We start from the raw sequence: 72,089 nt of genomic DNA on the forward strand, positions 1-72,089 counted from the left end.
AAAAAAAAAAACTACACATTATTTGGCACTTGGCCACTACTTGACAGTTAGCTGGCGGCAACGGCATGAAGGCGATGGTCCGTTTATGCAGCAGCACATACAATATTCGAAGAAAGGCGTAGTACTCAACGACGAGGTGAAATAAGTCTACTACACAGCTTTTCTTTCACCGCGAATACAATGCATAGTTGTAAGATAACGTCACTGAAGTGAGAATGTCATGCCTTGTACACTGAGCACTTCATTGAGATGAACGCAAACAATAAAATTCTGCATATAAGATACTAGCCATACTCAATGCTCACCAGGAAAAGAAAAACAACTCTCATGTCTACACATGAAGGTTCTTCGAACGGTTTTTCTATAGGCAATTACGGAGATAATACATAAACACAGAGTACGTTTTCAGCTGTAAGTACAAATAATGAACATTCACGCACCAAAAGAAAGCACTGGGGGCAGAGTAGAAAGCTGGTGCACTTGAAGTTGCGGATCGAGACTTCGCCGAGAGCAGATTCTATAGTTGTTAACCCTTGCTTGGGCAAACGCATCACTTGTGGCCTTCTCGATAACTCAGAAAACGTTTACGTCCTGCAGAAAAGCAGTTGCAAACTATGAATTCCAACGAGACAAATTACGCAGTCGCATCACACAAACGTAGTTCCGTCGTCTCGGTATAGTGCAAGTTGAGATACACAGAGACTCAGAAACGCGTATTTGAACGAAGGCGAGTGATAAACAGGAAAAAAAAAAATGCAAAAAGCGCTTCCAAGGACGCAGTTATGTCAGAGACGCAAAAGTTAAACTATGAGTCTAAAGTGCTTTATTTTCGCTGCTTCTTGGTACAACGATATTAACTGCAACACCGTGCTCTTCACGATTCAGTCATGTTTAAAAAGAACTAACTGTTCAACTGTTGCCCAACTGCAATGAAGATATATATGTGTAGCTGCGAACGCAAACCGCATACTCACCTATAGTTTTTTGGATCATGGAATAATCTTGCTGAACTCGGTCTTGAAGTATCCCTGCACCGCTGCATGACGTACGAATGGTGTGTGCCGTTAACCATCACGGCGGCAAGAGCGCACAACACGCAAACACCGCAAAAACTGCACACGCCGGCCAACGGTCGCTTCATGTAACGGAACACGAAACTTCACACAAGGCCGGCGACTAGGACGGGCTTCGATGTGGCGGCGGCGGAGCTCAGCTGACCATAACGACCACTCCAATATGTCTCAAGAGCGAACAATGACCCGCCAACCTCAACGGGAGACTTGCAGGTGTCCCCCAAGCACAGCCTGCGTGCACGGTCAACCTGGTGCCCGCGCCCAACGCTCGCTTCATGCTACAATGGAACTTTTGAGGAATTCAAAACTAGCGTCGAGGTGCGCGCACGGCCTTCGCGGCCTGCGCGGGGCGCACGGCTTTGCCGGCACGGTGGCAGGCTGCCATTGGCTGCTTTCTTTTTGACTCGCCATCGACTCTAGCGCCAATTTCGCCTTCAGTTATCACACTTCTGGTTGGAGGCCCATTTTCAAGATGGTGGCGATTACGTAGCAATGACGTAATTCTTTGGGACGCCTGAGCGGCAGTCTTTCCGACCGTTGACCATGAGGCGATGCAAAGCAGCGTTTCGGCATGTCGAGCCCGCATTTCAGCGGGGGAGTGGGGAAGGGAGAGGGGGGAGTGGAGAGGGGTTGCGCATGCGCAGTAAGGGTGGTCACGCCGCACGCCGCATTGAACTCTGCCATAGGGAACCAGCGCTGGAGTTTCTGTGCCGCCCTGGCGGTCAAAGCGCGCACTTCTCAGCCGCTACCGCGGACGACACGCACAAGGATGGCTACTAGCAAAGGCGGTGCGGGCACTGAACGCCGAACAAAAAAAAAAAGGAGGCCGACGGTTACTGCAGCGTATATATAAGTCATAACTACGTAGGAATGAGAGGTGATATATCTTTCTACGTATTTCCTGCGAAACCATACGAGCAAGAACGGAGGCAACGTTAGATACAAGCTGTCAGGCGAGCGGGGTAAGTTCGGTCCTCTCTGGCGGCGTCGAGCTGGGGTCTAAAGCGAATTTCGCGTGTTTCATTGTTTTATACAACAGTGAAGACGGCCAGCTATGGGAGCACTTGAGGCACGTCAGTTGACGACGTTGCATCGGCTAAGTTATTGAGCTCGAGTGCTACCGCTGCGACGTGCTTGCAGGCGCCGTCGCTGCCGGCCTTGCAGGAACAGGTGGCCGCACTTATCAGGCGCTGAGACGACAGCTAGAGGCGAACACATAAAAACTGCATCAAGTAAACGTGCACAAGTTTTCGTTCGAAATGAAAACATGTAGTGCCAGCGTTGCGATCACGCACGGAAGTCAACTCGCTGTACGATTAAACCAACTGTGCGATTTACTGCGTACAGCTTCGCGCTTATTTTACACAACTACACGCGCCGTAAAGAAACAGGACAGGAACACGCGGTAATAACCGAGCTAGCATCAAATGCTCGCTTACATGAAGTGTGACATCGTAGCTGGCTTGGTGTACTTGCGAGTGGCATTTCGCTGCAACTTGAGAATCGCTGTCACGGCACGACACCGTCTCTTCCACATCGTACACGTATTTCGCCTTGCACAGCTTCGCCCCGTTTTCAAGTTCCTTTCTGCAGAAGTGGTCCTCAGGCCATGTTATTTTACTAAAACCATAGCGGAGCACAACTGGCGCCATAGCTGTCGACAACTTAAACAAGCAGGGGACCGCGAACCCGGGAACCATGCCAACCACGCTCCCACGCTGACGGGTTTACGCAGGCGCGCTCGCCGCGGCACACTGCGAAAAATATATAAAGCTTTGCAAATTTTCTTCAGTATTCTTTCGCTTGATGGCGCTAGCTGAATGGGCATTCGCAGAACCTTGTTAATGTTTTATTTTCTCTCTCTCAGAAGCTTGAACCGAAGCGAAACGACGCGCACAGCCGAAACATATGCGAGCTGCAACCAATGTCGTCGGATCGAGCGGCGGACTTATGCCGCGACTTCCCGCCAGGCGCATTTTTTCGGCGCGCCACCTATCCAGCGCTGGTCTCCCATAAGATGATTCGGATCTAAAAACAGCTGCACTAACTTGAAACCTGGAGTGGTTCGAAGCGTCGGTGTTTTCCCATAGGGACACGTCAATAGCAATGAGAGGAGAGCGTCTATCGGAGAAGCGCAGGTGGCATTGTTTCTCGTGGGTGAGCGCGCGTTCTCGCGAGCTTTTCCTGAGCGACTTATTTGCCACTTATTTTACCGTGACGGAGACATCGTGACGGGCTCCCACGACAGGAGACGCCGACAGCCGTAGCTCATAAAGTGCTTCGCACCTAAAATCATGAGTTATGTAGAAGCAGCATATGCGAACTCCAGGCTGGTATAGGCGGCACCATGCGTGTTGGCCACATGCTCGAGTACTCATGTAGTGGCAGTTGCCAACTGATAATATATGAAACTTTGAAAACGGTAAGCGCACGAAGACGGGAACAAGAAGACGACACGCAGAGCGCTTGTGTCGTCTTCTTGTCCCCGTCTTTGGGTGCTTACCGGTTTCAAAATAACGATGTACTAACTAGCTCGGACCCAGCCTCTGATAGTATACGAGCTTACAAAGCCTATAATGTGAGTGTATTCCTCACGAAAAAGCTGCGTTTTTTCCCTGGTGTGCCCCATTTAGAGCTCCGCTAGGTGTATGCGTGTAATGGCGTTTTTCGCTATGAGATTCAGATATGCCTCGAAATTCCTGGAGCGATCACTGAGATTGCACCACGCTGCATCTGTCAACGAAGCACGGGAACGCTCCTCTAGAGATCACGCCGAAAGTTATTCCGGCCTGATCATACATCAGGTATCCTGTCCCATAAACTATTCCTGCTTCCACTATGTACGTTTCTACAGCAACCTTGGTCGCTGCAAATGGAGGCGAAAATGTTTGAGGCCCGTGTACTTAGATTTAGGTGCACGTTAAAGAACCCCAGGTGGTCGAAATTCCCGGAGCCCTCCACTACGGCGTCTCTCATAATCATATCGTGGTTTTGGAACGTTAAACCACACATATTATTTACTTGGTCGCTGCAAAGCGCCACTACAGTTGCTCGCAAACTGACGGAAGTGATCTATGCCACTCTTTCTATCACCGACCGGATCCGCGACTTGGCAGCCGAGCGAATGAGAGCAATCCAGCGCGGAGCTAGTTGCTCTGGAACGACCACTCGAACGCGCGAACCCACTCCAGATCGACCAGTGAAAGACGCCACAACTTTCATCTGTTTGTTTTCCTGCGATTATCTGCAGAATAATGGACGCTTCGCTATAATCTGCAGCCCTTTTCGGCACTGGAACTCTTGTTTTGCTCACCTGCATCATTAGAAGCAGTGATCCGCCCAAGGATCTGGATCGCCGATCCATCGTACCAGTGCAAATACGGCGAAGTAGCCGTTGGAGAAGGGAGTGGACTGTATGAGTGAAGAAAAAAAAAGTGTCGACGCAGCACACGCTGTCGTTCTGCAGGCCGCAAAAGTGTACATCGATTAAAAAACAACGCCAGACCAAATACTTTTTTTATGGATATGGTTTGCACCGATACGACGAGGAAACTTGCGTAGTAAAAGATTTCACGGAGTGTTCGTTTGTCATGGCTCTCTCTGTGCGACCTAATGCATGCGCAGTGGAGTGGAAGAGAGGGAAGCGCTTGACTCGGACGGCTGCGCCATCACTCTGGACTCTAGAGAGCAGTCGACAGTAGCTCTCATTCAACCACCATGCACTCGTCAAAGCATCGCAACCGCGGCTCTCACTCACTATCCTAGTACGATTCCAGAATTTTCGCTTAACTCCTTCTGTCACTATCTGTAAATCCATTAATCGAAAAGGTTTAATTCAATAAGTCGAATTAATGAAAAGCGGACATCGATGACGATTATCGTTTTACGGGACATTTTTGATCGATTAATCTATTAGTCATTCATAGATATTACCATCCCTAACTCCGACTTGTACTTTGACATACAGGGCGTGGTCGGGGGGGAGGTGATTCTTAAAAGGAAGAAGGAAATGAAAATGGAAATTGGGTGTGGAGTGCACGATAACTGTCTCTCAAGTGAGGACACCTCAACCGATACACTCACGGGGGATTGGGGATTAAAGGGACAGTGAGAGTGAAAAGAGTATGGTAAAAGAAGAAAAAGAAAGGTATGAGTGGAAAAAAAAACAGTGAGGAGGGGGGGGGGGCAGGAGAACGGGCGTCCGGGTCACCGTGGTGAGCGGCTAGAAAATTCGTTCGACTAGGCCGGCATCCTCGAGAAAAGCGAGTAGGGCCGCAAGGGCTGATCGGCGACGGTGCACGTGGCCGGTGGGATGGAGCAAGTCCTGTAGGGTCGCACACGGCAGTCCGACGAGGCGGTACTTCATGGCGAGCCGCTTCCGCGCAGTGTTGAGAGACGGACAGTCAAACAATAGGTGGCACAGGGTTTCGATCGCGCCGCAATCGGTGCAGTTCGGTGCAGCGGCGCCGCGAAGACGATGCCTGCGTTCCGCGGGCCACACAGAACCGGTCCTCAGGGCAAGAAGAAGCGCGCGCTCGCGGAGAGTGAAACCAGTGGCTGGGATGGGAGGAGGGGGGTGTCCGGAGGCGACCCGTGCGTCAGGATGCTCGCGCACCAGCTCCCGGTGAAGGTTGTTGCGTGCCGAGTCGAACGAGCTGGCGTAATCCGTCAGCGAAGTCTCGGCGGAGTGTGCTCGTTTTGCGAGTTCGTCTGCAGCCTCGTTGCCCGCGATGCCGACGTGTGAAGGGAGCCACTGAAGGACCACATCACAGCCTCGTTCCTGGAGGGCCAGCAGGCTGAGAGCGGCACGCTGAGCAAGAAGGGGGCCTCGTTCCTCCCTCGCGAGCTGGCGGAGTGCAGGTTTCGAGTCGCAGAAGATTGCTGCGCTCGTGACGGCCGCCGAATTGCGCAGGAGGTCTGCAGCCAGCTGGAGTCCGACTAGCTCAGCTGTTGTTGAGGATGCACAGTATCGCAAGCGGCACTGTCGTTCCGAGCTGAGCTGAGGGGCTATGCAGGCGGCCGCGGCTGAGCGATCCTGCAGGACGGACCCATCGGTGAACACCTGCGTCCTCCCGGCCAGGTCCTCATACATCCGCGCCGCGGCCTCCTGAGCAATGCCACTGATGGGGGTGTGGCGTTTGGATCGAATGCCCGGCAGGTGCAAGTTCACTCGAAGGGGCACTCGACGGTGAGGGGGTGGCCAGCGCGAAAGGCGTGCGGGGTTGTCAGCCACAACACCGTCGTACACGTCGATAAGTTGGCCGACACGTGAGTTTGGCACAGCACGTACCCGCGAGAGGAGGGGACCTGCATCAGGCGCTCGGTAGAGACGCTGCAAGTGGCACAATGCGCGCAGGTCCGCCGTGAGCGACGCAGGCCACGCACGAGCCTCCGCGAGGGTCTCGGCCACACGAGAGCCACGAGGCATTCCGTGACACATGCGGATGACTCGGCGGTGGTCCTGGTCGATCAGTCGCCACTGTGGCGCCTGGAGTTTGCAGATCGGCAGTGCGTAGTGGATGGCAGACAGAGCCATCGCCTCGTAGATGGTGCAGGCGAAGGCAGCGGGGCAGCCGTTGCCGCCTGCGAGTAGTTGCCGCACGGCCGATTCCACGCGACGCGTCGTCTGTCGTACACGTCGCACCGCCGGGAACCATCGGAGGCGATTGTCTATCGTCAGGCCGAGGTAGCGGACGTTGCTACTCCAAACTATTGGTGCACCATCCAGCTGAAGGCACGGAAGACGTCGTCGGGCTTCAGCACGAGGGAGCACGACGAGGGCCTCGGTTTTCGGCGCCGAGATCGCGAGTCCGATGTTTCTCACGAAGGCGGCCACACTTTGGAGGGCCTCCTGCATGCAAGCGCGCACCACCGAGCAATTTCGGGTCGGACCACGCACATACAATGCGACGTCATCAGCGTACACCACTGCGCGAACAGGGAACAGAGCCGTTTCTGGTAGGCACTTGACGAGCGGCGCGAGTACCAGATTAAACAAAAACGGGCTGAGGACGCTCTGCATGCAAGCGCGCACCACCGAGCAATTTCGGGTCGGACCACGCACATACAATGCGACGTCATCAGCGTACACCACTGCGCGAACAGGGAACAGAGCCGTTTCTGGTAGGCACTTGACGAGCGGCGCGAGTACCAGATTAAACAAAAACGGGCTGAGGACGCTGCCTTGTGGGACGCCACAGCTGACAGATCGCGGCGCACTTGTCGCCCCGCCCACGCGCACAGTAAACGTTCGGTCAGTGAGGAAGGCCTGAACGTAGTTCAAGAGTTTGCCCTCAACACCTAGCGCGCGCACAGCACTGAGGATAGACGAGTGGGGGAGCGAGTCGAACGCCGACTTTATGTCAAGGAGGAGTAGGATGGCCATTTCTCCATCGTGAAGGGCCTGCTCGAGGGTGCTCACGACTGCAGCAATGCAGTCGATGGTCGCGCGATGTGGCCGGAATCCACACTGCTCTGGTGGGAAAGCGTTGCGCACCTCCGCGATCCACTGTAGCCGGTAAAGAGCCATCTCCTCCACAGTTTTGCCCGCCACAGAAGTGAGAGAGATGGGCCTGTATGACGTCACCGATCGCGGCGGTTTGCCTTGTTTGAGGACAGGGATCACAGTCGCGGAACGCCATTCTTCCGGGAGGACAGCACTGGAGAAAACTCTGTTGAATGCATCCAACAAGAGCGGGCGCTGGGAGGCATCCAGGTTTCTCAACAGCTGATGAGTGATTTTGTCCGCGCTGCGCTTGCGCTTTCTGAGGAGAACCCGTTCCAGTTCGTAGAGGGAGAAGTCCTCCTTGCAGAGAGAGCGAATGTCAGCTGAGGTGATGGGATCCACGGGAGGGAGCGGGGGTGCGGCGTTTGTCGTGACACCGCCAGCGCTCCCCGCTCTAGGAGGGGAAGGAGGCGCGAAAGAGGCGACAAGCAGTTCAGCAAGCTCTCTTTCAGTGATGCCCTGCGCAACGGCTATGGCGAGCACTGGGTAGCGCGAAACTTTCGGGTTTATCAGGACGCGCATGATGTGCCAGCCGCGGCGACGTCCTCGTGGATCACTCAGAGAGTAACAGACGCCCGTCCAGCTGCGGTCGCGTAGCCGCTGGGCGTGCCGCCGGCACACAGCGTCGAGTCGGTTGTACTCTGTCCATGCGCCGGGGACCGAGGAGCGCAGCGCCCGCCGCTGTGCTCGTTGGCGAACTGCGCGGAGGTTGAGCAGCTTGATGTCAGGGCAGGGCGTGCCGGCGGGAACAACACAGCGCGTTGTGGCACGCTCAGCACAGTCCGCGATGCGCGAAAAGAAATCATCACCGCTCTGCACGCTCGCGCACAGGTCACGGAAAAGTGGCCACCGTACAACACTGTATTCACGAACAGCACCACGGCTCGGGTGGCACGGGAGGAGTGTGATCGGGTAGTGATCAGAACCAGCAGTGTCAGCGTGGCGTTTCCACTCGTAGGAGCAGCGTTCTGACACCAGCGCCAGGTCAATCACTGTCGAGGCCGCAGTGCGACGGATGAAGGTGGGTTCCCCGGAGTTTAGTACGAGGAGTCCCACCGAACTGATCGCGTCGCATAGGTCCCTACCGCGCGCATCCGTGGTACGGCAACCCCAGCTGACGTGGTGCGCGTTGAAGTCTCCACACAGTACGTGGTCACGCGCAAGCACGGCGACAAGGCGCGGCACAAACGCGCAGCTGGCCGCGACGACTGGGCGCACATAAACACTCGCGACAGAAGTGTCCACGCCGTCCACACGGACCGTGGCAGCAACGCACTCACTCGTCGCACAGCATAGATGTTCTGTGGGGACAAGCGCATGAGCGAGTGTGTCACGAATGTACAAACCGGCGCGCGGCTTCCCGGGCGGGTGGGCGGTGTCACAGCACGGCGCATTATTGCACTCAGCCAGCGCACACTGCGTGGAACTGCTGTAGCCGATGTAGCCGGGCAGCGAAACATCCTCCACGCGAACATACGTCTCCTGCAAAGCAAGGACGCCGTAGTCGCGCAGGGGAAGGATCGCTGCGAGCTCTGCTTGTCGGCGACGCAGTGAACGGCAGTTCCACTGCAGTATGCGTGGCCTAGACTCGTGTCGATCACTCGCCATCATTTGTTAACGCAAGGTGGGTGGCCAGCGCTGCAGCACAGAGCGGGCGAACGGGGCAGCCGAGAGGGAGAAAATCCATAGCGGCTGTCAGCGCTGCCGAGAGCACAGCGATCACAGAGTTTCTCTTGTCTGTGGCGGTTTGTGAGTTCTTTGCAGACGGATGACCAGCGGCCGCCGCGTACGAAAAGTTCTCGCAAACCAGGGGGTGGGCACGGGACATGGTGGAAGAGCCGGGTGTTGCTGGGTCTCCTGTATTCTGTCCACGCACGATAGCGAGCGCCTCACGGCGCGAGATTGGGAGCGACGATTCGGCGCGCACTTCCAACAAGCGCCGCTCTTCCTGCCAACGAGGGCAGCGGGGCTCGGTAGCAGGGTGAGCTGCGCCACAATAGAAGCACCTCGCCTTCTTCGCGGTGCACTCACCGAGGGAGTGCGGTCCGCCACAACGCACACATCGCCGCTCAGACGTGCACGTTACGTCCGTGTGCCCATAGCGTCCGCAGAGCTCACACTGGGTTGGTCGTGGACGGCGAGCACGCACGGGCCGGCGCTGTTTGAAAAGTTCCACATCAGGGGGAGCCTTGCTGCCGGCGAAGCGCACAATAACGTGGCGACCAGAGCGAGAGCACTGAAGGACAGGCAACCGTGACGCGATGTTGGCGCGGATGGAATCCTCGTCTAGCGCGGGGTCGACGTTATAGATGATGCCGCTGCAGGTGTTCGTCGACGCCTGCTTCGCGAGCACAGCAATGCCGCAGATGTCAGCCACAGCGAGCAGGGGGTCGAGTGGAGTTCCGGCGGTGACGTCGACCGCGACGACGTTGCGACCGAAATTTACGCGGACGCGACTGACGCCCTCCAGAGTAGCCAAACAGGAGGAGATGGCTTCCTGTGTGGCTGTTCGGAAAGTTTCTCTCCTCACAGCCGGTCTGTAAAGTACCGTCTCCAGCTGGGTGCCGGGGCTTGTGTGCCGTGGGGGCCGGGGGCGTGGGTCACTGGCAGCGGGCTTCTCAGCACGCTGAGACCGACGCCCGGTGTTGATGGGAACACTTGGTGCGCAAAGCTCTGTAGCGCTCGGGGCCCCAGTGGGGGAGAGGGCGGGGAAATCTTCAGCCGTCAGCTGTCCCAGCACGCGGCTGGCACGAGGGAGGGGGGAGGAGGGCACGCCATTCAGGGGCTCCTTTCCCTCAAGAATGGGCAATGGCTCGCCTGACCTTGCTGTGCACGTGTGAGCGGGATCTGGGTACCCTGGAGTCAGCTGTGCTTCCTCCGTGACGTCAGCAAAGGGGAAAAGGGGCCTGGTGGGCGCTCGTGTGGCTTCACTCAACGAAGCTGATAAGGCAGTCATTTCTTCGCTCCCCCCTGCGATGGGAGGGGGAGGGTTCTTGTTTGACAAGGGGCATTGTCCCTCCTGGTTCCCCTCTGGAATGCCAATGCGGTCGTTACCCTCCTGATCCACCGTGACTTGCTCGCTGGAATCTGCCTCGGCGTTAAAATGGCCGACTTGGGAGGGAGGACGAGCCAAGATGGCAGCAGCGTCTTTCTCGACTGTGGAGGGAACGGCGCCCGTGGAGTTGAAGGGGCCGGGGCTGGATGGCGGTTCGGGCGCCTGGTTTGTGGAGCCTGGCACAACAGTGGCGGGTCGTTTGTACCTGCGTGGCTGAGCAAGACTCTTGCGAACCTTGCGAGGACGGCGGCGACGTGACAGCGATTTTTTGGCGTCATCTTGCCGGAGGAGGTTGTTTGCCTCCCGAAGAAGTTCAAACGCTCGAGAGCGCCTAGAGCTACAGCTCATGGTGATTTCCGACAGGGGGCTTGGCGGAAAGTTGTCGTTCATCACAAGGAGTGTCGAGGCACAGGGAGGGAATCGGCTGGTGGGGCGTAATAAAAAAACATGATATAAAAGAAAAGACCGATCTCAAAAAAAAATAATAAGGTTAGGCGGACCTACATCGCCCTACTTAATCCCCAATGAGGGCTGGACCCGGGAGAGCAGAATAGATAAGTAAATCAAATGATAGAGGAGGGGGTAAGGAGATCATAACTGTAGATGAAAAATTAAACAAAAAATAAAAGGAGAAAATGAAACACTGAGGAGCTAGAAAAACGCGTGCGACCGCGACGGCCTCATGCCGCAGCACGGTCGCGAGCACGGTCGCCCGTGCTCACGCGCCTATCGCTTCAGGGGGAAGGTTTCTACGTCTTGCGCCTTCACCACAAATTATGAGTTGAAGCTAGAGACCGCGTGAAGGTCACTTCGCTTTCTGCAGCAGCTGCACTTGCGAAATGAGTGCGTGGCTAGCTAGAAGAGCCAAAGTATGGGCTAGTTGAAGTAACGACTGTGACAGTTGTTAGTTAGCGCTCATCCTGTTTATACTTGTGCGTTCTTTTCATACGTCCTCCTTTCGTGTTTGAGCAGTACGCTGCAAGTGTCGAACAGTGACAGTTGTTAGATCATGCTCTCTCCGTGTGTGTTCTTTTCGTGCGTCCTTTGTGCTTGAGCAGCGCGCTTCAAGTTTCGACCTGCTTGCCGTTCTTCATGTGACATTCCAATATGTTGCTATCGCTTTCATTGCTTCGTCCGTGCGGCGAAACTGTGAAGTTCTTTCTACCTGCAAGTCCTGCATATGCCCGAGCAGCTCCTAATCGCAAATGAGGTGTCCGTTTCGGTCTCATTACCGCCAAGGTTCAGGGATTCATGGCGTGCCAAATTGTCGTTCATTACGCATGAACGCCCATAAATTACGGGCTGCGTTGTGTCTTTTTATTGGGTAGTTCACCCTAGACGGCCCCTAACATTAAAATTTCCGATCGGCGCTTCAGCTTAGGCATATTTGAGTGAAAACCAAGCGGGGATCTTTGCAATTGTCAAATTTCACGTTATTCCATTCTTTTGTTGCTCATTAAAAATGAACTGTATTTCGGCCTCGCACGTCTCCACATAAACCTGACAGAATGCGGCTTTATCAGCTGAATGCCTGAATTTTTACCATGTCGCGAAATTGGAACAGCAGGCACCTCGAAACAGGTGTAATGGCTGAACACAAAATAAGGGCAGGGAACGCTGTGTGCACAACCAAATCTAAGATATTCATTGTACAAAAAGTGACTTGTAACCCTTAGAGGCGCAAGAAGTGTTACCAAAACGTGCATCAACTAGCTCACTTCGTTCATCTAAGAAAATACATTGAAATGGGGATAAAACTGAAGCTCACAATCGTGATTACAGAATCTAGCATATTCCAGGCATTGCATGTGAATACTGGTGCCCAAAATCTATACCATCAGTAATTTTTGAAGAACGCTTCAAAAACGCTGGCTCTTCTATAGGTATGCCATGTAATTTGGAAAAAAAGAACAATAATAAATAAACGGCGTTTGTTTTTCTATAGAGAAACCCAAGAGAAGCAGTGTCGATGTCAAAGCTGTGGAACCCCGAGCACAACGGAACTGAACCAAACAAGGCAGAACGTCAGGAGCAGTTGGAGGCTTGAAACGATTAATATTCTCGAACACGGTGTGTTACCAGAGCCAACGTTTCGACAAGAGGTCTTGTCTTCTTCAGGGCAGCAATGCGTTCTTCAAGGCATTTGCTGCCTTTCGACCACTTGTCGAAGCGTTGTTTCCGGTGACAACCCCTGTTCGAGAATATGCAGAAGTGAACCGGGCGATTCGACTGTCAGGTTATGTTTATTGCTTATCAGAAAATACATAGTCAAATGTAACGACCTTTTCTTCACCAAGAATGCAGACAAACGACAACAGCCAGAAAAAAGAAATTAAAAGTATTGAGCGTGTTGGTTGTGAAACGGTATGGAATTTAGGTTGAAAGTGAGTTCTTGAGACTCTGAAGTTTACCATAGAAAGAACCCATTAAAAAATGTAAAAAAAAATGCCGCATTACTGTGAACGCGAGCAGCGTTAAAGTTGGCCAAACAGAGAAAGACGAAGTGCCAAAAGGAAAGCACGAAATGAGAAAGAGAACAAAAGGAACATGAAGGTAGTTTTGATAGATTGCTTTTCGCCCAGAAGAGTTTATTTGATTACCTAGAGAGCCAAGAGCTGCTGCCTACCTTCCTACCTTTCCCACAACTTATACGTACTTTTAAAGTGCTGTGTTCTTGTTTCCGTGAGCGTCGCTTCTTCTAAGGGGTCAAAGCTGCTAGAAAACACGAGGAAAACTTTGCCGTCCTCACGGAACTCCTCGACATCTCTGTCAGCCAGACTTCACTTTCGTGAAACCTGCGTGCACAATACACCACATAGAAAGGAAAAGCCAGAATTAGTGACTGTCATTACAATTGAAGGATACAAAGTCAGTGGACGGACTTTTAGCGGCCAACACATGCCCTACTATGTGCAAAAACAATCATCATCATCATCATCAGCCTGTCTACGCCCACTGCAGGGCAAAGGCCTCTCCCATGTTCCGCCAATCAACCCGGTCCTGTGCTTTCTGTTGCCACGTTATACCTACAAACTTCTTAATCTCATCTACCCACCTAATTTTCTGTCTTCCCCTCACGCGTTTGCCCTCTCTTGGAATCCAGTCAGTTACCCTTAATGACCACCGGTTATCCTGCCGACGTGCTACGTGGCCGGCCCACATCCATTTTTTCTTCTTGATTTCAACTATGATATCCTTAACCCCCGTTTGTTCCCTGACCCACTCTGCTCTCTTCCTGGAGACTTGGACCTGGAGACTTACAAAGAGGGTTCAACTTAAATTGAGGACGACGCAGCGAGCGATGGAAAGGAAAATGATAGGTGTAACCTTAAGAGACAAGAACAGAGCAAAAACAATAACTATGTAAAATTACTATACTCTCCTAACGGAGGCATCTTTTCGTGGTTGTGTTTATTCGGTGAGTAATTTTTTACTTCCTGTAGTATTATTTATTTAGTAAACACTTATTGTATTTTCGTGGAAACGGGCAGCATCAACAGCTACATTCTTAAGAGTTATTCAGGCTTGCCATTAGGGAGAGTTGTAAGACCAATGAACTGCGTTGGGTACTAGTAGATGACGTAGTACCTTGCTTTTCTCTATCCTAGTGCGATCTTTGCGCAGTAGGTGAGCAGACCTTTGAATATCTTATCTCTCCATCTTTTTTCGAGCGTCATTTAATGCTATTTCAGACTTGCAATTTGAGCAGAAAGTCCGAAAAATCGGACGCCGAATAGTTGCAGCGTCCGGACTTTTGAACGTTCTTTCACATTGACACTGTTGGCTTACATTGACGGTTTTAAGCGCGTCATTCAATTCTTCTATTTAGCTGTTTTCGTGAATGATGAAAACGCGAAGGTGACTGTCCATACTCCTCCCCCCTTATATATATAAAGCTGATCCTGCGTTGTAAATACGGGGAATAAAAAGTTTGATGAACTCAGATAAACTAATACGCATCATTTATACCGCTATAACTTTCTAACTGCAATAAATATAAAACATAATGCTTCAGCAGCAGTAGCAGTAATAGCAGCGGTAGAAAAAAACGTTATTTACGATTATCCTGTTGAACCTAGCAAGTAGGCGGAACAAATTATTCCTGCATTGAATAGAGTTCATCTCTTAGAAAGTCCTTCACGCTCTGCACGGATGCGCGCAAAGCTACGTGAGTTAACGTTCTTCTTGCTTTTCTTTGAAAAGGCACTTCTGAATTACAGTTTTAAGCATTCCTTATGTCCTGAAAGCACCGAGATACAAGAAAAGAAAAAAAAACGGTCTGTAAACAAAGCATGCTTTGCGTCAAAGTCATTGATCGATGAACGTACGAAACTGTGAATCAGTAAGTGATGTTTGAGGCACGTGAACCACTTTATGAATAATTAGCAAACTGGAAGAGTGAAGCGCAGTTATTAATACACGCGCGAAAGCAAATGATACAAATTCATAATTGTACAAGCGTACGGTGAAAACCTTGCAAAAACAAACAGTACATGAGCATTGAAGCCGTATTCTTCCCTTCCTTACAAATAGTTTCGTTCTTTTTAATTTTTGCTTTTCTGAAACACGGAAGTGTCATGACACTTATGAAAGGAGCTTTTAAGCTCAAGTCTGCTCTGGCAAAAAGGGAAAACAGCGTGACGTTTCTTTTTGTGTGTTCTTTTCTTGCCTCTTTGTATCTCGTATTAGCTTCTTCCTGCCATCGCACCGCGTTTGGTGCAGTCATAATGTTAATTAGCTCTTTTTAATTAACAGAGATATGGTATCAAGGTAGAATTACGGGAAAGAAGCGGTGTGTGAGTGGAACGATTATTCATTTCCTCATCAAAGCAAAACTCTACTTGCGCTACCACATAAGGGGGAAAAGATCGCTTTCCGTTGGATGCAACGTAGTGAAGAAAGCCTCTCAAAACGCCAACACGCTCACAATTCATAGACCGGAAACGGGCGATAGCAGCGCACCACCTTTCATTCCTGATTAAAGCTTACCTGCCAATTTATAGACCTGACAAGCAGTTCAGGCTGGGAACACACTCCACCATGTTACTAGACATTCCCACATTAGGCCAAGCAGTTGCCTAATGCAAACGGGAACGCTGCTAAAGAATCGCATCTGCCAATCTAATGAGTTGAATGGTTTGTTAAAATTATAAACATTACAACAACGCGCTTCGCGCGTTTCATTATCACTTGAAGCACGCGCACTGGGCCCACACTGATCGCGCAAATTCTGAAGCAGGCAACGCGCTGCCCATACTGCGTATGCCGAGAATACAAGACTCACTGCGTAAGTCCCAAAGGGTGCTACGACGCTCCTTAATCTCCACACATGCGGCGCCTTGATTCCGTCGCTTTCTAGCAAACTCCGTCTTAATCGTTCCTTAATTCCGAGTGTGTAATATGGTTCGCGACTTGGAAGATAAGTATATGATGACGAAGCAAAGCCCCATTAAAGGTTCATTATGACGACTAAAACTGCGCTAAAAACACAAAGACAAAGACGAGGAAAATAGGACTCGCGCAGACTCACAACAGTTGTGAGTCTGCGCGAGTCCTGTTTTCCTCGTCTTTGTCTTTGTGTTTTTAGCGCAGTTTTAGTCGTCATAATGAATCTTAACCAACTAGCCCGACTTGGTGCTCTACCCCAGTAAAGGATCTTCGCGTAATGAGAAAACTACGGTAATTGCGAAAACTGCGAGCGAGGGGTCGTAAGTTCGATTCCCGGTGACGAAACTTTTTTTTCTGTCTTTTTTTTTTCCTTTGCCCACTGTTAGTCTTTATATTTTACAACGTCATATCTGAGACGGAAATACGTCATTGGAGCCGTGGTGGACCCCGGAATAAAACACTTTCGTGTTAAAAAAAAAACAGTTAACGAGACACTGTATGTGAAGAAAAAAATAAAACGCCAACATCTTTTCTACATTTGAGAAAAAACATTTTAAACGGTAGGTTTATTTTCTGCCTTCAAAGTTGTGCGATTAAAATTGGACAACAGACGCACACCAACACATACTTAGAAGAGGATGTAAACGTATACGTGTAAAGAGCACATGAATTGCTCAGGCAAATCGGACAATGCACACTGTCTGTAAGAGTGGAGTGCTTTTGGAATGAGTCTGCGACTTTCTTTCATAATTGCGAGTTTATTTAGGGCACCCTTAAATTTACGTATTAGAGTGTTCCATGCGTTTTCAAACGAATAAAATGCGGCCTCTGCAGCTATGTATTTAATTCACGACTCCACTGCGAGCAGCTGATTGCCACAGCCTTTCAGGCACCACTCAAAGTAGGCTTGTAATTTCCCGAAATATAATCGCTATGCATAGATCAGCGTTTCATAAAAGCATATATATCCGAAAGTCGAAAAAACTGGACGCAGAAATTGAAATAATCGTTGTCGCCATGTTCGTAGGGAGAAAAAACACGATCAAAAAAAGAAACAAAAAAATGATTGTGAGCTTGCCTGAAAAGCGTGCACCACTGTAAGGTAAGTCTAACTGAGGTGAAGCAAGCAATAAAGCTTTAGGAGCTCAATGGTTGACTTTGCTTACGTAATATGCGTATAAAAGCGAGAAAATGCAAGGAAAAGTTAATAAAAATTCGGCAGATGCCACGCGTTGTGGGAATCGGTTTCATGCGAAGCAGTCAGCGAGTTCTTCTATGCTGTATTTTATGGCTTTGAGCTAAACGTTACGAGGTGGATCGACATGTTTTTTTAAGTGTAGTAGCTGTGTGCACATCGTGGGCTTACCAGGCACTTCTTCAACACTGGCGTTTGAAGGGTAACTTATGGTGCAACATAACGTGATCCCTCACGTTAGAGCACATACGTCTGTATTATCGAAACCAAATGCACATTATGGTGAAATCATGTGAATATCACACGTAACTTTCGTTAGCCTATGCCCCGAGGTCAAGCATTTCTGGAATATAGCTTTCAGAACCATAGGAATACAAATATAATGTGTATTAGACAACTATAAAAGCAGAACAAACACTGGAACCACAGACGTTAACCTGACGTGACGCCTGCATCGCAGGAGTACATATGTAGTGTTTACTGCTTCCTTAAAGATCAGATAGCCAGAACCACAACCACAAGTGATGTTGAACCGACATCACGCCTGCATAGGGTGTTTTTCCAAATAAGTTCCTAGACCTGGCGTGGCTCTGTGATAGAATAACTGACTGCCCCGCAGAATGCTTGGGTTCGATTTCTGCTGGCATCCTAAATTTTATTCTTTGAATTCGTCGGGTCAACGCTGCCGATGTCGGCTTTTCTTAACGCTCTCACATTTAAAGTACAAATGTCTGTTCTTGCCGTTTCTGGGTAGATATAAGCTGTTAATCACCTGGGGCGCATACCGTACACCGCGGCCCGCGGTAAACGAGTATGTGGCCCACGTGTCTGGAGGAAAGGATTTGACGATATACGCGACAATATTTTCACGTTATCCATGTCATGAAGAGACAGTCATATGCGTAAAATAAATTCTCTTAGCCTCTCATGTCCATTTTTGTCTACACCAAGTTAAGGAGGTGATCACGAGCACATCCACGCGTAGGCTGATAGATAGATAGATAGATAGATAGATAGATAGATAGATAGATAGATAGATAGATAGATAGATAGATAGATAGATAGATAGATAGATAGATAGATAGATAGATAGATAGATAGATAGATAGATAGATAGATAGATAGATAGATAGATAGATAGATAGATAGATAGATAGATAGATAGATAGATAGATAGATAGATAGATAGATAGATAGATAGATAGATAGATAGATAGATAGATAGATAGATAGATAGATAGATAGATAGATAGATAGATAGATAGATAGATAGATAGATAGATAGAAATGCCTTGGGCTCGCTAAGAAATTCTTCGTATTTAATAGCCGTTTTATTACCAAATTCGCATAAACTAACTGATCTTACCGTTTCGTGGTATTCTCTGTAGGAAGAGATTTTGAGAAGTCTTCAAAAGGGAGAAATAAGTCCACCATGACAACGTGGCTCGAAGTACGATGTTTATGTCTTCATTCTTGGCACAGGTTTAGAAGAATATATTCTAACAAAATTTAGATAGAGTATAGGCGAATATTGTGTGGTTGAAATGACCGAAAACGCGACGGGAGAGATGCAACAGCAAATGACGTAGCTAAAGCACTTTACTGCTGGACATGGGCGCACTATATAAAGAATTATCAAGTCTGAACTTCACTTTTGAATTCACGCAGAGTTTAGGAGGGCAAGGAAGAGGGAGGCTATTGGTTAGGCGTAATATCTACACGAGACGGTGGTCCACATAATACATCGTGACCCTTGCCTGTAAAGAAAGATTCACGCTCCATTAGCAGCCATACATAGAACTGATCCCTTTAACGGAGGCACTGAACTTTTCTTCGAGGAAGGAACAATGGTTTCAGTAGAACAATGCTGCCAGCAGTGGCGAATATTCACGTAGCGTCAGGCAGCTTCCCGCAAGACCTTCGCGCAAGATGACAAGGTAGGCATAACAGCGAGAGCACAAAACGAGTACAACAAAGAGAGCAGATGAATAGCCATGAATGGAGGCTGTGATATGTTACCTACAGCACAGTGTACAACAATGCTGCGCGCAAGATAAAGCTGCTCCGGATAGAACGGAGTCAGTAGTGAGAGAGAGATTTCTTTAGCTGGACTGTTGGATTGTTTGTATCCTGGAACGCACTTCCTATGCCTGAAACTGCCAACAAGAAAGGGAACATCTTGGCGGGCGGGCGATTAAGGGTATGAACAGAGCTACAAGAATGCTCAAGTATGCGCTCATGCCACGGTAGCGCGCAACAAAATCACACCCTAATTCCGCTAACTCATTGCATCACGCACGCTCAATGTCATGACGCGTGCTGACGTGACTTCTTTGCCCCGTGCTATCCTTCCCCGTTCAGCTTGGAGAGCGCGCGTCGGGACGAGAGAAGAGAGAAAGCGTTTAAAGGGAGCAACAAATCCCTGTAACTCCGCTTGTTCTAGACTGATTCGATTGATAATCACTTGAAATGTGGTTCAGGACCCCTTCAAGCACAGGAACGCCCAGTGACGCAGTGAAAGAAACAGGTTTTTTTTAGCACGATACAGACACCCGAGGAGAGAAAGACGCCTGGTGAAAAAAAAGAGAGAAAATAACGAAGAAAGGCACGCAAGAAAATAGAAGCGTGCCGACCGGTTTATTCTCCTTCTACGTCTACGTAAGCGACCACCACCATCCCTTTATGTTTCTTCATTTATTTCCTTTTTCGTTCATATCGAAATGAGGAATAGAAAGAGGAAAGAGGAAGGAAGGAGCGAATCTAGATAATAAATAGAAAAAGGAGCGACACAAAATGTTAGGCCCATCTCGGGTCAGCCGCGCGACCCGCCCCCACCGTGAACGTCTTTCATCTTCTCAACGTTGCAAAGACAACGATAAAGCCGTGAGCAGCAAAGGAATACGACGTACGTCATGGGCTAGCTTCGAAGAAAGGAACGCGTTGTCGCGTAGATGCGCACACTATTTTCTACTTCATCATCTTCTAAAGTCACAGGGTAAACTTTATGTCGTGAAAGCGTCTTCTGTCACGTTCACCACGTATAACTACTCCCAATGTGAGAAAAAGCACCTTTGTACCCTTCAAGGCGATTCACTACTGGCGTCCTAAGGAACGAATGGTACGTGTCACTACCACGTAAGATGTGGCTTGGATTTTCACTGGAAATATACGTGTAGGGCTAGAACAATGCCGTCGACAACACGTGTCAGGTTCCGCAGTACACCAGCAAGGCGAAACGAAGCCGACAGGGCTCCCTCGTGGACACCGCACAATTTGAAACACGTTTTAAATGCGAAGCATTTCTTAGCGAACCTCTGGCACTTTGAGCGTTTCTATCTACGTATCTATCTATCTATCTATCTAGCCGCCTACGTCTGGGTTCTCTCATGATCGCCTCCTTAACCTAGTGGGAGGGTAAGATGATTTGACGAATATGACTGCGGGTCATGACATGAATAACGTTAAAATCCTGTCACGTACGTCGTCAAACCCTTTCCACTAGACACGTGTGGCACATACCCGTTTACCACGGGCCGCGGTGTACGGGTATGCGCCACAGGTGATTGACACTTTATATCTACCCAGGAACGGCGAGAATAAACATTGTTAACTTAAATGCTAGGCGTTAAGGAAAACCAACGTCGGCAGCGTCGACGCAACAAATGGAAAGAATGAAAATTAGGATCCCCGCAGGAATCGAACCCAAGCATTCTGCGTGGCAATCAGGTATTCTACCACTGAGCCACGCCAGGTCTATAAATTGGTTTGGAAAAACAGCCTGCGCAGGCGTAATATAGGTGCAATGTCAGTTGTGCTTGTGGTGCTGGCTATATAATTTTACAAGAAAGCAATAAACACTACATGATACTCCTACGATGTGTACTCCTACGATACAGGCGTCATATCAGATTAACGTCTGTAGTTCCAGTTTTGGCTCCGCTTTTATAGTAGTCTAATAAGCATTACGTTTGTATTCCTATGATTTAGCAAGCTATATTTAAGCATTGCTCGACCCCGGAGGAATACATTAACGAAAGTTACATATGATATCCACATCACCGCACCGTAAAGCGCACTTAGTCCGCCAGAACGACGCAGTGTCCTCTTCATTTCTTACGAGGCTGGGCGATCGCCTCATGCTGACCGAGGATGACGCCAGATTGATTGACAGCCGCTTTGTAGACTAGGCTACGTAGGCCACATACGCCGAGGTAGTCTACAAACACGACAAACACCACCCACTGATGTTGGTCTACGTAGCACTATTCAGGCCTACGAGCCTCGACGGCCTATACCTCACCAACGTGAAGGGTGGCTTCAGGTTCCGACATGCCGCCAGCTGTGTCGACAGACAATTTGTCCACGAAATGACCGAGGCATTCACGAATTCCAACAGCTCTACTATACCACATATTTTACTACACATGGACCCCTCGTCACCACGATCACGACCGGATCCTATAACAAGTCGTGACCAGCTGCTGGTGCTCACTGATCACGGTGATGATGCCCTTGTTCAAAAACTGTCAAGAACTTCTTGCACACATGCACACGGGTTCGTGAAACGAGCGTGCGTTCTCGGGATACGTATAAGCGCTACATATATGCTTACCGCTTCTGGTGTTGGTAATACCCACGTTGCCATTGGCAGCGTTACCCAAATGTAAACAACTGGTTATATAACACATATACGGTTCTTCAGCATATATAAGTGTGCGTGTAAAATTTATACAAATCTTTAGCGTCATTTTTTAACGTGTCGCTCAGTAAAAAAAAGGTTACGCTACAGTCACCTACCCGCTGTTTGCTTCGCATAACATCGACTCCCACGGTACGTGGGATCTGCCGAATTTTTTTCTTAGGTCAGTGCCAGTAATGCGACGTACGTCATAAGGTCAATGACGAAACATAGCTGAAATATGATGTCGCGTGGTATGTTTAACTTGTTATTTCCCTCTTACAGCGAAGCTGCATACCTTTCGCTGGTCTGAAAATTTTGTGGCGTCAGCAGAAAAATCCTATAGCGCGCATGTGCCACAGAAATTGGGTAAATCCCACTACTAACCACAGACGCTCGCTTGCTCCTTTGCTAGCAGATGAGCGCTCCTTGTGTTTTCACCTCGGACGCTGAGGAAGGGCATTCGGAGAGGTGGACAGACGAGCCGAAGAACGTAGCGTAGCGAAGGAAAGAGCGAAACGAGCAAACGCGTGTAACTACGCTAGTGTTCGCTGTAGACACGTGCACAATTGCAACGCCACATCTAAATTTCAACCTCTGGGTGGTTTACGGGCCCTTTAACAATTGAAAAGAAACGGCATATCTCTCATTGCAATCAGGCATGCAGCATAGAGCTCAGTATTCTTCTAAATATTGAAAACCACAAAACAAGCATCAAAAGCACATGATGGATGATAATACGCCTGCGAACAACGGGAACAGCCTCCCACGCGTTCCCGGTAAACATTAGGTTGCAGCTGCTTTGACGTCAAACAGCCGTTCGTTATCACCGCATGTGTTTCCCGCTTTCATATTTAAAAGGGATACCTGTCTAGTAATTCATTCACTTCACATTCTAAGACCGACATGGGCAGACCACGGAAATTCAAAACACCTGAAGAACGGCGCGAATGCAGTCCTCGACGGAAGGAACAAATTCGTCTTGCTGAAAATGGTCGCGGAACCAGTGACGGTCGCGGAATCAGTGACAACAAGGCGATTATCACTACCATCACTCGAAAGTAATAATAGATGTGCGGTGTTTGATACAGTTTGATAGAAGAAGTGCGGTGTTTTATACAGCTTTGCTGGGCATGCACGTTCGCAGGGCGGTATGGCGGCCACTTTTTTGTGTTTTTTGAGTTGCATCTGAGAATAAGTTAATAAGAACGCTCTTAATAGGAATGATCGATCACACGTATTGAATGGAGTAATCAGATAACCGTCGAGCAATGCGTTGGATGTCGACCTTGATTGAGTTTTCTGCGGTAAGCCGTCCTTATATCGGAACATGCGTGACGTAAGCCCCTTTACTAGAGTAGCTTACGCTATTTTCTGAATTACTCTAGAATAAAGAACGCATTGTAGCAAATGCCAAGTCCAGTATTAAAATAAGAATTCAACGAAAGATATTGGGAGGGAACGTCCAGACGTTTAAACTGTTCCTTGTTGCTTTTGATCGTGCGTAGAATAGCACAGACTGATTGCGTTTACAATACTTTCAAAAGTAAAAAGCATAAGTGTTTGATGCGCTTTATTTCTCACGCTTTCGATTTGCAAGTGATCTTTTTTGCACCAGATGGATCTGAGAAAAGCGAACTCGTATTACTCCCCCCATCCACCCATTTTTTTCCTTGTATATGTGTTGACGTCCAACTGAGGGCGACCTTCTTCCATTTAAATATGCATGAAAAACGCACACTCACGTACGCACACATATGCGCAAACAATCAAAGAAACGTATAAACAAGCAAACAAACAAAGAAACAAACGAAAAAAAGCGATTGAAACTTGCGCAAATAAGGAAACTGAAAACAGAGAGCAATAAAACGTGTGCTTCTACAAAAGGTAACTAAGCGCTTGAGCATTAACGATGAACAGGCTACGTTAAAGCAAGAAACAACTCACTAGGCGAATAAACAAACAAAACCGAGGTTGACATTAGAAAAGCTTTCGCAAAGTCGAACGACCACGCTGGAGTCTCTTCTGGTGGCTGACTTCTCTCTTAAGACGCGGCGAGAAACTCGAAACGACGGGCAACCTGGGCGCGAAATTTAAAGTGGGAACTTTTTTTCGGATGTTACAGTAACTCGTTTAGTTTTTCTTGTCCCAGTTTTTCTTTCCTTCATGTGTCGTCTGCTTTGGGTTGAACTCCTCGAGCACCCTCTGTTGTTTGCCGAAGCTGTGGTCTTAATTAACTCTCCGGAATTAGCGAAGAGAAGTAAACGAGAAAATCCCGTCCAACATGGAATGGGCGCGCGGAGAGAGCGCGAATAAGCTGTCCTCAGATTAGAGTGCCTCACGGAAGCACTCCACGTAAGGACTGTCAAAGACGAAAAGCGCCGTTGAAGTTTGACTCCGAGTCCTCCGCAGGTAGTGTCTGTCAAGACATAAGTTGTCGCGAGAATAAGGCAAGGGAATAAATGCGCGTAATAACTATTCAGTTCATGCTCAATTCACAGTGCGCACGAAGGACACACACAGTGAAGTGACGAACAGGCACTGTTTCATGCTTGAAGAATCCATTTTTTGCTGCACAAACTCAGCAAGGATTCAGAAAAACATATCATAAGTAATCCAGCTATCCATTTTTATTCGACAAGGCTGCTGATCTGGATACGTAGATGAATTTCGTTGGTACACTCATTAGGGCTGTCGACGCGGCGAAAGCCTATGGTTTCCTGGAATGGGGAGACCACCCCAAAGACGACGCCTGAATGAAAACAAACTAAAGATGTTTATTCTCTCTCTCTATCTATCTCTATGTGTGTGCTTGTAAATGGCATACATTTCTGAAGTTACACAAATGGTTTGTTAAAATTAAACAAGATCCTATATGAGATTAATCGAAGGTCTTCTATTTATTTAGTCGCAATCTCCTTGATTAATTTCACACGAAATTATACTTTTGCCCTGTATAAGTTTCGGTCGAGTGAGCGACAAAGAAAGAAGCATCGATACTAACTACCGCTTGACGTTGTTGGTTACGCCATACGTTGGTATCAAATCGCAATTTCCAGATACGGTAGTTGCAAACGAATAGTGTTCTGCGGCGATTCTCCTCAGTTTCATCGAAAAAGCTGGAAGACGCAGCTGGGCTAAAATACGCTGCCCCTCGAGACGCGCAACATCGCGCAGGTGTCTTTCGTGCACGGGCTGGAGTCAAGATCGATGATGCTGTGGAAAAATAAGAGACGCTCGTAAACAAAGAAGCGGGTCTGCACATCGCCGTAGGCTTCCTAGTACCTAACCCAAGTACGTGCCCAGTTTTTCTTTTCTCGCAGTCTTCACCCAATACAGACAGTAAAGGAACGAGTTCGATAGCTGCTCTGTGGCCGGCAAGAGGTGCTGCTGTAGAAGGAGGCTATTGTTTACGGGCGTACTAATCCTTCCGAGGCTTGCTGGCAACAGCTCAATCCGTGTCATCGAGAACGTTGTCACATCATTTTGGCCCGTCGAGCGAAACAATCTCTGGCGACCAAATTGCGCTGGATTGCATTGGGCGTACCAATGACTCAGGCTGTATACCAGCTTTTGTCACAGTGGTATGGAGGCATTGCGCTGAGTCATAATTCAGCTTAGGTACTCAGGTTAGGTACCTCTCAAACATTTCCTTCTTTTACTTTTTTCCTCCCTTAATACCTTACTCTACAACACTGAACTCCAGTTTACCACGTCAACCTCTTCGCTCATTTCTTTCCCTCATTTCCTCACATGCTCTCTCTTATTCTCCTGCACTTTCGTGGTGAGGCGTGAGTGAGCAAAACTAGCATCACCAAGCTGCTAAGAAAGGCAGTTGCTGCCAACCACAGTGGCAGTGCTGCAATCTATGTGCTCTAGTTAACGAGGACTTAAGATGCAAACTATGCTGCTAAGCCGAAGCTACTTTTGTTGTTTTGTCATGCTTAGATATTTTTGGTTTCAAGAAGGGCGATCATGATTATGAAACGCTCAGCAAAAATATTCTATTTTATACCCTTGTCACACGGGTAGTCTGACCACAGTTAAGTACGACGGCCGTTAGGTCTAACGGCTGTTGTACCTTGTCACACGACAACCCTAACCGCAGTTAATCCGCTAACGTCCGTTTTCGTAAAAGGAGGTAGGCAACCTCTGTTAGCGCCGTAAACTGTCAACATGGCGGCCCCCGTGTCGGACGAGCAGCTCGGCTTCCTGCGAAATATTGAGCCAGAAGCGAGTCAACTGGACCGTTGCGACGACGGAGGCGTTGATACGCATTTGGGAAGATAAATTACCGGCTTTGAGGTACAAGTTTGTCCATGCTGCAAAAATCTCGTGTGCATTTCACGAGATTGATACACGGCTGCGTTCTTTCATTGAACAGGGCTTCACGCTATTTGATAGACGCGCATCAAAACACGCTGCTGACGCGTCCATAATCGAGCCTGAAGCCCTGTACAGGGCGTTGTTATAGCGGTGTTGCACGAACTCAGCCACGTATCAACGAAAGAGTTTCGAAGCGCTGCGAACGCGTGACAGCGCCTATGTCTGGTTTACGGTAACTGTGGTTACGTCCGCTAACTGCAGTTGGGTATAACAGCGGTTAAGCTTACCCGTGTGACAAGGGTATTAGATGGAGGACGTGCAATAAGAAAGCAATTCACGCTTGAGCAATGTTTCCTTATGTCACACCATGCAGCACTTTGTCAGACTTTGTTACTTTCCGCGACGGGTATGCATTTTTCTAGGTTATTAGGGTTTTGAAGAAGAAAGACAGTGCTTCTCTTCAAACTCTTTTGTAACTGTTGAACAAGTACCGTTGTTTAATTTGGTCTAAGCAGAACCACCTTGGCAGAACATTCCCTTTACTAAGTAGCCTGAAAATTTCGTGATTTCAACTTTAATCGAGAAATTCCGTGGAACATTCTTTTTTCGAAGGGTAAACACAGCGGTCGACCTCATATATAACGATGCGTCTTTGCGATTAGGTTTAATCCCTTGCGACAACATCAGAGCTTGGTAATCCGTCATTAGGAATTCCATTAACCGGGTTTCCAGCATGGGCAGGCTATTCTAATCCATATCCGCTGTTGCCACAATTATGGGGTCACTTACAACACTAACCACGTAATCAGGCTCAGAGAAGAAACCCCGTATTAGGTCGCAGTTAGTAAGCTGCTGTGTTTGACAAAGGATTTTCAGACAAACTTCCCTAAACACGCTGTTTGGAACACTCTCCCAACATAGTCTTCTGGGCACGAGAACATGAGCGCTCATATACTGCTACACTATTCGGCATTGCAGCCTAATCAGCTTGTAAATTTGCATTTATTTCTTGCTACTAATTTCACTGACAACAATATACAAAGTGCTGAACGAGCAAAACAATTTAATAAAAAAGTAAAGGAGTCAAAGCCTTGTAGAGCGAGTTCTTAAAGTTATTTAGGAATTTCAGGCTTATTAATTTTTTATGTCTTCGTAGCCGAGTAGCAGTGTTGGGTGTTGCCGTACCTATGGCTAATTAGGTTAAGGTCTAATCACACAAATGGTGTGCTTCATAGAAATACATGTGCGTTCACGTCCATGACGAAAGCCAAGCATTAGAGACAGATATGCTTGCAGAGCGACAACCGGCCGCTAGTATCTCAAGTACATTAGCATCCTAATGAATGTATTCAGAAGAGTAAAGATGTAAGCATGACTGACGAGACAATATAAACTGTTATAGTATGAAAATACAGATGTGCGTGAATCCAGCATGATCTAAAAAGAAACTTTTAGTTACTAAGGTTGTTTAAGACGCTCCTCATAAAGATCGATTGGTTCAGCGAACACAAGACATGGCACAAATTCAGAACATCCGTGTTCTCAACGTGATTGCACAACGATGCTGGTGAATGGAATGAGGAGAAAACGAGAAGTCTTTATAACGAAATACAAAGCCAAGAAAAAGAAGCAACACATTTACGAATCTGCTAAGTCTTTTAGAAGCATACAGGAATCTTTCATATGAAGTTTAGACGAACACAAATAGCACATAGCTTCTGAACGTTTATAAAGAACGTGTTGTCATATTCATTTGTCACATACAAAATCGCCTTCGCATATCCACCACTACAGCACTGCAGTGTTGCAGGCAAGAATGCAGCAAAGTGAGCAATACCCGTAGATTGTGTTCGCCGATGTACAGGGGTGGTCAAAAGTTCGCAGGCCACGAATACTACCCACATTCCCTGCATTTTTAATTGTTATGCGCGTGTATTGGCGCATACATACAAACAGACGCACGAACATATATAAAACAAAGATATTAAGATATTGGGAGGGGATCAAAAAAGAAAAAAAAAAGACATGGAGCCGACAAAAACGATCAACACGACGTGGCAACACGTTTTCATTTACTTCTTGCGAAGCAGCGTGGTGGCACCGAAGCAGCGTGGCGAAGCAACGCGGCACATCTTTTCAAGAAGGCGTCATTAAAAAAGCAAGAGTGTGGGGAAAATAGCAAAATGCGAAAGCACTACATATTCAACGTGAACCTGACAAAAGAGGAAGGGCCTCACTTCGCGCACTTTGGTGTCGTGTTTCAGAGCACGTAGCCCTAGGCTAACGAATACTTGCCGCCGCGATTGCTTGCTTCCGGAATTCCTGGCCGGTAGTTCCGGGACGTGCGTGCTCTTCTTTCCCTCAAAAAATAAAATAACAATAACAATAATTCTAACAAAACAAGCAGCCGAACAGAATGTAGAGATCGTTGGTTATGAATTCTGATCACACGAAACATTTGTTCAACGCTATTTGTTCATCGCATATTGGAGCACTCAGTCCGGCTCTCTGACAGTAAAAATGTATCTATTTATACCTTTTGTAATACCTATAAGAACGTGCACCCGGAGTTCCTAAGCAATTCTTAAAAGAAAAAAAAAACTGAAGAAACAACTAACAAACAGACTACGTAAGCTTTCACAGTATAAGAAAGTAGTCACATGGCTATCAGAGCCAAACTGAAATGCAGAGCTAATTTACCATTTTCGCATTTAACTCCTCAGTGAGCAATGCGAAAACGTGAAATTTAGTCAATTACTTGTGTAACCTACTTTGGTAATACAGTAGTTTATGCGTTCGGGTTTTTTTAAAATGCAATCCTTTGTGATTACAAAGTGTATACAATTGTAAAATATTTGTGCCGGCATTTGCTCAGAAATGCCGAGTATAATTCCTAATGTCCGTAGCCTCTCAGAAATGCTGTCAAAATAAATGTCGCGATTCCAGGCAATCGAAGGAGAGAGAGAGAGAGAAACGTTTAATGAAAAGCTGGAGATGCTAGCCTGGCTATTCGCCTGACATGCTGCTCCAGGTGCTGGGTAATGATTATGATATATACACTGATAACCACACACACACACACACACACACACACACACACACACACACACACACACACACACACACACACACACACACACACACACACACACACACGATACACTACACTACACTACACTACACTACACCACACTACACTACACTGTTTATAAAGTTTCGTTCAGGCTCGTGGCCCGCAAGAAAGTCAACAGCGCTTTCGTGACGCCTAACGTACAGGTGCTGCTTTGCCATGGGCCCAGATTATGTCTGAGTTCTAAGCACGAGTCCGAAGGGTAGCTTGCTTGATGAGTTTGCATGTTGTCCTGGACAACGTTCAACGTAGACAGACACAAAAGGCGAGCAGATTTTGCACTACACGAGGAACGATGGCCTGATATTCTGCTAGCACACAACACGAACACGTACGTGTTACATGAAGCAGCGATGCTGTCCGTAAAAAAGTAGCTCTACAGATCCTTAAAAATGTCAATGCGAAATTATGCGTGAAGATAAAGGGTACAGACAAAAGACTCCATCACACAAAATGCATCAGAATTGTAAGACAGGGGTAATACACAACAAGCGCACATAAATACAGACGGTGAAGGCAGGATGTAGTTACATAAATGTGGAAGAATGTGGCAGCAAGTACAATAAGTGCACCTGTGTCTTTAGGAAAGCGATCTAGTGCATTTAACGCATTTCGTTTTGCTGTTCTACAGAAGCTGCCCGATTATTCAATTTTGTCGGGACTATGCAATGGCTCCCTTCTTATTAGCCTGTGTGCTGAATTATCATAGTTCACCTTTTTCATTTTACTCTTGCGAGCGTACTAGGTTCGGATAACCGAAAGCTGAGCTAGTTCGTACGTATTCATGTTAAAAGACAGGTCGTGCAAACACGTGATTGAGATGTTCTGTAGCTTAGTTTTTTTTCCGCTGGTATGGCGACAGAGGCGTCGCAATGGCAAAACGTTAGCACTTTCTCTTCACTAATAAGATTACTGATCGACACGCTGCGTGATGTAAGCTGGGAGTTGCAAATTTCACTATTTACAGAAGAACTGCCGAAAGCTTAAGGCCACAAAAGCCAGCAAGCCTCTACGGTATAGGACTACATTTAAACACGAGTGTCTAATAATGTTTGGCGTAAATATTACCCAGCATCAGCGCATTGAACACCGAGCTATATAGGTACAGTCATAGCACACTCTGCCCATTCCCACATACACAACATGAGCGCGTGATAATTCACTTTTCACACACTGCGGCATTGAAATTATCCTACATGGACAACTGATTTACCTCGCTCTAGGTATGCGATTTCTATTCCCAACTTTCAAGCCGCCTGTACAAAATTATATTGACGATTCCCGTGGGCTGTCTACTGCGGATTCCCGACAAACCTACCGTGGTGTGCTTTCATGAGTAACGTGAAATATTTATCGTTAGTTCACACCTTCTGTATGAGTTTCCCAGATATGCAGGCTGGCTCACACGTGCGCGAACTGCGAGCAAAGCTGACACACAGTACATGCAAGAGAAAAGAAAATTGTGGAAGGAAATGCACAAAAGAGAAATGTAGGGCATTGGATGCGCGGAGTGCAGATTCGCGCGGCTTATATTTGCAGGTACAGAGTAAGAAGGAAGGCACCCTCGTGGATCGAGCAACCATTTGTTCTCATTACGAATGCAACGATCGCCCGTTTCTTTTCTTTTCTCTTTGTCTCGCCCTTTTTCGAACTGAGCCTGCGTCACGCTGATATTTTTTGTTACTGCTCTGATCTCACGCCATGTCGGAGAACTTACTTTCGTTCTCTAGCCTTACTCCAAAGCTCCTCTTTTAGTGTTACAGCTGCTTCTATTTTGCCCTGGTATTATCAAACACATTACTTCCCTCCCTCCTCGTGAAGAGAAATCACCGCGAAATAGCACAGCGGGCGAACATGACACCGCACAATTCTTTTCTCGCACTCTACAGAGCACTCGTGTGCTTGCTTATGCACGGGACCTTAACGACGTCTTCATTATGAGGCACTTCGTTTTAGAAGACACGCGCCTTCTTTGTTTGTCGTCCCATGCCAGAAACACTTCGACTGCGCTGTCGTTATGGGATAAAAGTAGGGTTTGAGTGCTTAGTGAAAAAGAAGTTTGTTTGGAAACTGTTTTCTACCAACCTACTGCATTTAATGCTGTGAAAATAATCCGCTGTGACAGCTTAGAAGCTAAGGTTTAACGCCTCAAAACTCGAGGACGCCCACTCGATTTCCGGCCACGGCGGCCGCATTTCGATAGGAACGAAGTACAATGAAAACATCTGTACTTAGATTTAAATGCGCGTTAGATAACTACAGGGAGTTGCAAGTAATCCTCCATAGTTCTCCAATCCTCCTCCACCCCCACCCCCCATGCATATATATGACGTGCCTCATATCGTGGTTTTGGCATATAAAACCCCAGATTTTATTTTTAAACCAAACAACCAGTGGGGTTGTAAAGCTGCACGGGCTGGGCCGTGAGACTAAACCACAGCTGTAGAGAATAACCAGGTGCATTGTTAGCTGCAGGTGCTGTTGTACATTGCCGACATTACACATTACCTCGCACCAAGTAATCGATTAGAAACTGCAAAAAACAGGCTGCAAGAAGATTATTGAGCACTGCTCAACGAAATGTTGGATGTTATTTTGATAGTTATAGAATTGCACTGTTCAGCATGGATGTTGTTTTCAGGGCTATTTTAAGCATGCAGCTGCCAATTCTTAACTGCTTGTTTACAGAAATGTTTCGATAAGATCCTCCACATTTAACCCGCGTAACAAAGTCACATCCTAGCATTCAACACCAACGGCTATAATGACTGTTCAAACGTCGTGACCTGTAGAAACCTATTGTACTATATGTTGTACAGCATGGTGTCACACATGAAATGTCAGAGAACTTGTGAGAATCGGTTATGCTCATGTGCACGAAGTATATACACCAAAGTCCCAGGTGACAACATCAACTCTGTTCCTGCTTCGACGAACACAAGCTTTCCATAAACCGTAATGTTTCAGTCAATTTTGTTCCATTTCTCTAGTCATATATTTGACGATGCAAACATTTGAACATTATGCGAAGTTATTCGTTCCTAATTTACTCTCCCATGTTAACTGAAAATTTAACTATGACCCATTATGGTAAAACTTTCCTTTTCACTATTGAACAGCTCTACACTTTTCTTTCTCTGTTGCTCACGCTCTCTCTCTCTCTCTTTCTCTCTCTCTCTCTCTCTCTCACACACACACACACACACACACACACACACACACACACACACACACACACACACGCACACGCACACGCGCACGCGCACGCGCACGCGCACACACACACACACACACACACACACACACACACACAAATACAGAAACAAACAACAACAACAACCATAGAAGCAACAAGAAGGCGAAGGCACAGTTGAACGTACGACAGCGTCATCATTTCTTTACTCTTTCTTGCTTTCTTTTTCGGTATTCTAGAAAGAAACTGAGATTGCGAGCGGCTCTTTACCTTAATCGCTGCGTAGCAACCTATGTTTAACAAAATGCAGCTATTCTGTAAAGAAACGGAAGTGGGATGCGACAGTTTCCAACCAGGGTCTCCCACATACAGAAAAAGCTAAATGTTTGTACCCATGAGGTCACGCGCTTCGAGTGCTCACGATAAGAACAACAGCAGAAGGTGGACGCCGGCTGTGAAGCACACAGCCCCGCTTATCGGACTTACGTGCTCACCGAGGCGTTATTCGCGATGGAAAAACGTTAGCCTGTACTAGCACAACATCCAGTCACAGAATGCCTGGGCTTTCTGTTATCTGGGAGACCCTTCACCCACAAGTCGATGTTCCGGAGCATTCAGCCTTTATGCTCCCGGTCATCAGGTGCGAACAAGGTTACCAGATTACCAGTTGGCTCGCGGCATTATAACCGGGAAAAATTACTGAACTTTCACTTGGTAAGCTCTTATTTACGGGCCTGCGGCTGCTGTCTTTGTTATCCGCCTCTTTCTGCTGGACCAATAGGTCGCGACAGGGCCTCCAGACAGGCTAAGCAATTCCGACCCACCGAGGGTCGTTTGGAAAGGAGAAACGTGATCGGTGCATCAAGAGACTCAAAGGCTTCCGCCTTATGTTGGAACGACTTACCTCTCGGGAAAAAGAAAGGCAATAGGGAAAATCTTTCTGAGCCCGTCTTTACTGTGACAAGATCGTCAGTGCCTTGTGTCGGTTCTCTTAACGGCCAGTTATCTTCAACCAAAGTGTATATCGATCTTCCATTAACTGCCGTTGTACAGTGTCTGTGCCCCATTTAACAGCCGATAACCCGCAGTTTTTTATACAGAAAGCGTGACGCAAAAAATTGTAAAAATACACGGGATCGATTTCAGAAGGTCGTGGAGAATGCAATGTTCAGAAAGCTTGGGCATGCACACATATCGTTATAACTATCTTATGCACTATCACATGTGATACTTATATTTATATGTATATACAGTACAATATATGTGTTTCGTAGATGGTACATTTATTCATATTGCATCATAACAAGACAGCTAAAATGTTGGATACTCCTAAATAAGACGTTAAGAAAGTACGAATAAAAGACGGTATTGGTGAGTTAGGTGCGGTAGCGCGTTTCACCACGCAGTTGCACTGGCGAAAAGGGCTTTTGTTTTTGGTAGCGGGAAGGCGCGGCTCTTTTTAACCATTTTTCAGGGTACTAAGTTTGTGCTCACAGTGTTCGACCGTATTTCAATGGCACTAGTTCCTTTTCCAGACACTTCACATTGTCGGGCCTTGGGATGTCGGTAACCGTTTTTGCGACACCGGTTCGTTTTTACGGTTCGTTTTACCCACCGGTTCGTTTTTTACGAACCGGTGCCTAACTGGCGGCATCATCGATCCGAGCCCACGGACTCCCGCAGCCGAAGAGGACACTCTACCACGAGGCCACGGCTCCAGTAAGACCGCAGAGTACATCGCCCTTGAACTTCTAGGAGTTTGTTTCATACATCCGCTATGGTGCGACAATTAGAAATGTACATGCGACAATGAAAACGTACTGACAGATAAAATCGGATTCTAAGGAGAACCAGAAGTTATTAATTAACCAGACGGGATTCATTGGGACGTCGAGGCGTATTTTGATGTCATTTGTAAGGTGAGATTTTATTCATCACCTCCTTTTAATGCCTTTCTCTGAGCGGAATTTCAGACATTTGGCGATTGAATTAGTTAGGCAATAGAGGAGGCGAAATTGTGTAAAATGTGTCAAGATATGCGCTTCGCTTCGTGCTCTTGCTGCGAAGAAAAATGAAGCATCTTTGCATATTCCTCCGATTAAAAAAAGAAGACATTTATGATATGGGATGGGGCATTAAACAATAAATTGAACCCAAGCTCTCTCTGTAGCCCGAAATAGCAAGCGCGGAATATCGAACTTTACTGAAACACCGAACAAAAATATATGTAATAAGACATGAAGTGTGTCGGGTGCTTAATCATTCTTTTTGTTTTTCTTATTCTTGTCAACTGCTTCAATTGAAACTTTTCCTCTGAATCTCGTACCATTTCTGTCGGACCTTCAAAATCCCTTTTCCAATATTACGGTTCGATAAACTTCGATCCGACGCTAACACTTCAAAGTTCACTGACTGTGCAGGAAGTGCCGATACCAGCGGCACAACACTCCAAAAAAACAGCAGCTACATGCACAAGAGTGTGGCTTGAAAGGAAGAAGAAAGAAGACAAGTCAAGCAGAACCAACGCGGAAGTGTTTTTCTTGAGTCACTACTGCACGTGCACCGGAATTCGCTCCCATAGTTGCGTGCAAGGTATCAAAAACTTCATGTGTCGTACATTAATTCTGGGAACATTAATTACTTCGAACCTTCACGAAGCAATGCTTTTTTCAATGTATAATTTTATCTTCAAAAGCAAAGCTTGACGTGCAGCAAATTTATGAAATTACATGCCTCACGTATGTAAGTTTTTCGCAAATATTGGTTGCTTTACTTGACTGTTTTACGCAAATTATTTGGGCGTTCAAGCATGTCCTGTGCGCTTTATTTTCTTTTCTATGAAAGCACACCCCGCTCAATCATTCTTGTTGCTTTGAAGCGCTCATTTGCAGTCATGTCTTCTAAGTAAAACACAATTTCACCTCTCCCTTAAGTACACACATTTACCGGAGAAAGGTATGAATAATTATTGTGAAGCAATCGCAGTTGCACAAAGTTGCAAACTATACCAGATGAGACAATCAAGTCGGCATGAATGGACGTCGTGCTTGGCCGGGGCCCGCACAAATAACAAATGGTTCCAAGTTACCTGCCACTTGAAATTAGGCGTTCATTGTGCCGTTCCATTGTAAAAGAGGCTGCCTTAATCTGGCTGTCGAAAGAGGCAATCTCTCCAAATGGAGATGTCCTATACAGTGTGCCGAGGTTGTGTAGCCACACATTGCACATTACACAATGTCCCTTGAAAACACGTGAAAACGCGAAGCTTTTCTGGGCGGTTTGGTTTACCCTTCTGAAAATACGAACTGTTGCAAGCACGCATGCGGAAATGTACTTATTGCGTAGCTTTTCAAGGATACGCAACAGAAAGACTTTCTCTGAAGGCGGCTTTGCACCTTAAACAGGACTCGTGCTTAGAACTGCAGCACATTCTGGGCCCATGGCAAAACAGCACCTGTGCGTTACGCGCAACGAAAGCGCTGCTAACTTTCTTGCGGGCCACAAGCCTGACCGAAACTTTGTAAGCAGTGTAGTCTATGTATGTATGTGTTGTTATCAGTGTATATATCATAATCATCACCCTGGAGCACCTGGAGTAGCATGTCAGGCGAATAGCCAGGCAAACATCTCCAGCTTTTCATTAAAACACTTCTCTCTCTCTCTCTCTCCATAATATAAAGAAGCACAATGTACGAAGGAAGGACGGAAGCAAAAGGAGAGAAGGCAAGGAGGTTATCCATAGGCATGTCCGGGTGGCTACCCTACGCTGGGCGAACGGTAAAGGCGGTTGTTAAGATGAGAGAGAGAGAGAAGGGAAAGAGATAAGGAAATGTGTAGCAAGCGAAAAATAGGAAGGATGGAAACATGGAGTTTGGCGTATATCTATCTCCTTCGTTCTTGTGTTGCGTTTTTTAGCCCTACCTTCTGTGATTCTTAGCGAATATACCGTGGCATTAGGAGCATTCCATTCACCTCCTTAGCTTGGTTTACCCAATCTCCGCAATGCTTCATAAATTGTGGTCGTGTCTGATATTGACGTAAGGGTTAAGGATACAAATGTTGACCCAATGGCACTGTGCTACGGTGCCGCGTGAAACATCTGAAGGTGACACATTGGCGTTATCACATGCTTTCATACTGGGGCACATGGACTTACAACCGTTGTCCTGAACAAAATTGTTTCCCCGTCTGCTTGCTCGAGTACGACCGCCTAAAGCGAAGCCTCCACCAAGCAGAACCTTCCGCCTGCGGACACAAAGGCCGATTTCGATCGATGATTCTTTCAGAGAGTAGAAGCAGTCGGAATTCTGAAAGTCGAAGTAGCATGGGCGGCGCTGTTCACTTCTTGAAGTGCCTTCTTCGCAAGGAAGATCCCATATCTACTTTCTTCCCACCAGCCAATTAAGGTCACTTCCCGCTTCTTTCTTTTAAGCTCAAATAAATGTGACCTTCGACTAACAAAAATGAAACAAAAATATAGAGCATTCTGAATAAAAAGTCCCGATGCACTTTACAGTTTCATATCCACAAAGTTAATCAACTGTTAACGTTGTGGCAGCAAAGGCCATACGTGCGTATTGTGCAGAGGTGTATACATTTTTTTGTGCTCTTTGTCTTTCGCAAACTTTGTGAATATCAAGCATAGTCACTCATCTTGCTTCGCTAACAGAAGCGCGTTTTCTTTAAAGAAAAGTTTAAGCCTAAACTAATGTACGACCATGTCAAGCTACACACTTCTCCCTGCTTCACGTCGAACTGCGTCTGTGCGCATAGAATAATGAGTATATAGAGTGTGCATACTAGAATGCATGCGCGCACTGCGGGGATGCACACGGCGTTTTAACAATGCTTCAAACAGCTCGAAGTTCCTTCTGATGAATTACGAAATGACATAACTGTTGCAGCTGCGTTCATAAGAGGTGCGTTGCTCAGTTTCACATTTCACGTGCACAGCGAGAAGATTCACGCCCTGTTGTATAGCATTAATGGCTTTGTTTCTAATGAGTTATGGAGCACGTGAACTTAAATACAACAAATAAAAAAGCGAGAACATCCATCGCTACGCTTCCCTCACGCTGTTTTTTTTTATTGCGATAGCAGTTATATGGACAGTCTCGGCTGGTTTTCGCCATCGCCGTCGCCGCTATCGTGCTGCGTATATGTATAAGTATGTATATATATATAGAGGCCCCAAAGAAAAATATATAGAGGCCCCAAAGAAAAATAAGAAGTGAAGAAATTGTTCTCTTCCTCCACGATTACCACGCGTGTTCAGTATCTGCTGGATGCTGTCCTTGGCCTAACGCAGCGCCACACGAACATTACGTTGTATACTGCGTTATACACCGGGAGCAATTGCTCGACATCGCAGGACATCTACTTGTCGTGATCGGGCGGTTGCCTGATGGTCTTTCAATGACCCTCCCTCGCCCAAGTCAGAGTTTGTTGCAACGTGTACTCGACAGCAACAACACCGGGGCTTCTTGCGAGTTGGTGACAGGTCAGAGAGGGAGCCAAGTGAAAGAGGATGAGATAAGAACACGGCAGGCCAGTTCACTCCGCAGCATTGGAGTACATGAAACCAAGGGTTCGCTTTGGATCCGATAGCCATCAGATAGTTTTTGGTGCGTTCCTGCTGTGGTTATTTTTATTTCCACTTTTTTGTTTGCTTTTATTTCCCGCCGAGAGTCCGCCTTTGGGGTCTCCCGCTCGGGCTCGCAGGAATAGGTCCTCTAAGCGTCGCATTTGCGCGTCATAGATTGCACAAAGGGAATTTCTTAGGATGCCATCAGCGTTATGAACAGAACAGAACAGAACAAGTTTAATGGAAGATAAGTCATTCCTAAGGGGGGAGTCTTAGTCCAGGGTGCCACTTGCCTTAACCGCTCGTTCAACCTGATCGATCAGCGCTTTCTGGTCGGCCAGGTCGGGGCTGGACACTCGTGACTCCCCCTGCTCCAGCGTGTGAGTTGGTGCAATTTCTGTGTCTGTCAGGTGTGTGGGGGATGCTTTGAGCATCTCCAGGGAATGCGATATAGCATACTAGGTCCGCACCCGACGGAGGAACATCGATAGCGCGGCGGGATCATGGCGTGTATTTATGTGGGGATAAACCCAGGTTTCAATTTTTCTGAAAGGAAACTCCAAGCCTCTGCGGAACCCGCAGCCCTGACACAGCGAAGACTGGAGGAGCGGCTCTTCTAGAGCCCGTTGTAAACTCTCCTAGGGTGAGTGTTAGAGCTACAGTTGCAAGGTAGCCACGATGCCATAAATCGTAATTTTCCGATGCAGCGAAGTACCCACTGTGCCAGTATTCATCATTCTGCACAGACTCGAGGTACCCGCTACCTATCTGTAAGGCCTTATGTGCACTTTGTTGATGCTATAGCTGATGACGGCGAAGAATTATGGCGAATCCCTTTATAATTGGTGCGACGCTTTAAACCACCCACTCGTTACGCAATTCACATTGCGTGACGCCTGGTTGTTATTTTACGCTTCTACCACGCTAAACTGCGACTGTTGATGCGATTCCTCGCCTGACGTGGCGACTGTATAGGGTCCTTCTGCGAAGGAGATTCAAGCACGAGCGTGGCTCTTTCGCTTGTTCTTGCCAGTAGTTCTGGTAATCTTGACAATATATTCCAGCGGGAAACCAAGATACTTGACGGGTGGGGTCACTCACTTGAGGTTGACAAAAATGTTTTAGAGCACAAAGTTATTTACTATGACAGAGTGGCCATCTATCCCTTAGCACTAATAAACATCAATCCATGCTTTCTAAAAAAAGGAGGGGAACGATTCAGAGTGCTCCGTAGCATACTATGGAACAGCTGCATACAGTGGCCCCTTAAAGAATACTCCCTGCAACTATGATCTTTATGTGGGCTAAGAACAAATAGAAATCATTAGAAATACCATTGGTACTCCACTATGGAAGAGCGGTCAGCGACGACGCTTGTTTTACGGCGGAGCTGTTACAGGCTAGTTTCTGTTGAATACTGCATGCGTCTCCAGGGTGTGTAGAAAAAGTCGAGAGGGTGAAGGGTGAGCTACGGGCGAGTAGACATGTGGGCCACTCACCCTTCCACTCTCGAAGCGAATCACACGCCCGTCTGCGGGGGTCATTCTTGCTCCGACGTTGTCACGTTCGTTGAGCGGACGTGTTACGCTCGAGGAACAACGAGCTTACGAGGAGAGACGCCGAGAGCAGTGAGAAAAAATGCACCCGAGACGCCGACCGCAAGCGATGAGACGGTGGCGACGCCGCCGCTGGTCGTTTCGCTGGTGCCAATGCGAGGTTTCCAAGAGACTATCATGGGCATAAAGATAAAAAAGAGGGGAGGGGGGTAGTCCGGGTCTTAAAACAACGGCGCGATGCTTCTCGTACCTGACTGAATTAAACTTGCATTGATTACACCCTGCCGCACGACACCGCTTCGCTAGTCGCCATCCTCTGATTTTTTTAACAGCGCAAGTTGAACCGTTTTGTTCGTACGCAAAAACTTGGTGCAGCTAGGTGAGGATAGAAAGAAGGAAGGGAAGAGGGCAAAGCATAATCTATGCATTGTGATGACGAAGAGCGGCACCGAGGCTCTGGCGCGCGGGCAGCTAGGGCGAGGAAGAGAAAGACGATGAAAATAAAACAGCTTGGCCCAGGAACGGGTGTACATAAAGTACAGTGTGGCCAATCCCCCTTGTGGGTATGTGCCAAGATCTAGGCGACAAGACAAGACAAGAACGGGTGTTGTCTCTATCTCGTCCTTTACAATGGCGCAGCCTACGACGCGACTCGAACCTTCAAGCTGAAGCCACCTGTCCTCGAGTGTCGTCGGCAGCGCGGGTCTCTCCATCCAAGGAACGCCGTTCACGCTTCCTCCATCGTGGACTCCACGACTCGACCTCTGCTGCCGCTACGCATCGAATCATCCGCGGACGGCGTACATGCCTCTTCGGTGGTTCCAGAGTACGACCTGCCAGGAACCATGCTACCACCATCGTCTGTGAATCCGCACTGGCTCCTGTCGTCTGGGAACGTCGCATACGTTTCCCGTGACATGCACCCCGTGCCCAGGACTGTCCCAACGCGTGAGCATCCAAGGCACGCCGTTCAGGCTTCTTTGGAGGTGGATGTTGCCGTCGGGCGTATTGCTACCGCCGCATACTCCGCGGACGTGAGTCCTCGCGCTTTCTGCGCCTCATCCGACAGCGCCGCGGAGCTGTTCTGTGCCATCGCATACCTCTGCGACGAGATTAGCGGCTGGATAGCGCGGTGCTCCGATATGTGTCCGGCCGCTATACCTTCATTGTGCACAATGTATGCCGTTTTAGCTGAAGCTGCCTCACAAGACCAGGAAAAGACCTCACCGAGAGCCACAGAAAGCTCCTGAATGCCCTCATGGAGCTCTCACACCAACTAGGCTGCTTGGCGTCGTCATGCTCCGGTGTTTCGGCTGCCGTATCACCATCACCGGCTGCCTGCGAACTACCGGAGTTCCGCGGCTTTCAGGACGACGTCGACCATTGGGTGGCCACCGTCAACGCTCTTGGAGCTCGCCAAGCGTGGACGGACCAACAGAAATGGTGCGTGGCAATTGACCGCCTTCGGAATGGTGCCGCGGCGTGGCATCGATACGAAGGCGTGCAGCAGCAGTCCTGGGCGGAATGGAGCAACAAGCTCATAGCTGCTTTTGGACGGAGTCTTTATAACTCCTATGCGAGCACCGAGTCCAACCTGACTGCTACCGAGGATGGAGCTCAGGAGGAGAACCACCTCGAGGCTGCAACTGTGCAATGTAGCTCACCGGCAGGCAGTTTGACAACCTGTCCTGGTACACACATACCTCAGAAACCAGGCGCACCACTTCTTGCCTCAGTATCTGACACCATACCATCCCGTATAGACGCCGAGACCCCATCTCATTCACAGCGGCCGCCGACGCGGCCTCTAAGCTGGTCAGCACTAGAGCGCACGGAGCCGTCGGCCTGCTGTGAGACGTCAGTTTCCTCGCAACAAGTTGGAAGCGATGAACGAACCGCCACTCCAGATTCGACCCTCACTGGGGAGTCACAGCCCCGGAAATCGCGGCAGTCATTGGCCGAGTGTGCGAGCGTTTCACTTGCAGAAGCCAATGCAAGTCGTCGGTGTGCAAGTCACCACAGAACAAAAAAGTACGGTGATATTGAGGGAGAGGCTGCTCTGTCGAATCACGACAATCCCGTCCCGCTGCGTGTCCCAGTTCGCACGCGTTCGGCGTTGCGCAAGTGTTCGCCGGCTTTGCACGCAAACGCAGATAAAGACCAGAGCGTCAAGCTGAGGCGGCACAACGATTCCCTGCTTGGCGTGCGACGACCGCTGCATCACAGCCAGGGTCGCCCATCCGACCCACTTTCGGCAGATCGACGAGCCAAGCCGCATAGTTGCAGGCAACGTCGACTACCGCGAAAGAGCCAATTTCGTCAACCAAAGACAAACGAGCCAGCTTCCCGTGCAATGTCGCAGTATGGCCGAGACCAACCTTCAAAGACAGCGTCGGCAAAGTTTCAGGCTAAGCCCCAGCGTGGTCGAGACCGGCCACAGCGATTCGACCAGTGTCGACCACCAGAGGCTCTTCGGGCAGGTCTCCCAAACAAGTTGCGGCGTGGTCGAAACCGACCACCGCGATGTAGCCAACACCGCCCACCGGAGACATTGTCGGCTAGTCCGCGAGTCGCAGTCATGGCCGAGTGTGATGACGAAGAGCGGCACCGAGGCTCTGGCGCGCGGGCAGCTAGGGCGAGGAAGAGAAAGACGAGGAGAATAGAAGAGCTTGGCCCAGGAACGGGTGTTGTCTCTATCTCGTCCTTTACAGCATGTATAGTATAGTATACCAAGTGGGTGGGAAAAGTAAGTGAGAGTGAGGAGGAGTGATGTGAAGGTAAAGAATCTGAGGAGATGGGCATATAGCAAGGGAGTGGAAAAGGAAAGTGCGGGGAGGAGGATGGAAAGGAGGAGAGGAAGAGGAAATGGAAGTGAGGGTGAGCAGTGACGTGAGGGGGTGAGCAGGAGAGAAATGACGCGGGAGGGTATAGCATAGCATAGCCGAGGCTAGTGGAGGTAGGAGGCACCCAGGTGGTCAAGCAGAGACGAGGTTCCTTTAGTGCTAAGCCATGTCGACCTTCGCCTAGCTTTGCATCTATTTGCATTTCATCGATGAAGCTTCTTCTTCGCTCCGCTGTACGTACATTAGCCTTAAAGACGTAAAGTCAGTTAAAGCGACGCCTACTTTTTTGGTTGGAAAGCAGGTAGAAATTAAAAGCGATATCGTTCCACTATGGGGGAGTGATAAGCCGTGCCTCAATTATTGGCAAGGCACCAATTTTGGTTTTGTGGGTTCAGAACTACAGGTTAACGACTTAGAGCGCTAAATATTCTACAAGTGAAAGTTCACTTGCACGATATCCGAGGACGAACCAATGACAGCTAGTGCATTACAAAAAATAAATCTGCGTTTAGAAAACTCTCACATGGCCTCTTATGAATTCACCTAAGACGACACGAAGGCGAAAGCCATCTTATTTGATGAATTATTCCTAACCGGCCGCGTTTCAAAGGCTTTCTGCACTTCACGTGGTTTTTCACTGCCTCCAGGATCGTAGGCATTGCAAGCTTTCTGCATCTCACCGGGGTTTGCCTGCCTCCGCGATCGGCCTACGTTCGACCAAGCGACAATGTAATCTCATGACGTCATCGTGTGACGTAACGTTATGGGACGCCATATTGACGACGTCATAAATTTTGGCGATCTGTGACGTTATAACGACGTCGTATGGTGACGTCATCACGCAATCGTGATTTTTGGCATCACTCGAGTTGACGCCGACCGTCAGTTTTCGCGTTTGATGAGACATCTAAGGCTTTCGCCTTAATAAACGGTGAATGATTTAGATAGTCGTTTACAATATAAGTGTGAACATAAGCTCCGCCCACGGTCATCGCTGTGATATACGAAACGAATTCGGATAGACGCCCTAACCAATTACGCTCGCTCGTTTTCGACACGTCAAGAAGTTTACCGTGCTGAAGATAGTCGAATTTTTAACGCGAAAGTGCTTTATGCTAGGGTCCACCAAGAGTTTCATGTCATGTTTCCGTCACGGAAATACGTCAGCAAAATAAACGCCATCAAATGCCAAAGAAAAATTCAATTAGGAAAAAGTTCCGTTGACAGGAGTCGAAACCATGACCGCTCGGTTCGTGACGATGGCTGGCGGGCGTTTAGTCGAGTGAGCTACCGCCCAACTTTTTTTTCTTTCTTTATTGCCTACGTACATATATACAGCAGTGACAAACAAATATATACCGAAAAAAGAACAAAAAATTACACCATCTCCCACTAAAGGGAACAATGTGGGGACGCGAAGCAGCGCATGGGTCGCCTTAAAGTTCCGTTCATCACGGGCACCTTGCCCGATGTTAACGCGTCCTTGCAAGTGAAGCACACCATGAATTCACGACAGTTACTGTTGCCGTTACTCGTCCCGAACTCTTGTTGGACCATGCCACGCGGGTTCATCACACGTCTGCAGAATCTCGTCCCCCGACGCCATCACAATATTGCTGAGAGAGTGTAAGGGGGGAGGCCACAGCGTCTTACCCAGCCCCTTACACAGGCCCGAACGTGCTAGCGCGTGCCAGCACACATGGTTTTGTCGGCATTACGCCAAGCTAGGACAGCATACGGCAGCCCAGGGCCCCTAAAGGGCTCTGCACGTATCATCATCAAGGCGGTCGAAGAACAAGAGGAAGTAGACTTCTCGTTGGCGCGAGCGCGCGCCAGTAGTCGCAGTAGGCGCATGCGCAGTGGATCGCGGGCGCCACCGCCGGACACAGCCCCGAGCAAAAGCTGCTTCGCATCTAAAAAGGAAAATAGGACTACACAAGTATCAGAGTTTGCAGGCTTCTTAAAATTGATTCATCTGAAGAAGGCTTTCTACTTGAAGCCATTCAGTTACATCTTGTTGGACTTTTGTATTTTCACCTTGGTTTCCACAAATAAATATATAGATTCAAAGAAGTAGTGTCGAACCGGACGTGAATGAATATAAGCATGGCGCACCGCCATTCTAGACTGCCATATACTGTACAGGCGCAGTAACATAAACGGTACTTCAACACATATCGGAGGCTACATGAACGCACCTATTATCTTTCGCACTGCTCTTGGATGAATGGATGGATGCTATGAGCGTTCCCTTTATAACGGGACGGTGACATGTGTGCCACCAGGCGCGCAAAAAAAAAACGAAAAAAAAAACGCGCCGTTGCTACGACCATCCCATTTGGCGCCTTTCCAATAGCAGTTGAATTTCGTCAACGCTTTAACACACCGCGAGGTGGTGGCTTTGGCCCAAGCCTCGCTCATAGCATCCATCCATATCGAATAATAGCTCTGGGATGCTCGCCTGGCTGTCGCACCGCGGCCCCGCTTGCCCTGTGAGAATTGAAAGCCAGGCTAGAGGGAACACACGACACACGTAGCGTTTCTCTTAGCGTTTCACGACGCTTTCAAGGAGTAGATATCAAGTATCAGTGTTTATTATGGGCTTGTTGATGCCATATTTGCAAGGGATTCACCATATGCGGTGTCCAGGTATATGTTAAGAACTTCAACTACCGCAATGGTTAAATCATGATCATGGTCGTTAGTCGTCTGTAAGGAGATGTGCCGCTAGGCGTCAATGTGAGTGGGCTCACATCAAGCGGTGCTATGCCAAACAACAGTAGACATTGTACAAGCTCTCATATACTAATGCACTATAAACAATCAAATACTTGTGTGATGACACGTTTCACTTTTGTGTTATACCGATTCCTATGACAGAGGGATCACATATCTTTTTCCGTAGATAGACAAGTTCGTGTTGTTGGTTCACATAGAAAACATGAACATCCCGGCAAGTTTCATCAGAGGTCTTAGGAATCACTACTCAGTAGAAAGGTAATGTTTTCGTGAGAAAAGACAAACTTCTATTTCACAATAAGCGCAGTATTTACATTAGCAGGGAGAAAGGACTTTTTTTTATTTACGACAGAGACCTGCCCTGAAGGCATAATATTTGCTGGGTATATTTGTGTTAAATGTGCGCCGTTAGGCCGGTGTTGTGTATGAAGTGAAGAAGTGCCTTTTGGAATGTGTTGTCATGTATCCATCGGTCATAACTGTTTGTGTCACTGTAGCGAAGACCAGCTTGCAGGATGACGGGAGCGTTCCGACTGTAATCCTCGACATGTCCATATAAGGTGGTATGCATCTGCTTGCATCACCGGAACAGAACAGTATATTCCGCTTCAAACGAAGACCATCTGCTACGACTCTCTTCAACAGAGGTGACGAACAAGTGTGCCATTATTTTTTCGGGTGGAGCTTACATTTATTCTTAGGACCCAAGGAGCTTTAAAACAGCTTGGTTATAGCCTTGGTTGTAGCCGACTATATGTACACTACGGGAGAGCGGTATGCAAGTGCCCCTAAAGTAAATGCAGGTTTCAATTCCAAAGGAGTAAAGCATTGAAAAATACAAGTTATGCGCAACTAACTCTATACTATCAATGGAACCTGTATCCCGTACAGCCTTCGAACTGGTGCTGGACGCTACTGCAGGCATTGTACGAATATTAATCGTCATGCCTTAAGGCATTTTATGTAACATAACTAGTTTGTGGAATTCTCTACGCAGCATAATGTATTTAAATAAATGCACACAGATCAACAAGGAATCGTTTACTATCCACAATTTCGTGAATAATATAGTCGACGGGGAGACGTAAGGCAAAGAGAGCGTGCGCGCACTATGACATGTTCTGCGTGGGAAGTGCAGTCCACAGACATTTTCTATATGAAGGCGAAAGCTACATGCCTCATCAAACGCGATAACTGATCGGCGGCGTCGGCGTCAACACGAGTGATTTAAAGCACAGTAAAGATTAAAGAATCATCATCTGATGACGTCGCCACATGACATCATGATGACGTCACAGACCGAGAAAACGTGTGACGTCATCATGACGTCATTGCAAGGCCTCATCGCTTGGTCAAAGGTGGGGCGACGCGGAGGCAGTGCTGGCATTCCAGTGCACTACTGGCCTGCTGGCAGTGCATTGCTGGTCATTCCAATGAGATACTAATACGCATTCGTAAATGCCACATCCAACTACATGCGACACAGCAAAGTGGCATCGCGTGGTGAGAGCCCGGATGGCAAACGAATTTGCAAATTAGGGTCAATTGAATACAAGCGCGAGTTGGAAATGCCCGGTGCGCGGTGTTGCCCGGTGTATTCCACCTTTCTTTCTTTCTTCCTTCCTTTCTTTCTTTCTTTCTTTCTTTCTTTCTTTCTTTCTTTCTTTCTTTCTTTCTTTCTTTCTTTCTTTCTTTAACTTCCTACAGCTTTTGTTCAGAGCCGAGGACTGCACTGGGAAAACCTGCTGAATATTGTTCCAAAAAGAACACCTTAACGTCTCATAAAAACCAGGCGCATCAAAAACAGAGGGAAATGTAGGAGTCACGTGGGCAAAGCTGGACTGTTAACCAGGTGGGTCTCACCTCCTGACTTAAAAAGAGGTGGAGCGGTAAACATCACGTGAGTGTTGAGCAAGTCACTCATCATCTGCTTCCACAGGCTTCCCCATACTGCACTGCGCAAACAACAGAGAGAAGTGAGCTTGACGAGCTACTGCCCACACACTGTATTTTATCTACGGTCGTAAATAGAGGAAATAACTGGTACAAATCACACCATTCTTGATGTAGGAAATCGTCCAAGATGTAGAAGCTGTGCATTACAAGAATAAAGAAAGAACGGCAAATGCAAGATGCTGCTACACAAGAGATGCCCAAAAGCAAGAGACTCGGATGGAGAGTTGCAAGCGCTACGCGTCGACGAACTCCCATTCATGAGCGGTGCTTAGTGATTTTGAGCAGTAAAACGGATAAGAAGCGGGCTGAGTGAAAGCATCGACCAAAGAACCGAAAGAAACAATCGACGTGGCGAGGCCTGAGCAGCGGCTGTTGGAAAACCAGAGATCTCATCACCGATGAATGCGCTACAGATAGGTAGACAGGTATTACAATGACTAATAAAGAAGGAGGTTGTTAGACACCTCCCCCACCCCCTCAGCCCTCCTTCGGGAAAACAACTACCGTCGGATCACCCACTGCACGCAAGAGAGAAACGGAAACATAAAAGTTGGAACTCTTTCTGGATAGAATCCTGCCGATTTCCTGCCGCTGCGGATCGGACGAAAGACAACGTTCAACGCGCTTGTTTTCGGTGAATGGTTGGTGCCCTGCGGTTCGCAACTATTTTCATTGTTTCTCGGGTAACCGTCACTTCGATGCTCACCGCCTTTCTTCTGTACTCTGAATCTCGGCGTTTGTTTTTACTTTTTTTTCTGTTTTTTTTACGCAAAAATGAGACAAAGAGATAGGAAGGCCTGGAGGTTTTTCCGGTGGCGAGCACTGAGCCCTAGTGAAGTAAAGCTGAGCGCAGCAAGTGCATTTCGATCGAGTCCTTGCCTGATATTACAATCGAAATTTACGGGTCGATGAGTGCTTCATCGTCCACAGATGACTGCCACGACAAGAACCTACAAGTCCTCGCTGTGTTGAGGTCTCTCATGACCACGATGCGCACTCTCCTCAGCGGAATGACAACTCCGTCAGCTCAATGCGCTCTGCAAGTTCTTGATTCCTTGGAGCCAGTCCTTGCAAGCCTTTTTTAACAACTCGCAGAGGAACCGATGTTAAATATTTCTCCTTTGTGACTGTCTGTGTGTATGCGCTGAACACTGATGTGTGTGCGCGTATTACTTGTTCCCTCTTTCCTCCTCGCTATCTCTATTCTTTTTTCTCCCCTTCCCCCTCCCCCCGTGTAGGGTAGCAAACCGGGTATAACCTGGTTAACCTCCCTGCCTTTCCTTCGCCTTCATCTCTCTCTACGGGTCGATACAAACACTCGAACTCACCCGATAAGATATCTTAGCTGCGTGTTGCAGCAAAATACTATGCTTCCACAACGTTTGATGTATGTACGTACCCGAACAGGAGTTTCACAAATACTCGAAACCTCACAGCGAGGTACCCCAAATATTGACAAAGAGCGCAGACGAAAGAGTGCCACGTGAAGGCGGGCAATACGAAGCTCTAAGGTGTGATCATTTTTGCCAAGCATACATTAGGTTGATGAGGACTGCTTTCACTTTCGATCGAGTCTATCAAGTGCAACAACTACGCGATAAGAACTATCGGGTCACGCAAGTAGCCACCCTAACAAGAATTAATTTGCAGCGTGCTGTAAAACAAAGCGCAAAAAGTCTTAGACCTGTCACTGGCAAACTTGTTCAGCACCGAAGAAAATAAGATGGAGGGAGCTTCGAACAGGGCGTGCAATCCTTCCCGTGTTGTATCACCAGCCTTCCACGTTCCCATCTCCTTTAGCAGGCTATCGTGCCCTGCCTTATTTATTTATCTTCTCTGCTGTGTTCTTTGTATTTCGTTTGGCCTTTAACGTAAGCTCTGGAGTCCTGGCAGCGTGCCAAGGTGCCCCGGCTCCAGATGAGAAATCTTAACAAAATCGAGCTCCCTGTAAGGCTTCTCGCTTGAAGTGCTCCCTCGAGAAAGTTTTGTTGTTGACGCTGCCACCTAATTTAGTGCGCTTAGAGGCGCTGCTCAGGCAGGCTCTGCGCTTTGGTAGACACTTGTTCTTGGCAGGTTCAGGGTTTCCTTCGCTTGAGGTTTCGTTCCAATCACTACAGCTGTCCTGTCTTCCCAGTATAGAATTTTTTTTCTTCTAGCTTTTGGAGCAGAAAGGGTAAACTTCTTTTTTTTTATTTTGCTTGGCTTGTTGCTAGTTAGCTGTTTTCGTTGCATGCCAGTACAAGTGTATCTTAGTTCCACGTTTTCCTCTTTTAACATGGGAGGAGGTTCTCAGCGTAGCTGTGTATAAAAGATATCTGTTCTACCGAGATTGCTGCTTGAGTGAGATGGCCTTCCGAATAATGAACTACCAGGCATGAAACAGGACTTCTGTTATTGGTGGAAGTTAACCCCTACATGTATATGGTATTAAGTTTTTTTTTTTTGCCTTCTATGTTTCACTGGACGCATAGCAAGATGGAAGACCAATCTCTTTATTGGTAGCAAATTCTGCTTTAAGAAAGGGCGACACAAGGCTGAGACAGCATTCTACTAGCGCTAGACACTGAATTGTAACGGAAGTCGCTGACTAAAGCGTGAAAAGTGAATAAGTAAAGGCAAATTACGACATGCAAACGACGCTACTTTATTAACCGTTATTGCATAATTTTTCTGCAACGGAAGTTCTCCTGGTTCGGTTCCGGACAAATGTCTGCAAACAAACACGTTGAGATAAAACAAATGCCCGACAAATTCTGGAGGCTACTTATACATAAAACCACGAGGAACACGCTACTTTTATTCGTGCACTTAATCTCTCGTTCATGTCGGGCCCGGGTCAGTGACTGAAATTCTCCTTCAGGCTTTTCAAAGCAGTATCATGCGGGAAATAGGCTCTCTTTTTTCATTTTATTTGCTTTCATATTATAGTATTAGTGATTTCGTAAGCAGTGAAGGGTGCATTGGATATATAGTCGCACAGGTCCCCGCCTTTTTCAGGTCAACAAAAATTTATTGAGGTAAACGTAACAAAAGTGAGAAACCGTTAGCACTCCGCTTGTTGCTTCACATCTGACGGAATCTTTCTATCTGTTAACTCATTGGTACGAATCTGCAGTATACAGCCAGGACATCAGATTTCTCAAATTAGTAGCTAGAGATCTTGAACACCCCATGTAAGGTAAAAGGAAATCCGAGATAGACAGAGTGCCCACTTCCTTTTCACTGAATTGCGCTGTTCAGAATGTTTACTCACAGCGGTATGCCAGCGTGCCTAAGTTGCCACGATGGTGAACATTATATCAATTTTGCTAGAAGAATTTCGAGCCCTAGGCATATCTCTTTCAATACACTGTAGGTCTCTATATTGCTTTGTGAGCAATCAACGAGCGAAGAGGAAGAAAATACAGGAGAGGACAATGCAGCCCCACACGACTTGAACCGGCATAGCGCGGAGACCTGTACACAGCCTTTTTCGAACAATGCCAAGCTCCTCTTGGGAGTCCTGGGAAAGGCTTGTGAACGCATCTCCGTGTTCGTCGCGCACAAAAGCATTGTTCCCTTCTCGGAAAGCGTGTTCCTGCACGCGCGCCTTAAAGGCCAACTCCGGCGATTTTTTGGCCATGTCAAAGTAATGGTGCTTTTATGTTCCTGAGACGCTCCGGTTACGGGCCCGATAGCAGAAATACTCGGCAAATTGGAGAATAATTTTAAAAAGGCAAAAAAGCGCAACACCGAAACCGAGACCCAACCGAGTGTACTGTCTATGTATGACGTAGACGCTGTTACGAACGAACCGGAAGTCGTGCAAGGCATGCCGGTCACTGAAGAAGCAAAGTTTGTCAAGCGGTCTTGTGTATACCTCATTAGAGGACGCCCTGTTACAATGCGCGCTGAGAGATGCGCGTCTATTATGTTTGCTCTGCATCGTAAGTCCACTGGTCAATGTGTTCCTTAGTGAGGCACTTACTCAGTGATGCCCTTATAAAATAAAGTCAAGTAAAATAAAATCTGTATTTCCTCCATGTGAAATTCCACGGATCGCAGACAACGGAAAAAAAGGCTGCCAGTAGACGGCTTGACTAGTTCGCAGCCCCTCGTAATGATTAGCGTGCGGGCAACGGCAATGAATAACAATCAATAAACAAAACAAATAAAACCATGTGTTCAGTGCAGAATAAAAGGAAAACACGATAATCTAAAAAGGGGAGAATTAGACAAGAGTTTTATTTTTTTTCGAGAAAAGTGAAATCAGTTTTCTCCTACAAATCTAGATCTTTGTTAAGCCTAGAAACAAACAAATAAATCAAAATGAAGATAGTTTAAAAGTGACTGTAAACAATAACACAAGCGTTCTATGCCAGTATTCAAGCGGGGTGTGACAACGTTCCAATACTCTCTGTGTCTCGTAGTATTTATTTATTTATTTATTTATTTATTTATTTATTTATTTATTTATTTATTTATTTATTTATTTATTTATTTATTTACAATACTCCCAGACTCATTTCTAGACCATAGCAGGTAGGCGTAAGATGACGCACAAATTGATGTTTGATGTAGTGCTCATTTGTTTCTAAGTGGGCTAGGTTATCCAAGTTATGCATATTATGCCTGACTCCATATTTAAATCTAGAGCTGAATCGATCATAGTAGAGTTTGCAAGCCGTGGTAATATGAGTCTTTTTTTGGAAAAAGCCTGCGGCAGTTGCATTTTTACCCATTGTCGCAAACTTTACGTAAATATCGTTAAGCGCTCCTGTTGTGTATGTCGGCCACTTTATGCCCTCAAAAACAGCAATGCTAAAGTATCAGACACTCCGCATGAAAACAAACGAAAATAAGATTTCATGTTTACTTCTATGGGAGCAACAACGTTAGGCATGAATACGAAAGGTTTTGAGGCCATGCCTTTCTCCGTGTCTTTAGCGCTGTTGCCAATCGAATTATGCGCGACCATCTATCCAGTGGTTCCACAGTTCGCGTGAGGCTCCAAAAGTTGGCTCGAGAGTGTCTTTAGAACGTTACACATGAAACCGAAGAGTGCAACCATGTTTCAGTCTGTAACCTGCTCCAACTCACCTTTTTTGTCCTGTTGTATGCCAGTACCCCTTCTCAAAGAATACGAGACAGTTTCGAGCTTAGCGTCTCTGGCTTCGCAGCAGATTTGCAACGCTGTCATGCGTAAAATAAGTAGCATAGAGATAGCACGAGTAGGCATCCCTTACGTCACTAACAAAAATATAAGAACATAAAGGAGGTGGTGGGACGGACGCGCGGACTCCGGTGTTGAATAATTTCTTTCTCTATTCAGATTAGTTTTCCTTGATGCCTGAATATTCACTTGAACAACAGTTTCGTTGCTACAATCGCTACGCATTTCAACAAAGCGCAAACCAGCCTTGCCGAATTTTCTGTTGAGTTCGCGTTCACTTGTATAGTTTTGCAATGAACTTTCGAATTCAGTTTTCGTAGCGCCGTTTCATGCCGGCCCCTCTAAGTACTTCCTACCCCATGTGTCAACTCGTTCAGGCCTAGCGAAGCCTTAACGATTTGCATCTTTCTTTATGTATTATGTTCGACGCTGCTGGTAGTAGAAAACTGTACCACGTTAAGGGGCTTTCACTCCGCACAATATCTCCCATGTCCTTCGCCCACTCAAATTATTATTCTAAATATGTGAAGCACGCAAAATCTTCACATCTGCATCTGTGACTATCGTTATGTTTGACTCATTACCATTATCAACTTTTTGAAAATACTTTTTTCCCTTTGCAGGCGTTTGTACATATCTTAAACTGTCAATATGGGGCATTTCTATCAAGCTTAGATGCGGTGTGGGAATGAAGAAAAAACTCACAGGGTCACTTATCCATTTACCTAAGACGACTCGAAGGTGAAAGCCTTCTTCTTCTTTTTCTGAGTCGATGTAATGATCCTGCCCCGCCGTCCTCCGAAAGCTTTCTGCACCAGCGTGGCTTTGCACTGTCTGGAGGCACCTCACCTGGTTTTGCACTGCCTCCGTGATCGACCAACATTTGACCAAACTACGATGTCATGTGATGACAGCATGATGGGACGTTACGTCACGTGACGTCACGCCACAATTAGTGATTTCATGATGACGTCACAAACGTTGCCGATCTGTGATGTCATGACGACGTGATATAGTGACGTCATCACGAGATGATTTTTAGGGGCGTAGCTCCTCTTAGTCTAACCTTGTCACGTCTCCGTTGTCCGGCGTAAACGGATCTCCCGTATGATGCAATAGATGGCGCTGTTTCAGAGAAGCATTGGGCGTTTGTACATATCTTAAACTGTCAATATGGGGCATTTCTATCAAGCTTAGATGCGGTGTGGGAATGAAGAAAAAACTCACAGGGTCGCTTATCCATTTACCTAAGACCAAACTAGGGCTAGGGCTAGACGCTCGGGTTCTGCTAGAGGACGGACGTGTTTTTCGTGGGCTCCGGAATGACAGCGTCAGATAAGTTTTTTTTTTGCATGATTCGAGCTTGTTTTTTTTTAGTTATATGAGTACATAAGCCACTAGATTGAAGCTTTGAAGCATAATAGGGCTTACAATTTTGTACTGTTTCCTGTGTGACAGTCACCTGGGGTATTTTTTTTTTCCGTTCGGTCACCTCGTGTCTGAAAGGCACACATGTGCTTTGATGTATAGCATACTTGCGGAGTTTTGTGATACCATTTGACTTTAAGTGTACCTAATCCGCCGTGTGAACGATCTAGCCATGGTCAAAAAGACCGTAAAGTGTTCAGGGTGCGGAATGGGATGGAAAATAGAGGTTTGTACGGATGAGAAGACAGAGGGAGCTGACGCCAAGTGTAAGCAATGCGAGTTAGAGGCGAAAATGGAAATAATGATGGCTGCCCAGAATAAGCTCATGGTAAGAATCGCCGAGCTGGAGATTGCGTTGGCGACAGAGCGGGAAAAAACGATGGCTATGGGGGAAAGGCTTAAGTCAGCCGAGGAGGGGTTAGCAAAGGTAGTCATGGTGAACAAAGAAGCAAGCGACAGCGGGAACAGCGGGGCATCGACCCCCACAGTGGTAGACTCGAAGGGGGAAACAGGTTTGGGAAAGACAGGTGCAAGGGTCACAGGACCCAGCTTCCGCGAAGTAGTTTTGGGAAGGGGAGGGGACAAAGCAGCAGTGGCACGCGCTAGTAACCGAGGCAGTGGCCAGGTGCGGGACGGTCCAGCAGAAGAGTCGGAGCACGTGATAATCGCCGGGGACTCGAATTTAGTTAGATGCGAAGAAGCAGTCAAGGAAAGGGTGAGAGGCGACAAACGAGTTTTAATAGGGAAGTTCCCGGGACATAGGCTGGGATCAGTGATGAGACGAGCTAGCGCAAAACTCGCAACTAAGGCTAATGGACTAAACCTCGTGATAATCGCGGGAGGTCTAAACGACGTCTTGAACGAAGAATCAGCCGAACTAGCGACCACATTGGCGAAAGGGGTCGAGGACATGCGCGCCATTTCCTCTCAGGTGCAGATAGTGGCATGCACAATACCGGAAGTACCAGTGAGAGAGATCAACTTGCAAAGAGCTGTTGTCGACGCAAACAAAGAGATACTGCGAATTAGTCGAGAGAAGGGCTTCGAGGTAGTGGATATAAACAGGGAGCTGCACAGGTGGGGCGGTTTCCAAAGAGACAGAATTCACTTCGATAAGAGGCTTGGTCATGAGGTGGGCTGGCGACTGGCAGGACGCGCAGTAGCTTTTTTGGGGGGCACGCGGGCCCTTCGGTGCCCACGGTAGCTTGTAATGAGGAAAACAACCAGGGGGACTCTTTGACAGGCAGTATAGCGAAAAACCAGAGAAAAGGTAAAAGAAGGGAGAAGGCGCGTGTTGCAATTAGTTACATAAACATGCAGGGTGGCAGAAAAAAGGCAAAATGGTTAGAGATTGAGGAGCAGTTAAGCAAGGAACAGATAGGTGTTTATGCGGTTACAGAAACACACCTTAGAGACTTGGAAGAGCCACCACATATTGACAATTATATTTGGGAAGGATGTAACAGGATCACCTCAGAAAGGAGAGGTGGGGGTGTTGGAATGCTAATTCATAGCAGAACAAAATTGGATAGAGTGAAACAAACGTGTTCAGAGCACATGTGGGTTTCGGGCACAGTAGGTGGAAAGAAAACGTGGCTAGGTGTAGCTTACTTGTGGACAGGCAATAACTGCAGATCATTATGCCTATAAGGTTAGGTAGCGCACTTTCGACGGGGACAAAAGAAACAGAAGTCCCCGTCGAAAGTGCGCTACCTAACCTTATAGGCATAATGATCAGTCACCAACTAGCCCAGCTCTCAACCTTATTGAATAACTGCAGAGAAAAGAATCTGGAGATATTGAAATGCATAAGCACCGATATTAAAGAATTTGGTCATGATGCCGAAATAATCCTTCTAGGGGACATGAACGCTCACATTCATGACCTTGACGGATATTCAGACACCAATGGCAAGTTATTGCTAGATCTCTGCGAGCAACGTAGTCTTGAGATAGTTAACGTGGGGCCTAAGTGTGAGGGGCAGATCACGTGGGAAGTCGGAAACCGGCAATCGAGCATTGATTATTGTCTCATGAGAGAAAGAATACATGACAAACTTAGAGAGATGAGAATAGACGAGGAAGGCATTAACAGCTTGGGTAGTGATCATGAACGCATAATATTACAAATGGGATATAAAACTGAAAATAAGAACATAGAATCAAAGTTTGGCAGCTTGTATCTAAATGACAAACAAATAACAAATATAGCCGCAAGAGTCGAGGAAAAAGTAGACGAACTACCAGGCAAAGACTGGAAATATAGTGAGCTGCTACATGTAATCACGAAAGAAATGGAAAAAGAGAAGAAAACTATTTGTTGGAAAGGAAAGAGAAAGCCAAAAAGTTGGTGGAACAAAGAAATCCGGGAGGCGATCGAGAAGCGACGTGAGGCATCACGGGAGCACAGACAAGCAAAAAAGGAGAAGCGGCCACAGGACGAAGTCAACCAAATATGGGAAATATATTTAGAGCAAAAATCCATTGGGCAGAAATTAGTCGAGGCAAAAATTAAAGGTGAAAGTGAACGCTGGATGACAGAGATTCGCGAAAAGAAGAAGGCCGCGCCTAGGATATTTTGGAGCCACCTAAAAGCGCTGGGTAGGAAGTCTGTCACAATGCAACAACATATGGTAGATGAAGGAGGAAATCAATTGGAAGGGTATGAAGCGCTAGGTTACATCCGAAAGATAACAGCTGATTCGTTTAAAAAGGTCGCCCCAGGGATTCCCCCAGTGAGTAAAAGAACGCAAAGGAGTGCAACCGACGAAGATGTAGTACTAGAGAATTTCAATTGGAAGAAGGCCGAAGGAAAAATTCCTAAACGCACTACTCCGGGCTTAGATGGGGTTCCCGTCAGCCTCATTAACGAACTCGGACATAAAACTAAAGAAGCACTGCTGAAAGCCGTAGAAAAGTGCTTACAGGAGAGGGAAATACCAGACACTTGGCGAAAAAGTAGAATGAACTTAATCTATAAAGGCAAGGGAGAAAAGGATAACATTCGCTCGTATAGACCGCTAACCATTACATCGGCTCTGAGTAACTACCGAAAGGGAAAAAACGAAATTAGGAGGGAAAGGTTTTATGATAATTCAAGGGGAAGCGCTTTACTGTTTGAAGCAAGGTCGGGCTGCCTTAGAACGCGTAGTTATAAAGCGAGATTCAGTAACGAAAAAGAACAATGTACATGCTGCTGGGGAACTAAGGAAACGATGGAACATGTATTGATTGAATGTGGCGATATTCACCCAGGTATACGTGTGGGCACGAGTCTACATGAAGCCTTGGGTTTTAGGGACAACAATGGAAAGCTGCACACGTCCGTGATAGAAATAAGAGACGGTTAGAGTATTGGTGGCAGAAAAGTAGAGATAAAGAACAAAAATAAATAATGGGGGGAATATAAGGTCATTCTGCCTTAAGAGGCAGAGAGATGGACCGTGAATTTGTATTTTTTTGGTATAATAACATAGATTTAATCAATGTAGATAAGGTATTAGGCCAACATAAAACAAGGAAGCTTTTTTTTTCTTCGAGCCTGGTGGCAGACATGTCACCGCCCCGTTTTAAAGGGGACGCTCATAGCATCCATCCATCCATCCATTGGCCTCGAGGCCCACCACTGGAAACGCCGGCGCCACCATCGGCGTGACGTGCTTGGCAGGATCACGTGGTCTCAGCGGCCGCGTCGGCTGCTTCTGGTGCACTGCCACGTGCTTTGAAAACGAGTTTCAAGTCCCACATGCGCTGCGGTCTGTTCAAATTCGGAAGTTTTCTCTCATTTTCTACTCAAGTGAAACCGTTGTAATAGAGTGGCTGCCTCCGAAGGCGACGAACATGGGGCTCTACCGCTCGGTACCGCAGTGACGCGCTTACGCAAAGCAGCCCAGTGTCAGCCTGCACTGGTAACCGCGGCACAAGAAACAGCGTGAACCATAGGTTGTAAAGCTAAGAACCGGCAAGTAGCCATCCGCTACGAGTCTTGTGTGCAACAAGCACTTCCGCGACGAAGACTTTTGTTACTGCGTCGGGCCTGCGATGTTCGGTTAGTAGCAGACAGCGCGCACTGAGACGATGGCTCGCGCGCGCTTCCCGCCGGCAAATGATGCTTGTCTGCCACAGGATGGTAAAAGCGCTACCTTTTACCACGTGCGATGTCATCTCAGAACCCTCCAATGCGACCTCTTGATCGTCGGCCCCGTGCTCAGCGTCCACAAAATCCGCGGCAGGTGTGCAAGTCATTGTTTAGATACGTTAAATTAAAAAAACGCACAGGGTCCCTTATGCATCGTTAAAGATGACTAGAAGGCGAAAGCCATCTTCTTATTGTCAGCCGATGTACTGATTCTCCCGCGCTCCCCTCCAAAAGCGTTCTGCGCCTAATGCGGTTTTGCGCGGCCTCCGTGACCGATAACGGAGGCAATGCAAAGCGACTATGACGTGTGAATACGTTATCCTGTGACGTCACATTATGTGACGTCATAATGACGCTACACATTTTGGCGATCTGTGACGTCATGATGACGTCATTGGTGACACCATCACGTGACGATTATTTTTTGCATCACTCGTGTTGACGCCGCCGACGCGGGACGCCGACGGGCAACCTTCCCATTTGATGAGGCATGCATTGCTTCATAAGCTACATAAATTTTGCATTTCCTCCGTGATCGGCCCACCGGCCAACCCCATGTATTTTCTTGGAGCCTCATTTATTTGCGTGGGAAAGATGCCACCCTGTTGGCGTTAGACACGACACTGCTGCCAAAATTGCTGGGGTACTCGCCAAATAATTACTATCCTGTTTTGCGGCTGCTGCTTGCTGCAATAACTTCTATTTTATTCACCGCTATTTCAAGTTCATGTGGGTCCTAGTTCACAGCCGACGTTTACAGAACAAGTCCGGCAAGCGTTACTGTATTTTCTTTCTGCTCCTAGGCGTCGCATGCTACTACATGCTCGGTCTCGTAGACTCGTTCTTCTTTCACCAGCAATCTCGAAGTGGTGAATCTTTGGTCTATGAATTTGTTGATGACAGAGAGCGGCAAGTTCACTGGAATGCAAACGGAATGATAATTAAGGCGCATTAAAAAAAGGCGTTGCATTTGCTCACATTTTGTGTGAGCACCAAACGAAACGAATGCGCTGAATAAAGAAACAGAAGCTGCGGCATTCGCAAGCTGAGAAGACCGATCAATACGCAGTGCGAGACAATTTGTCAAATGACATTGAAACGTACCCGAATTTAGACGGAAAAAGAAAAAAAAAACATTGAATCGTCGCGACGGCAGATCACAAAGTTGCCATGCGCACCGAAGCCGCAGTTGTAAGGAAATTGTTTTTGAACTGTTCTGATAGCGTCCGCGCAACAGTATAGTTGGTTGTTTGCTCACAAATTCTCATATTTTGCGGCCTAAAGTTCACAGCGCGGTGCCAAAACGCGCTCGTGGCAAAAGCGAAACCATCAGTACGAACATAGATGCAGACGCTCATACATACAGAGGCACCGTCAGTCGTCGCGAACCCGTGCGATCGCTGGCTTGCGGCTTCTTTCTGTTACGCTCCGTTTGGTTATACAGGCAGTCTACTCCAGCGAGATATTTCACATAGTTTGCACTCAGCGAGTGACTACCTTTCACGCAAGAAGCCGGTTCAGGGGTCTCCGACGCGGTGACAGCGTGAAGCGGGTACTCAGTTTTCTGCAAAGAGACAGCGACTGTAGACTATCCTTGTGCTTTCAGTTCGTCGAAAATGATTATTTTGACGTTAAAGAGCACATTTCATTTCGAAAGTACTTACAGAAATGCCCTGCAGGGCTTCCGCGAGGTATTTTTGTAGAGCGCCGACAGCAAAACCTATGGGGAGCGCGCCGGCGGTATCCTGCCTAGCACGCAATCGAGGCGCGTCCGATAGAGGGCGACTCCGTAACTCCTCGAGGCCAATATACAAACTGCAGTTCAGGGACGATATTCTAGATGACGCTGTACACAATCTGTGTCGTCATCACCATTTCTCGTCTCATTTCCTTGATGGCGTTGGTCCAATAGAATTGTGTGCAATATAGCGCTTGTGTGAATCGACACTAGATGGCGCTGGAAGTGCTGCTGCTCTCCGATTGGCTGCTGCGCGGGCTACGCGGGGAGCGAGCGCCTCTCTCATTCTCCTGGATTGTCGCCGTACGTGTCGGATCGTTGGCGGAGCATGGACGATGCTCAGCGGCGGGCGCTCGCTTGGCGGCAGCCAGGCGGATCCCGTGACGGTGCGCGCCAAGGACGCCGCCGCGAAACGGGCTCAACGAGAAGCGAATCCCGAGACCATGATTGCTTCAGGAGCTTCGCCCAAGCTCTTCATCATTCACCCGTAGATATGGTGTAATTTTTTTTTAATCACTCGTGCTGTACCCGAAGCCGCGGGACGCCAGCGGTCAATTTTCGCGTTTGATGAGTCATCTAAGGTTTTCGCCTTAACAGCGCCTCCTCTGTTTTTTCAATGCCAGCCAGATGCGCCCGATCCGACTGTTCACCACCATCTACTCTGGTCCTTTCTTACTCTCCTCCGTCAGCTAGCGCTCGCGCCTGCTTTGCGTTCTTGGGGGAGAGTACGCTTTAGGTGGCGCCTCACAAAGGATGTCAGAGGAGTTAATTTTTAGATGCGAAGCAGCTTTTGCGCTGGGCTTTGTCCGTAGTTGCATTGGCGACCGTCCGCTTTCTAAAACCTACCATAGCCATCTGTAACATATCGAGCGCGCGCTCGCGCTAAGGAGACGTCTTCTTCGTCTTGTTCTTCGACCGCCTTGATGATGATACGTGCAGAGCACTTTAGGGGCTCGGGCTGCCGCATGCTGTCCTAGCTTGGCGTAACGCAGACAAAACCACGCGTGCTAGCCCGCGCTAGCGCATTCGGCCCTGTGTAAGGGGCTGGGTAAGACGCTGTGGCCTCTCCGCCTTACACTCTCTCAGCAATCTAAGAGAAATTTCCCGAACATTTACGAAGCCTCTGTGCCCCAAATAAGTGACAATATATTGTAAACCATAAATGGAGACTGGGGCACATAAGTAGGAGTTCCGACCAGACAGTAAAAAGAAAAAGTGAGCCTCAAGTTCCTATTCTAGTGATCAACCTATTACAGAGAAAGTACAGAAAGTGGAGCATCAGAAATGCATTATCAAATAAGACTTACTTTCTATCCTTAATGCCCCGTTTAAATCAATAAAAGTTTATCATCCACCTAGGTAGCAGTTATTTGTTTTGTCAGCTGAAAATATTGCTGGCGCGAGCTCTTAGATAAGGTACACGGCCGCCAGGTACTCAAATTCAGGCAAGTTCCACAAAACCGATAAAATAAGTTGTCTTCAGTCGATGAATTAAGTTCCGGAGAGAGATCATCTTCATTTTCACTGCACCTTCGGCAGTCGGTTGTTGCATTGAGGCACCGAACTGCGGCGTTTCCTTTTTCTCACAGTCTTTCGACTGGCTTTGATGGATGGCCGCAGATTGAGGTCAAACGAGCAGCCAAGTTCCTCTGCTTGATTTTTCTGCGTTATTCTTGGCAACGAGTGCTGCATTTCAGACACATTTCAAAACAAATGCGAAGCGAAAAATGTGTAACAGAAAGTTGTGAAGTGCTCGACGGCCGGTTGTTTGCTGCGGTTTTTTTTTTCTAGCTATTACGACGTCGAACTCCACACAAGAGCACCAGGCGTGGGATTTCGGGCAGGTGTGGCCATTACGGAAGTAGTTAGGAAAAAGTGATGACACAAAAATGTTTTTTTATGGAACCATTCAAGGTTGTAGGTTCACCGAGAAATTGAGTAGGAAAGAACTGAAAATCAATGTAGAAAATATGAGCGTCTTGCGAGACGGATTACGTCGTTGCATGCATCAGGCAAAAACACTTGCGAGCATTGTACACACAGACACAGAGATGGCGGTAAAAGGTACGGAAGATTTACAACTTCTTCAAGACCAAATAAACTAATTCAAGTTTCTTTTTCGATTTCTGTGTTTTCAGCATTCTAAAAAGGAATGCTGAGACAAGATTCTATGCCATAATGATTGAATAAATATAACTAGAAGTGTAGTGTAGCTACGGGAACTAGACCATGTTATATTATTATATTTAATTTTAGAAATGGGGATCACCTTGTTCGTTTTTTGTCAAAATATTTACCAAATCTTTAATATAACTTACGTATACACCACAAGTGTTGCATCTTGCACTTTCTTTGTTTCGGGGAATGCGTTAGATGCTCTAACAGATGATCGGATGCTTTCTTCGAAGGTTGTAGGTTCGGTCCCTACCGACGGCAGGTTATCTTTTTGTCCGGTTCAATTTCTTTACATTTATATCGCAATTACTGTACTACAGTTCAAGACTACAAATAACGTCCCCCGCATGTTCCTTGGCTTTACAGCTCTTCGTTCTATTAAGTTGTGTCTAACAAAGAAAACGAGCCCTTGATCAATTCCGCTATCTTTCTGGTCAACGTCACACCGGAGGTTCGATCATCTACACATCTGAAACCCTTCGTGCTCCACAAGGACATTTATTCAAAGTTAAAAGTAAGTTACGAATAGATGCCGTGGAAATGTCTAATGGCGCCATCGCGCTGCTAATGGATGACTCAATAAAATTTTACAGCGGCTGCCGGCACATTGTGGCATCATCAATTGGCAACCACTTCGCTGATGATGCTGGTCGAAGTTCCCACGATGGAGCGTCAGCCCTCCTTGAGCTACTCAAAGAGGTGCATGGAAGTATGACATCATTGCATATATTAGTAAAGTCTTTGTTTGCAAGACATACTAGAGAAAATTGCCACTTTTCTTTTTGTTTACAGACTGTCAAATATTTTTCAGACCTTCACAAAGCGACGTTATAAATAAAATAAAACAGTTAGAGAGCTTAAAAAAAATAGAGCTCTCCAATCGCCTCGGAGATAAAAAAAAGCGAGAGAATACCACTGCCTTCCGGTTTCAGTGTTTCTGAGGATTTCTTTCGTGCATTCATGGGGCTCTCTCCGCTAACAGGATTCTATACCTTCCTTCTTTCAAAGCTTCTTAAGGGGGCTCTTTTCTGTCCTCTTTGTAGCTGCTGTTTGGACTTTCATTTCTAGAGGGCCAACTCTGCAGCTGCGCCGGAGATCAAGATGGGGGGAGCTGGCGTCGTCGAGAGTTTTCTAAATGCGCCTGACCGCGAAGAAACAACACGTAACGAAGGTAAATAAACCGCCGTACGCCGCCTGCCTTTGTGAGCACGTCGAAATGGCGCGGCCGTTGACCGGCTCCAGCCTCGAGCGCTGTGGGTAATCAAATAAAAGTCTCCTCCTCGAAAGCCAATGAAGTGAAGCCTTCTTCTTGCTTTTCTTGCCCCCGCCCCCTCCCCCTCATCTTACTCTTTTCTTGCTTGCAAAGCTTTATATTTATCTTGCTCGACCCTAATGTTTCTCAACCTCTGAGAAACATTGCCTTCGTTCGTTTCGTCTTTGGCTCTATGCTGCCCCGTTCAGACATCTTCTGCCTTCTTTAGTTGTTGCACAGTTATCCGAAGTTGTCTTTATGGAAGTTCCGGCCACTTCGTCTTGATTTTTTCTTTGTATTCCTATAGATTTCGCCCGTTCTTCCAAGTTTCCTCTGGGGTCTCACTCGCTCTCGGCGCAATTCAGCACTTCTTCGCAGGTGGACCTCCACCCTGTGGAATGCTGGGATGCGACTGCAATCTCTTGGACTCGTTCGCCGTCACGCTGCTCTCCAGAGTCTGGTTGTAAATTCTCCTTAGTGGTCTCCTCCAGCGGACTGCCATATATTGTCGCTGTCATTGCGCCTGTTAGTCGTGCTTTTTTGTTCCAAGTCATCTTTCCGTATATGTTCACGTGTAGGATGGTCATAGGCGTGCGAACAAGCAGCGGTATGGTAAATATGTCGAGGATAAAATAGCAGGATCGCCGCCTAGAAAACGAGTCATTAACGCGATACTTAGAACCAATATTGAAAGCTGGGTTCTTAAGACGAGTATAAACGGCAGGTATTCCGCCCATTGCTTCAAAGTTTTTGCTTTCAGAAAACGATAAAAACCAGCGTTAAAATGTCTTAAAACGTTCCTATTCACATTTTACTGATGTATAACTTTCCATGCTTGTTAATGGAGCAAGAGAGAGAGACATAAGAAGGCTGTTAAAATAAACGAGAACAGCAGGGCCCCTCGATGGGCCATGGGCATGGGTCGAGTCGAGGACCGCTGTGGCCGCGGCCACCCGGCGCGTTCTCCTAACTAGATATAGTTAGCACCACAAGCTGACGCTAGACAGCGAGGTTTCTCACTGGTTATTGGAGGGTTGCTGTGTTGGGGTTTCGCGCTTATATGGCGGCACACTCAATTGGCATGGTACAGCGTGGACGGTGCATTGCAATCTGAACATTGTTGTTGATGCTGCGCGAGGTACATGGAGCCATATATATTATGCAGGGAGGAATGCTGCTTCTTTGAAGTTCCGCCTCCACGAAACTTCTTGGGTACGCGTTAGAAAGTCGTGCAGTGGAGGATATGTCCTGCACCGTAGTCAGTAGTGTAGGAGTACGGCGTTACATTGTGCTGGAATCGGTTCCGATTTCTCCTCGCCATGGTTGTCTCGCTGTGAGCCTTGGTGAGCGCGCTGTTGAGCCTTGGTGTGGTCCTTATAGTGCCAGCTAGTGAGTAGTCATGAGCTATAAATACTATTGTGGCCGTTTCTGATAGCGCAGAAGATGTCTTTGAAATGCCGATCGCCATCTGTGAAACTCAAGCAGGAGCGTAATTGCACGCTTCGTGCGAGTCCATCATTATACCGTGCTCTCTCTGGGGTGAAGGGTGCAAGAGAAGTAGGGGGGGATGTAAGGTTGCACACCCTAATTATCTCAGGTGGTGCCAAGCCTGCTATACATCTTGACTCAGTCTGACCTGTCGGTCATTGTTTAATGTGAAGGGTTAGACCCATTCAGGTTTTGGAATATAGGCTAATGGTGGCCGAGGACCCCTGCTATTGCATTCCAAGAACTGTTTACCTTCCACCGTAACCGCCGGAAAGCCCGGCACCAAGGGCAGGTCGTTGTAAGCAGCACGTAATCTCTTCATTTTCATTTTCTCCTTTATTGCTATGCTTGTTTTGTTTCTGGCGTTGGTTTTAGGCGTTGGTGTCCGCCTGCTTGGCAAATGTAGTCGAATGAGTATAAGTTCATGAAAGCTACTGCAGTCAACTTCTGTGCCTGTACTTCTGGGCAAAGTAGTGTGGTACGAATAAATAGCTCTTGTGGTTTCTGTGAACATGCACCGAGTCAGCGCAGCCTCTGTGCACATGCGACAATTTAACATTTCTTCAAACATGACAGAGAAGTGTAGGGAAAAACAATACAATATTGGTGATTTAAACACTCAGTTTTGAATTTCAGGTTATTGCGCATTTGTAAAGGCGATGTTCATGTTTCCTGACGCCCAGAATAAATTAATGCGTATAAGAATGTGAGATTATCTTTAATATCGCTCTTACATAGGCACACTTTGCCTGCGTAGCTTTCCCTTTACTCCAACGTAAAGAAGTGCGCTGTAATATCTTAACCCTTTAACTGACAGGATATGAATCAATGACCGGATAATTTTTTCTGTGTTTTCGATTGGTTTTTACTCATCCGAATGACCAGATAATTTTTTCTGTGTTTTCAATTGGTTTTCACTCATCCAAAAGTGCATGAACCAAAGTTTCATAGGCTTTGAAGCGTAAATAAGAATGCGCAACCTCAACAATTTTGTTGATCTGCCAGAAGAATGAGCAGAAAGCCGTTCATTCATTCATTCATTCATTCATTCATTCATTCATTCATTCATTCATTCATTCATTCATTCATTCATTCATTCAGTTTATTTCGACAAAAGGAAAGTTTGCCTGGGTTGAAGGGACTAAAGGCAGATTACTTCTGCCTGACTAGGGTCCCTCCACCCATACATTTGCTCAGAAGCAGTGCAACAAAAAATACATGTTTCTCATTTTTGTCGGAGGAACATAAAAACCAAATTCAAAAACTAGAAAGCATACCTGAAGACATACAATTTAAAATATCACGAGAAAGCCAACACCAATTTGCCCCTAGGATGACAAAAAAATTTATTTAAAAAAAACTGACACCATGAGAATATTAAGTCAGAAGACAAAGTGCTATACTGAAATACACATTTGAAAGAAATTCAATTCAATTGAATTGACACTGTTGATCCCTGCGTGATTCAATCCTATTCTTGGTGAAAACTGCTCAAAAGGGTCCTTTCCACTTTCTAGGAACACTGTTTGATAATTCATGTGCTCAAGAAGCTCATCCTTAAATAATGACCGGAAGTAAGCGTGCGGGGAAAGCACCACTTCAGGAGCAACATGCATATTTTTCTTTCGGGAATTTGTGTGTTCGCTATTTGTTTTTTTCTTCCACGTCGTTTTTTTACATTTTTGGGATGCCTCCCTTCTTTAGAAACATTCGCGTCATGTGATGTAGCGCTCACAGGAGTTATTATTGGCTTTCTTTGAAGGAATGCCGGCGTATGCCACCGAGGAGCGTTCTTGGAGTTCGTTACTGAAACCGACTATATCCATCAAAACATATGTAATCATGGTTTATTTGTAGGCGTTATTCGGCGCAAAGTTTCTCAACTAGTCTTCATCAAAATGTGATCACCCCAGTGAAGTGGAACCAGCGCGATGGCCTTCGTTTCCCGATCTGCTCCTCAGGTAAGTGCTGCGTTTATTCCTAAAAGCAAAAAGAAAACAGAAAAAAACTGCACCGCTTCCTTGTCGCCCTCTATATTGTACAAGGTGAAGATTTTATAAATACGGAGCACCAAATTTTACAAAGTTTTGTTAGACGGCAGCAAATCAGGTACAATGACAAGTGCGCCATTTTACCACCAACCGGCAGATCAACAATTTTGTTGATCACCGGCACACACTCCTAGTAACTCACACAACCTAAGAAACCTTTCGAAAATCTAAACACGGCTTCCGTAAGCACCCTTCTACAAAGAGACAAAATTGACAACTTGCTTAGATACCATAAACTGCTTTCTATGGCGACGCACGTGACCGCAGCGCGCACGAGTGGAATAAAAAAAAAGCTGGCGCCATCGATTCTTTATTTTGTCAACTAAACTGAAAAGCTGGAGTCTAATTAAAGCTAAATTTAGCGGGGAAGGGCTCAATCTCAAGTGTCTGTTGACTGCCTGGCCTTCTACTGAGGTCAACAATATTGTTGAATTGCCAGTTAAAAGGCCAATGAAAACTCATCAATGAAGTGTGCAGGAAGTCATCGAAACCCTCCATAGGAAATGAGAGAACAAGTATTTCTTGGTATAGTGATTGCACACTGAGCACGTGCACAAAAATTGATTTTATTATTATTATTATTATTATTATTATTATTATTATTATTATTATTATTATTATTATTATTATTATTATTATTATTATTATTATTATTATTATTTTATATGAATACACAAATACATAATGGCACAAAGAAAAATAGAGGGAGGGCAGGCTGACAACTGCCACCTGGAAGGGCACAAGGCATGCTTCCTCTTTCGGGAGGAAGGAAGAGATCGAGGAAATGAAGATTGGAGCATCAAATAAATACACGCAGTCATCTTGGGAACCAACTCCGGGTATGTGGTTTACGCGAAGAAGATGAATCGTGTGCATCGCTTAATGATCACCTCGGTCAATTTCCTGCTCACCTTGTAATTTCTACGGACGCCACGCAAAATCTTCAGAAGGCCGGAGTGGGCATTTTCTCCCAGCAGCTCAATTGGTCTTTTGCTCTCAGACTACCTGACTTCACCCCAATATTTCTTGCCGAATTTATGGCAATCACATTGGCTGTTAGAAAACTAAATTCACAAAAATCGAAAGTTATTATTATTACAGATGCCTTATCGGTTTGTATGCATTTAACGTCCGCAAAACAATCACAGCTTCTTCGAATATTTTCGAGCCTCGTATCCTGTACCATATCAGAGGTTCGGTTAGTATGGGTCCCCGGGCATGTTGGAATCTCTATAAATGAAGCAGCTGATGCACTCGCCACGGCGTCTTTAGATGGTCCAGTGTTAAATGTCGTACCCCTTTTTTCTTTCATTACCGGAGAGAGATTCAAACGACTGTTATACTTAAAAAACACTGAAACAGCTCTCACACAATCAGCGGATTACCAGCACTTACAGTTCCCATGGAACACCACCAAATGTCTTTCACGTCAATGCGAGGTGACTCTCACAAGTTTTCGCTGTAGAGTTCCCCGATTAAATTATTACCTGCATAAATCTGGCTTTTCCTTAACAAATCTATGTGCAGTTTGCAATGAACCAGAAACAATAGATCACTTTTTTCTATCATGCCGCCGTTTCGCCTCACTCCGTAGAATGTTTCTGGAAATGCCGACTGGTAGGCTGGGCTTACAATTTACTACTTCTAGCCTGTTGTCGTTTGGAGCGAATCAGCTTGGGGCAAGCCGCAGTGCTATTATAACTGCGCTACACAAGTTCATTCAGGCAACAGGAAGAGTACGCTGCTAGTGATACCGACTACGGATACCAACTTTTTTTTTTCTTCCTTTTTATTATTAAATATATATTTTTTCAATCGTTATCCTGCGGCTTTGTTAACTTCTTAACTCTTTCTTTTTTATTTACATCGCGTTTCGTGCTTATTTTTTGCTTTTTGAAGTTTCATATATAATTGTCAGTGTGGCCAATCCCCCTCGTGGGCATGTGCCAGTCTCCTCAGGGCAAACAAACAAACAAACATTTAGAGGACCATTAATCTATTATAGTGGCAGACGAGAGTGCCAAGAAAAGGGAAATGTCATTCCGGGACGACAAATGATTGAATATTGCGAATAAAATAGGAACTGAAAAGTTGTAGTCGTATTTCGACAGAACTTAATTTCTGACAAGTGGTTTTCCTGGCACAGCAAAAGTACAAAATATCTTACACTATGACACCTTTTTAAATTCTTATGACAATTTCATCGTTCTTTTTTTTATCTGAATCCGCGCGCGAATAACGCTTAAGGCGATATTCCCAGGAAAAAGCGCGAGAGGATGCGGCTGTGACAACACAGAAAGATAAATAGTGGGACATTAGAAAAGCGTGAAATGGATGGAATGGAACATATGGCCAAAGAAAATAATAAAAAGCGCACCACGCGGATGCTGCGAAGATTTCAAATGGCTTCCTTGTTCTAGGGCACCTTCAGACGTGACATCTCGCTTGCAAGTGACCCGTTGGAATTTCAATATATGACCCCTGCAGCCGGGATCCATTCCGGCTGTTCACCATAAATGCAGAAACGGCGGCACAAGTCATTGACCAGGAAAAGCTTTGACACAGCGTTGGAGTTAAAATGAAGAAAAAGAAATTACAATGGTAACCTTGGACCGGCGCGTTTTTTTTTACGTAACATGGGTCACCGAATGCCTTTCTCAAATAGAATAAAGGAGAAAGAATGAAAAGGCGCTCGCTGAAAGCTCGCTTTTAGAGCCGTCCCATTGAATGAAAAGGTCTCTGACGTGCGTTCTATGTATGCAAACGCAACTTAAATGGCATAAAGCATTCATGTGTTTTCCACGTTGCCTCTGTTACGTCGTCAACCTTTTCTTTACGGCGGTGTTGTTGGTAGCACGAGTGGATTTCTAAGGACAGTGCAACCTCCATGCAGCGTTACCAGAAACTGCAATAAATGTGCTCCGTTACCCTGAATAAACGCGCGGAAAACGAGCGCGCTCGGAGCAATCTTTTGTATCTTGCAAACCCTTTAAGCTGGGCTTCGCATAACATAACCATAGGGAAAACTAGCCCTCCAAGAGACCTGCATTCATGATATGTGCACGCACAAAACAAGCAGCAATGTGACGTCCTGATGAACTAGTCGTGGGTAAATCAGTACCGTTGCATCATAAAAGCAAGGATAGTGTTGGCACGTTTTTACAATATAGCACAAGGTTATTTCACAATGATCTTGCTTTCAGAGATCTTTTGTCGTTGTAAACAAAGTATGCCGTTCTCGAGCAATATCGACATGTTTGCACAGCGCAGATAAAAAGAGTACAGAGAAGGGGACACTGGAGAGGAGGTCTGCTGTTGCTTTCAAGAAACTGTAATGATGATAGCTTTGTGGTTGCTTCGATATAGTGACGTATACTATGCCAACACATGTGCCGGAACCTTGTCAAGCTACTTTGATAGAGCTTTTGGTTCCTGTACAAATTAACCCCCCTTTTCTATGCCAGAGGAAAAAAATTGAAATGTAGAACCTGAAGCATGGGTTCAGTGACTATCTTTGTTTGCGGCCAAGACCAAATGCAGGCATAGCCAGTGCCACGTGGGAGGTTGCTAGGGTCGTTTCCACAACCAATGGCACATACTCGCATACCTGGGGCAGGATAGGCTGGCACACAGCAGCCAGCCCGGAAGATATGTTATTATTATTTATCACTATCGTTAAAAAATTATAATAATAATAATAACAATAATAATAATAATTGTTATGGGAGCAGTGATGTCAACCCATTCGGTCACTTTGGCGGCATCTGCTTGAGCTCTATCTGGGTGACCATGCTTTCTTATTTTTTTTTTTATTTGAAGGAGCCGATCCTTCATGATGACGGCATTTTTTGTTTGAGAACACGGAGGCAAACATGTTCTACAAACAAGTCCATAACAGCTTCGCCGAAAAAAAAATAAACAAGAAAAGCAAAAGACAGTTATCATTCGTTGGAACAACGAAGACTTTGAAGTGGCTTTTCAGAAGTGCGCGACTTGTTAATTGCTCGTATGTATATCACCTTTTTTTTCCTGCATACAATACAATTATTTCTAACCTTCCACGTATAAACTATTCCTATATATATATATTGTAATGCATGCTTCTAGCGATGCCAACATAATTGGCTAAAACAATGCGGCTGCGCCAAAAGGGCATTCTGCCAGTAGAAGCGTGCGCTATCTATTCTGCTATTTACATACGTAGACGCAGCCTGGAATACATATGCAGACATTCGATTCAACGCCGTATCGAAAGCAAAGATTGATAATGGTCCGTGACCTGGAGTGGGTTGAGGGCAGTATACGACGATATGCTCCACCACCCCGCTGCAGCTGCGAATACCAGTCATCTTTTCACTTTCTTCTTCCGTACTTCCTCGGACAACCAGGAGCGAATTGATGGATCTTCTTGTATAGTGCATATATAAACAAAACATACACGAATAGAGGCAGGTTTCGCTGGAGAGTAGATGACAAACAGCTCCACCGAATGCAAGGCACAGAAAGATTACCCACCTGCGTTGGCAAGGTTACGAAAGGTGTACTTTGCCGCGTATTGTCGCGACAGCAACGAAAGATGGAAGTCCAAGAAGAAGAAACCAAAAGTGGATAAGAGATTACTCAGTCTTGGTGATTTTCACAGACACATGTTAAAGAAGAACATAACGATATCATAGGTGTAAGAGACTGAGAGAAAGATTATGCACAAAAAAAAACGCCCCCCCCCCCCCCCCCCTCCATAAGGTACGGTTACATAAGAGAGCCACGAAAGACAGTTTCGTCAGCAGGCTTCAGCGGTGGACAGGCGACCATCAATAGGCCGCAAGCTGCCCTCTTTCTACGGACTCCAGCGATAGCACGGAAACCACACCACCGGCTCTATTTGCTTGTCTGTGCCATGTTCGGTGTGCCTCCGATGAAGGTCGTCCCTTGCGGTGACGGTGGACCAATCACATAGTGTGTATCAGGGCCTAATTCGGCTGCACTTGTGTAGCTCAAACGAAACAAAAAGAAAACTAGCTGATAGAGGATATGCCTTTGATTGCCTCACAGTCCTGAGCCTCTATCGATTGAACAGTGTTTTCTCGAGTAATATGAGAGAGAGCACCCCAATAACATTCGATATTCCTTAACTGTGAAACAATGTCGTCATATAGGACTAAGCGGTGTAGAGTTTTCACAGAGGAAAAAGCAGATGTGACATTCAAGTTGTGCGCAACTAAATCACACATCCTGAGTTATCGGTGCTTAATGTTGCCTCGTCCAGCATAATATAGATCGGGTGTTTCCTGCTATTTTTTAGCTGCACACAAATTTTAAATTTAGGCCGACAAAACTTTTGCATGATCATATTGTTGAAATTTGATTCTCCAAATAGGCGACCCATAAATACTGCGTTTGTGCACAGTTTCTCAATAATTATATCCTCTCTGCATTAACGCTTATG

Source organism: Rhipicephalus sanguineus, chromosome 4 (genome assembly GCF_013339695.2).
Source record: "Rhipicephalus sanguineus isolate Rsan-2018 chromosome 4, BIME_Rsan_1.4, whole genome shotgun sequence".
Taxonomy (NCBI): Eukaryota; Metazoa; Arthropoda; class Arachnida; order Ixodida; family Ixodidae; genus Rhipicephalus; species Rhipicephalus sanguineus.